The following is a 72,089-nucleotide window of genomic DNA, read 5'->3' as shown; positions in this document are numbered from 1 at the left end:
TCTATGGGAAAATGTGTTCGTACATATGGCCCTTGCTTCCTTAACTAAGGCTGTTTCTAAGCACTCTTCATGTTTATAGAAAAAAGACTAAAGGCGTAATAGGATTGTAATATCTAAGATTTGATTTCATTTAATTTCAATAATCAAGTTATGTCCTTTGTAATCTTGACTTGCCAAATGTAGCATAGCAAGCAAAAAGTTTACCGCACGGGGGCGCTAGAGTGACTCAGATTAGCATAACACAGTTTTTTCAGATCCATTATTCTAGACACCTGGAGCTTAATTCAAAGGGCTGTATGGAATAAAATCCTCAAAATGACTTCACGATTCACTATTTGCACAAAGTATATGCTTCACTTTCCTCAAGTCTACCTTACAACCTCTGACACCAATCCTGCTGGCACCAAGCGGCCCACTTTTTGTTCTCTGGGAAAAAAAATTTGTTTACCCACGGCATACAAAGATCTGAAAGTGAACGATTCATACCTGAACATATTTACCTTGCTTTTTGACTTGTGAGGGCATGCCAACCCAATTGATTAGCCCTTGTCCCGAGATGCAGACCAGTTGGTGGAGAAAGAGGCTTTGGGCAGTGGTTTACGCTTCAGGTTTAGGTGGAAAAATGTTAATTGGTTGTGAATGGTGTGAGTGTCACATGACACGACTTGCTTTTTGTCCTGAGCAGCAGGCCTACTGGCCCATGCACACATGTGCACACTTGACAAACATAGGTTTACAGCATTTTTAGTTGTAATGTTACAGGTTTGGTTTGCTCTGTTTGTGACTTGCGTTTGTGAACATTCGTTAACAACCTATCGATTGGTAATATTTGCACAATTCCTCTAACCCTTTTCTCCTTTTTGTGAATAGATCAAGGTTACAACAGTGGGATTTTGGCTGACATATTTTTATATTAAAACAATTGCTTGTAGCAGAGATCATAACAACCTGGAACATACAAACCTATCCAAACCATTTCCATTGCGAGGAGAGACACTGATTCAAAGAAACTGTAATACAAAACGTAATGTGTTTCTTATAAAAAGGTATACTGCATAGTGCAAAGTGTCATTAGTGAAAAGGGGTGCCTAATGCATTTTGCACAGCTCCCCGGCCTTTCTGAAAGGGAAATGCTGTTCTCCTCCTGGAAAACAGGGCTTTAAATAATGCTTATCACATGACAGCAAAGTAAAATAGGAAACACCATATACTGCATAATTGCCAATGCATTTTTTTACCCACGCTCTAACAGTGTGTTTCTAATAAATCCTACAATGGACCTAATTTACATATATCCCTATTCTTAAAGCAAGTGTCCAACAAATCCTCCCCAATGGTCAATCAAGAAGAAGCAAGAGTTGCAATCATCATAAAAATACATTCTAATTAGTTTCACCACCAATACAAAATTGCCGAAATAGCATTTCCAAAGTTCACAATGAACATTATTTAATGCAGAAAACTCCTATTCAAAAATACAGCTCCTTCTTCTATATCTATGTCCTCAGCGAACTTGGTTTCTAGCCTGAGAATCATCCTAGCCTCCATCCCTTGCTGACAGTGGCATTCTAAGAATGAGGCACTGTAGAAACCACTTAAGCTTTAGAAAAGGAGTTGTTAAAGATTTAGGACACCATAACAAAATTCCCACAACACCATCTAGACTCAGCTGTTCACTGTCTTCACAGTTGAAGGACCATTTTTTAACTAACAAAAATACTAAGGGCCAGATGTATAAAAAAAACAATTTGCGATTCTTAAATAGCGAATTTTACGAAATCGCTATTTAAGAAATGCAAAATGGTATGTATGACTTTTGTGATTCGGTAATAGAGATTTCTTAAAATTAGCAAATGCTATTACTGAATCGCAAATAGAGAATCCGACCCCATTCGCACATATGGGCCTGTTGCGAATGTTTTCGCATTTCCCAAATTGCGAATTCCAGTTAGGAATTCTCAAATTAGGAAATGCAAATCCCATGGTGCTGGGGGCATAAGGCCCCCTCTGCTGCACCCCAAAAATATTTTTACGGACATGTAAAGCACAAATATGCCTTAGGGGCATGTGTGCGCTGCATGTCAATTTAAAAAATGCGTTTATAATGCATTTTTAAAATGTGCACATGGTTACCACCAAACTTTATTTTGTGGTAATTGCATTTCCTAAATGCCCAATTCGCATTTAGGAAATGCTTGATACATGTGCTTTGGAAATCGCAAATAGGAATTCTCTATTTGCGATTTGCAACTTAGAGAATCGCAATTTGCAATTCTCTAAATGGGGTCGCAATTTTAAGGAATCGCTATTTTAGCGATTCCTTCACTGCAAATGCCTTTCATACATTGTGAAAGGCATTTTTGCAGTCGCAAATGGCCAAATTTTGCAATTCGCACCGTTTGCGAATGCAAAAAAGCTTGATAAATCTGGCCCTAGGTGTGAAATTTAATGTGTAGAAATGACATGTAGGCATGAAAAAGAGAGAGAAATAACTTTTGTTTTCTTTGTGAGCTATATAAAAGCAGCTGAAAATGTACAAGGCAACAATAACTGTAGGCTTTAAAGAATGCACCATTGAGCAAATTTTTTATGTGATTTATCATTAGTGCTCTAGGTTAACAATGTATCATCAATAACTGTTAACACTTGTTTAAAACATTTAACAATGGTCCATAGTATAAATTATATTCATTTAACCATCACACATTCGTAAGTTTATAGAACAAGTACAATTTGTCAATTTGAAATCACAAAATCTGTTTTTTTATGAATAAGCTCAATAGAAAAGAATGTATGGGAAAGGAAACGTGATTTGCAAAATATGCATTACTTGAACCATCAACTTTTGCTCTTCTATTTCTTATAATGGTGAGAAATGGCATCTAGTAGACAGGTTAGTTACAAAGTTAGAACGTGATAAAAAAATGCTTCACAGCTGCTTTGTTAAGATAGATTAGTCTACGGAACCTGACGTTGAAGTCTGATTGCACAAACCGGTGGTGGAAACTAAGAAAGAAGTTACAAGTTAGAAAACTGTATTAGTATAAAATGCATGTTCCTGAATTAGTGTAATAAGCTGAGGGTCATTCAGCATTGATCATACTCCCCATTCTGACACTCTGTGACCTCTCGCATATGCTCTCTGAGATACATCTCAGATCACTTTGAGCTGCTCTAAATTTGATATTTAGATTCATTGTGAGACTCTGTGCCTGAAACTTATTTTGATCTGAAACTCTACTGAGTTTCACAATGCTATTGCATCTTTGGATTTACAAACTCTTTATGGGTTCTTATAATTTATTGATTATCTTTACGTTCACAAAACTATCCTTTAGATTAGACTAGGGAGATTAAATTGTATGGAACACGCTTTATGCATTGTTCTATTTTCCATCTATTTATGGTTCTTTGATAAAAAATGTAAAATTTGTCAATAAGCATGAGTAATTAAGAAAATATAATAAAAATACCAAACCTCCTTCCAACTCTTGTCATTGATTCATATAAAATGTAATTTATAAATTGAGAATTGTTAATGTTTTGATTTTCAGTTTCTCTATGCCTCATAACACACCTCCAAGGTCTATTACCTAGAGTCCAGTAGTGAAACAGAAAACGTTAAAATTATTTAGTCTGAATTTCTGCTCTCACAAAGTTGGTAGCAGAGGGATGTTTAGGTAATGACACAAAGAAGCTGCAAAATTTAAAGTTCCCAAAGTATATAAATGTCCAATTGCCCAAAGCCCAAGTTCAAAAATTGAGAGAGTGCTGTTCCTGAATAATTTGCCAGTAGTGGTTGCAGAATGGTGAATTCTAGTTTCAGTTGTGAGTATCCATACGGTTATGTGTCGTAATTGTGATTAGTAAATGTTATATGTGAATGGTTTATTGCTTTAAGAAGTGGCTGTTTATTGATGTTTTGAATTGCATTGCTATCCACTTTTGTAGTAGAAGTTAAAGAAGGTAACAGACTAAGAAGTAGTCCAAGATCCTGGGATAGATATAGAGATAAATAAGAGTTGATTTATGGTACTCTTCTCTGCTAATGATTTGAAGTGCAGGTCATGAGACATTGTCGACTGCACAGTTGAGATAGGGACAGTACCAATTTGTTGTGGTTGTACTAATGTTGATCAGGGTTGGTGAAACCTGATGGGCAAGGGTGATTATGTGATTTCCTGTGATTTCCCGTTGGTTGAGATTTCATCTTTGTGGGTTAGAACTCTTTTCGATTGAAAAGTTGGGAGGTGTAAAAACCACAAAATTTGGGATGTTGATTGCTCTATTGTTTTTCTTTAGGAGAAACAAACAAAGATTGTTATTTTATGTTGTATAGAATTGTAGAATTGAAGCTTTATCTGTGTACAAATAAATTGATAGTTTCAAAGCCATTAGAAATAATGTTAGAGGAGATATGATGGTTGCAGCACGGGAAGTGGAAGAGGCACCACCTGAGGGTATGCCTGCATGTCATATGATGATTGAGGGAGGGTTAAATACATTTGTAGGGCTTCGTCAATGCTGCAAAATCACAGAAAAATGGCTCCATTGAGTTTTCCTGGAAGGGGATCATTTAATTTGAGGATGATAGATGGATTATGAGAAATTCCACACAATTTGAATCCTTAAGGGCTTAGGAGAAAATGGCATGCGATAAGGCTAGAGGTAAATACCAAGGACAAGCAAAAAGAACTATGCAAAATTATGCAGATGCAGTTTGGGACGAACATAAGCAGAGATGGAAAAAACACATAGTAGAGTAAATTAGACTATATACTGCCATTACAGAAAATGAAAAGTGAGCAAAACAAGAAACCTAAAAGGAAAATGTTTACAGGGGAATCAGAACTAACTTCTAAACCAAAAACAGATTCTAAAACAGATTCAGGAAACTAAATTCTAGAGGACCTATTATTTGGCCATCTACCATCATATGTGGTACTTGAAAGAAGTGCTGATACAAAAGTAAATGATAATATAATAGTAGGTACAGCTCCAGCTGATTCAAATGCATATAAGATTAATAGACAATTGCAAGCAATGCAGCCTGTTGTTACACAACCAATGTCGAGACAAATGACAATAGCACAGCTGGTTAAATCCCAGCCAATTTTGGCACAGCCTGTTGTTCAACAACTGATTCCCAATAATGTACAAACTCAAATATGAGCGTCTCAAACTTTAATGCCTATAGGGGTTACGGCTCCGGTCATAACACACCAGCACAAATTGCCAGACTTATTACAATATAGGCATTACCTTCTCAGATTGCTTGCTCCCCAAATACAGTAGATCAAGGAGCTGTTGGAGGTACCCCAGTAAACGGGTGCGAAGCGGCATTACAAAATTCCTAGATTGTAATGTGGACACCACTGCAATCTATTCAAACATTTGGAGAAAGAAGACAAATTTTCTTCATAACACAAACAGCACTAGACACTGCCAGAAAATTTATGAAAGTTGAGGATGCAAAAAAACCTGTTACTATTTTGGGTTCAAGTATTAGTCTGAGTTCAGAAACAGAAAAACCATTAAATGTCCAAAGACTAAAACATTAATTAAAATAAATAATAAGTGGATGCCTGGATATTCATCATGTAAATATTTAGTAAGAAAAATAATTGATCTATTTGTGTAAAGAGATTACAAGGAGAGCAGTAACAGTGCATGACAAATTAACAAAATTATCTAATAAATATGATGTCAATATTTCGAAGAACATCCCATTTCAGAAACGTTTCAGGGTAAATCTAGATGATGAGTCAATTAAAAATGTGCGTTCTTCAGGAACGCAAATGCACATTATTGAATTAGTGAAATGTGTCCGCAGATGGGGTGAATTTGATAAATTAGAAACTAAATGGGGAAGAAAACATAAAAAACAAAAGAATTAACAGCAATAAGAACAAAATGAAAAACACCTCCAGATCCCCCGGATGATGAGGGAGCAAGAGCTTACCTTTAGAAGAAATTCCAATTGGATGGTATGTGTATGTGCCTTGTAGTATAGGAGACCTTACATAATTCCTGAAAATGTTTCCAAAATTGAGAGAGAACCCTATGCACTGGTACACACAAGTTGAAAGGTTTGTTAACATTTCAAAGGTGTTGTGGGCAGATTTGAATATGTTCTTTAACATTGTTGTTCCCAATAATTAATGGGCTGAATATAAGATTGTGGTTCAGAGGCTAGATGCAGAACCAACAAGAGATACTCGTACAAATGCACCCTCATTACTTGTAATGATTAAATATAATGAGGTGATTGCTTTCTCAAAAGGCAGAATTTCTCCAAAGGATTTGGATTATGTGAGGTTGAATCAAATTCAGCAGGAAGTAAAGGAGTCAGACCATGAATATTAAGAGAGGTCCTTCAAAGCATTTCATCAGCATACAAGTAAAATGCATCTTGAACCAACAGATATGGATTTCTTTATTTCACAGTTTGTGCTTGGTTTGAGACCTCAGATTAGCCAGCACATACAGCAGTATGTGATTTTTTGGCAGAATAAGGGCCTCATTACGAGGCTGGCTGACAAGGACTACAAGCCTCCTGGGGGCGGTCATACTGCCGCAACTGTGGCTGTCCGACCTTCACATTATAACCTTGGTGGGCGGACCCACCAGGAGACTGCCTTCCTCTCTAGGAACATGGTTCCCAATGGAGTGGCAGCGCTCTGAGTTGTACTCAGCCAGGGCAGCGCTGAATTCAGTGCTGCCTGGCTGATTACAACTCACCTTTCCGCCAGCCTTTCCATGGTGGGGAACCTGCCATGGTAAGGCTGGCAGAAAGCCAGTGCTGGGGGCGACAGGGGGGCCCCTGCACTGCCCATTCTGATGGCATGAGCAGTGCAGGGCCCCCGCTGTGGAGCACCCTTGGAATGTGCACTAGCTGCTTTGCAGATGGTGCACATTCTAAGGGTGCTGTGTGCTACGATATTGGTCTCAGCTCCCTTAAAGAAGCCAGGGCCAGTATCATAGCACTGTTCCCACCTGCCAGTCTGGCGGGAAAGTCATAATACAATGTTCCCGCCACATTTTAATACGATGGGGGATGCCTCCCCACGAGTTTAGTGGTTGGCTCGTCTGTCTGCCAAACTCGTAATGAGGGCCTAAGTCTTCAGATGAAGTCCTGAAATATGTTTTGAAATATGTGAAGTATTGCAGTGATGAGCAGGAGATGAAACAGTGGACGCTTAAAGAGAAGTTCATGTTAGCCCAGTCAAAGCTGGCACAGAGAGCTTTTCAGAATTAGTTGTTTTCAGGAAATAGTGATGGTGCAGTACAAAATGGTGGTGTGCAAGGTGGTGTACAAGGAGGTGGATTTCAAGCAGGAATGTAAGGGGTTCAAGGAGGTACGGTTGTTTCACAAGGTAGCAATCGAAGAACTACGATCGATCTGAGTACAGGGGTGGGTGTGGCAACACTAAAGACAATAACTCCTTGTCATTTTTCTAACAAGCTGGGCCATTGGAAGCGCCGATGTATGCTGAATCTAGGGAGAATAAACAATAATCAAATACAGGGAGGAAGTCAAATGTAAATTCAAAATGTGCCTGCACAGCAAGTGAAAATGCCACTGCAAAATTAAGTACTATTAATGCTAATCCCACAAGCTCCTATGTTTCAGCAAAAAGTGGGACACACAAGACTAAATCAAAATCAATTGCCCAGAGTAAATCTAAATGCAATACAAATGCAAAATCAAAATGACATTCAGCAATTTCCTATGGTTAATGAGCTTGGATTTTGTCATGTCACAATAACAGGAAAGGCAGATTGCGTACTTGGAGTATTCTTAGAGGTAGACCTGATTGGACTATTAGTACAAGATAAAGTTTATGGCCACCAAGTGTCATTTCTCTTTAACACTGGAGCTACCCATTCCTCTGTGGGAACAGCTAAAGTCCCAGACTGACCCCCCTCCCAGGAAAGAAATTTCAAACTCAATTTGAAAGAAGTTTCTGTAAAAATAGGCTAATTCCTGGAGAATCATCAGTTTGTTGTTTGAGACTAAGGGCCAGATGTATGAAAAAAAAACCTTAGCGAATCGCAAATAGCGATTTTTAAGAAATCGCTACTTCTGAGTCACAAAATGTAATGTAACAAAATTTCGATTCGGAAATAGTGATTTCTTAAAAATTGCTAATGCAATTTGCGAGGCCCAAATACCGAATCACAAAAATATTTGCGATTCGGTATTTGAACATCACAAATTGCGAAAACGGACACCTGGCACAGCCTGATGACATCACAAGCAGGAAGTGAGTCAGCCCAGGCTGTTTCCACGAGCCACACCCAAAGGAGCATTGAGAGAGACACAGCCCAGCCCCAGGGAGCAAGTCTGTGAGCAAACCAGGACTTTACATCACCATGGCCAATGCTGCTAATGGGAAGGAGAAGGGAGAGAGGAAGAGAAAACTGAAGATCAGTGAGCAAGAACTGGAGGTGCTCACTGAGGAGGTGGTGAGGAGCCATGACCAGCTATTTGGGAAGAGTTCACTCCAGGTCCCAGAGAGTGCGAAGTGCAAACTCTGGGATGTCATACAGATCAAAATCTGCGCAGTGGGGGTTGCGCAGCGCTCAGTGGAGGAGATAAGAAAGAGGTGGTATGACCTGCGTTCCCATGCCAAGGAGAGGGTGGCCAGCGGTCTACAGGAGGCAAGGAGTACAGGAGGCGGACCATCCACCCAGACACCCTCCACCCCCATGGAAGACCTGGTGGAGTCAACACTGCTCCCAGAAGCTGTCAGTGGGGTCACTAACATAGACACATCCGGCACACCCAGCACCAGTAAAGGTAAGTCCAATAATGAAATGTAACCTCATATGTGTATGTACAAATGCCCCTAGGAAATAGCATGTAGTGCAAACCATTGTGATAAGCACTCCATTCCACATCTTAGATGCGGCAAAACAATGCCTTATGGGAGTGTTAGTCCACAACCCAGAGCTGAAAGTAGCACATAGAATGTAATTAAGTAGAGCGACACCCAGAAGAACACAACACCCACAACATAGTGATACGTTGTAAGTGTACATTTATTACCATTGTGCAACATTTGGTGATACATACATAAATGATATGCTGCACATTGTCGTTGCAGATGGCCCAGGCCCAGCAGCAGCAGAATGTGCCATTGTGGGGGATGCTGAAACACAGCCTCCATCAGACTCCAACACCAGCGAGTCATTGAGTATTGCGCCAATCAGACGCAGGGCAAGAGTTTTACCTCTCCCCGATTTGAGCCTGGACTCGGATGAGCCAGATCCTCCGTAAGGTCCCTGTAAATGCGTCACTCAACACCCCACAGGAGGCCTCACAATGCAGGCACACAGCATGCAGAAGTAGGTGAGGGCCCATCATTCTTCGGTGGCCTGGAATCATCAATGCCTAAAGTGTAGCACCTGCAAAACAAAAACTTGAGGGCAATGCACAGGCAGATGCAGGCACACAATGCCAACATGGGGGGGCTGCAGAAGCAGTTGGAGTGCTTTAATACAAACATTTGCAAGCTGCATGAGGGACAGTTTACAGCTGCGGAGAACACCAGGGAACTGACCAATGCAGTAAAGGAACTCTGTACAGAGATAAGGCATGAGCGAGTCAGCCACCTCAGGCATGAAATGCGATTCATGGGGATGTTCAGTGGCTTCTGTAGATCAGTCAATTGCCTAGACACATCTACTGCCCTCATAATACGGCGTGCTGTGGCCGCACAGGTGGAGGCAGCACATAGTAGTCGGGATGTTGCCCAGGGACTGGTCCAGATTACGAACGTTCTGGATACTATGCTGGCAAATCGCAGTGCTACACCCAGTCAACTTGGAGTTGGGGATACTGAGGAGTCATCTAGCCTCAGCAGCCTTGCAGTGCCCATTATGGATCCTAGGCGTCGCAGTGCCAGGCACAGCACTGCCAGTCACAGCACTGCCACTGAGGCTTATACAAGAGGTGCCGGCGAGGACACTGCGCACTCGAGTGGAATGCGTGGCTGCAAAAAGTGACTTTGATGGCCACAGGGGACTAACTGCACATGTTGAAGTACAGTAAACTATGAAGACAATACTGCAACACTGTAAATGGCTCATTTATGACACATGTGTGTTGCTTTGTCTTAGTGACACGTATGTTACCTGAAGTCAAGGTAAGAAAGGTGCTAACTACCAGAACACATGTCAGTGAGGTTATGTTGTCATGACTTACATCTGAAATGGTTGTGCGTGCTGTCAGCACGCTTTTGCCTGCGCTCTGCTGCACTGGTCCTGTCTGCTGGCTGTAGGGGTGGTTTTGTGCATGCACCGGAAGCGACTCTTCAGCAGGCCAAATGTGCGCTCCATCACATTCCGGATTGCCCTGTGTGCTGAATTGTATCTCCGCTCTGCTGGTGTTGCTGGATTTTGGTAGGGCGTCATCATGTAGGTGCGCACTGCGTAGGCACTGTCTCATTGAAGGAACAGAGGGTATAATGAGTAGCTGAGCCATCTGACGTCACACTGCCATCAATGTACCATTGTAAAGAGGGGAAATAGTAGATATCCTTCACCAAATTCCCCAGCTAGCAGTCTTGTGTGAATCCCGCTGTGGCGAAAGATGTGCGAATCATGTGTTCTCCCTGGGTACCTGGCCACGAGATCAGTTCTGATATAGGAGGCATTGCATATCACCTGTATATTCATGGAATGTTGGTATTTACTGTTGCAGTACACATACTCTGTGGCCGATGGTGGACAGATTGCAACATGTGTCTCATCTATGGCACCTAGGACGTGGGGGAACTGTGCTATCTGGTAGAAATCTATTTTTGTCTGCTGTATTTCCTGTGGGGTGTGGGGGAATCTGATGTACTGGTGTATCCTACTCAGCATGGTGTTTAGAAATGCATTGAAAAATCTAGAGAGGGCACTCTGTGATACCCCTCCAGCTGCTGCTATGACCCCTTGATCGCTCCCTGAGGCAATTAGGTGCAGCAAGCATAATACCTGCACATGGGTGGGTATGCTATTGGTCCTGAGTGTTGTGCACTGCAGTATGGGTTGTAGCTCAGCTATCAGGTCAAGCATCATGGCTGAGTTCAACCTGTACTTCTCATATATTTCCTCCTCAGTCTGGTCAAAAAGGGTAATGCCCACTCTGAAAATGCGCTCCTGTCTCCTCCTCCCTCTCCTCAAACCTGCCAAAACCTCATTTTCCTCGCCATGACGTAGAGTGCAGCCATTGTGGAAAAGAGTCTGAGGCATTCTGGGCCTCTTTATATAGGTTGCACCTGGTTTCAATCCGTGGTAAATTGCATGTGCAAAAGGCCATTCTGCGAAAATTCCCATTTGCAACTTTTTGATGCATCAAATTGCGACATGGTTTTGCGTGTTGCATTTAGCGTCTCGCAATTTCCAATGTGAAATACCGCTAATAGCAATTTGGTATTTCATGTTGCAAATTGCGAGATGCTAAATGTGACACGCAAAAACCATGTCGCTTTGCAAAAAATCGCAATTTTTGCGATTCCTTGTTTTTGGCCTGCGAATGTCTTTCATGCATCGCAGACCACGTTTTTGCATTCGCAAACGGCTGATTTCTGTGAGTTGCACCGTTTGAGAATGCAAAATCGTTTGATACATCTGGCCCTATATTTTTGTAATCTATTGGGACGGGGCCTACTGTGTAAACTAAATTGTACAATATATTGGACACCAATTGGGGTTGAATTTCAGACCCCTGATGAGGGTGTTGAGTTCAAACTGACTCATCAAGAAACAGTAGGGCTTTACCCAATGCTGACTGTAGAGGAGCTACCATCTGATCTAAAAGAGACAGTGAATCTGGAAGTTTTGGATTTCACAGAAAAAGATTTTGGACTAGTAAAAGGTGTAGAACTAGTCAGAATAAATGTTAAACCAAGTTACTTTTTTCCAAAAACACCACCATATCAAATTACTCTGGAAATAATAGCAGGGAAAAGATCAATAATTGAGGACATGATACAGAAAGGTATTTTGAAAGAAATACTCAAAGTCCATGCAACTCATCGATTATGGGATTACAGAACTGAATGGCAAGTTAAGGATCATTCAGGACCTGAGAAAGGTCAATGATATTGTAATCCTGTGTTGTCCTGTGGTACCAAATCCAGCCAGCATATGTTACCAGATTCAGTATACAGCAGAATGCTTCACATGTCAAGCTTTCTTCTTCATTCTGTTACATGAGGATATCAGTACCCAGTCTCCTTTGTGTTTCGAGAGAAAATATTAGCATGGTGTCGACTCCCACAAGGCCATGCTGAGAATCCCTCAATTTTTCTTCAAATATTAAAGAAGAATTTGGAGACATTGATCATGCCCTGTAACTCTGTTCTTGTTAACTACATTGATGACCTATTGGTGGCATTAGGGAAAAAAGGGTCTTGCAAACAAGACACCATTACCTTACTGAATCATTTGGCTTAGAATGGACAGAAAGTGTCCCCAAGCAAGTTGCAATATTGTCAAAAAGAAGTCCAATATTTGGTCTGTAACATTGAGAAAGAAACAAGCAAAGTGTCAAAAGAAAGAGTGGAAGACATTTTTATTAAAATGGGTCCTCCAAAGACGCAATGAGAAGTCAGGAGACAAGGGAGTGACAATGGTTATGTCACTGTCTGTCAGCACTAGCTATGCAGATGAAGTGGCACGCTATTGTGCAATTGTGGCCTGTACATTTAATGGGAAATTGATTGATTGATCTCAAGAGTAGACAGTCTATTCTATGATGATGACAATAGCTGATACATGGAAGGCTTGAAAGCCATGCAGGAAAATGTGTCTGAGGAAGAACAACAGAATTGGATCAGAGAAGAATGTGGAAAAGATGAGAATGACGTTTGGGTTTCAGTGAATGAAAGACCAGTGTTACCAGACAGCCTGTTGTCTCCAATGACATGACATTTCCGTGGACCTACACATCTAGGTAGGGACACAATGGTTGGGTCATTCAAACAGAACATTTTTAACCCCAGATTAGAGCATATGCAGCGAAATTATGTCACCGATGTGTAACATATTAACAAATGAATGCTAGGAAATGAACACCAGTTACAATGAGACACGTAGGAAGATCAGGAGGTCCTTTTGACAGGATGCAGATGGACTTTATCAAGATGGCTGTTTGTAACGGGCTGAAATATACCCTGGTTATAGTATGCATTTTCTCTTTAAACTGTAGATACCTACCCAACTAGGGGAAATTACTTTCTCACAGGAACTAAACTGCTATTGAGGGAGTTAGTTCCAATGTACGGTATACCTGTTCCTTTGGAGTCAGAACAACAAACTCACTTTAACAGTGAGATCATTAAAATGTTGTATGCAGCATTGCAAATCGAACAGAAGGTACATTGCAGTTATCAACCTGAAGCACCCGGAATTGTCAGGATCAAGGCTGTGCACGGTCCAGGTTCCACCCGAAGTCATCCGCGCACCACTGGTCATCCGCGCTTGTTCCAAGAATGGCCTGCAGTGTGGTTTGCCCTGTGTTAGAGCTCACAAAGCTGCAGGTTCAGGCCATTGGTGGTCAATATGCACTTATCAGTACTATTCTATGAAGGGACTACATTTCCCATGTTTTTAGAGGCAGCAGCCATCTTGGGGTGTGACTGGCCTATTTTGAAGACTTTGATGCAGTCAGACCTCAAGGGACCTTCCTCTGGAGCAAAGCAGAATTTCTTCAAAGGCAGCTTGGCAGAAACTCAAAGGTTCGTGTTATTCCATTTGGAAATTCAGACACTAGTAGGTCGTACTCGGGGGCGGTAAGGTCGTGAAGAGCCCAAGTCAGAAGGGAGTTGATTCTTCCTAACTTTCAGCATTCCCCTAGCCTAACGAGCATGGCATTTTAGGCCACTTCAGTAAAGCGCTTCAGTCCTCGGCAGCAAATGCCCGAGCTCTCAGAGTATCAATCTGGTATTATGGAGATGCATGTACACAAAGGCTCTGATAGTGAATTAGATTGTCATTAATGAGTATATGCATGCTTGTTCTAACCTTTTCCTTTTCAGATCTCTCTCCCAGCTGTTCCCTACCTTAATTCCCTTCCCCCCACCTGGCTTCATCATAACTCTGTGCTATTAAAGCTTTCTGAGTCGATAACGCCGGTAGGTGGGCCTTCTTGTTCAGCAGCGTGCAGATCCAGAGGAAAAGACACAGTGAGAGGAATCATTGAGCAGATCAACACATCCATTAAAACTAGATTGACAAATGCTTGTGCTCCAACTTCACTGAAATGGCCCAATGCATTACCACTAGTATTGATGAGTATGTGAGGTATACCAGATAGGAAGACTGGTTTACCCCTACATGAGGTACGTATGGGGGAGCAATGAGACTACCTGCTGTTCCTGTAAATGCAATTGTGAACATAACAAATGACATGGTACTCAATTATTTCAAAGGACTAACTCAGGTGGTGCATTCTATCTCTCAACAGGTTGAAGCTGTTACTATAAACGTACATCAAGAGCAGTACCTTGACCTCACTCCAGGAGACTAAGCTTGGTCAAGAAGCACTTGAGAAAGTCCTGTCTGAAGTCAAGGTGGAAAGGACCCTATCAAGTCATTCTGATCACGAATACAGCTGTCAAGGGTGCTGGTGTGCCAAACTTAGTGCAAGCTTCTCATACCCAAAGAACAAGAAACCCTTATGAAAGATAGTGTTCTATGTGCCTGAACAGAGAACACTAGTGAATGTACCACTGCAAGTTGTACAGACTAGAATAGAGAAAAGGAGATCAGAGACAAGAAGAAGAAAGGGTTGAAGAAACCCAATTGATGGATATCTCACAAAGTGGCATTGGAGCTCTTGACAGTGGAGAAACAGAAACTCAAGCTGAAGTGACAGTTGAACTACCTGAAGAACCGAAAAAAGAACCAAGAGAAGGAACATATTTGGGGTCACGAACAAAAAAAGATACCTACAATGCTAAAAGGACAAAGACTTACAATTGAAAGGAGTTGAAATCAAGGGTGTCAGTTGGATCCATACCACTGAAAATCGGTGAAGAAACAGAATAAAGTGGCACAAGTGACACAGAAGAATATCAACAACTAAACAGAACATCCAAAGAACACTGTTGAAGATATTCAGCACGTAAATAAACATATTATGTGAGCCAAGTACTAAAAAGCCCAATCTCAGACCTGCGTGATTGGAATAATCAGTTGCCTGAATCTCCTGGAAATTACTAGAAAGAAATACAGCTGTGAACAAATGTACCAATTAAACTGTTTAGATTGAGACTTTAATAAAATTATGAAAAGAAAAACAGATGATTACCTATGCCCGAGACAACAGCAGAAGAGTAGAAATACCATTTTAGAGGAACAGGGAGTAAGTTTAAGGAAGACTGAGTGAAGACTGCTCTAAATAAAGCTGCAAAAAACTAACTAAAGTGGCACAATTCCTTTGTCTGTCTAACTCCCTGTCTTTCTGTTTCAATAGAATGTGCAATAAGCTGCCACTTGCAGGGAACCTCTGGTCTGCTGCTGCAAATGTGACAGATATACCATATGTTCTAATACAACTGCCATATGATATAATGCACTTGTAATGAGGCAGACAGAATATATATCACATTTGTGAAACAGTAGCCTATCCACTAACCTCTAAATCAGGCCCCAAGTTCCATAACTAAAATGTTAATTAAAAACCTAGTTCTGGAAACAAGCTCCCCTCGCTATGTGGAGTTATATAGTAGTTCTAGTGCTTGCCGAAGACTAATATGACCAACACAGAATAAAACTAACTGTAAATTGTTACTGGGGTATTCTACTGCACATTTTGTATTTGAAAACACCTTAATTAGGAGAATGGGTGTACAGCTTTCGAACATTTAAAAGAAAACAAATCTTTAGTTAGAGAACTAAAAAAGAATACTGCAATTTATCTATAGCATGCAATACTTCAGGCCATTCACAGAGAACTGAAACGGGGTAAGATTACATCTCCCAGAAGGAATTGGGTTGTAGCTTTTTAAGAGTGCAGTGTAAAGTAAAATGTTTCTTGGAGCTAATAGTAATAAAAAGGATCATTTTACATCTGTTTGTTTTATTGATGTATTCGAATTTCTGAGGTACCATATAAAATAATTATTAGGGTTGGGTTCTGGCATATCTCTGTCTATATGAATTGTTGCAAAGAATAGCTGATTCTCTTAATACTTAATAAAGGAACACATTTTACATAGTGCTTGGTGTTATAGTCTTCTAGCACTGTAACCAAGGGTAAGAAAGACTTTAAACGTTAGTAGTAATAATAATAACAACAATAACAATAATCATAATGACAATAATGCTGAGTTATTTTGTGTAGTGCTTGCTACCCTGTTAAACACCCCCTCCCACAGGATGACCTGTTGATTAGCCTTCCTACGCCATCAAGTCTCAAAGGGCTGCCACTATTGAAATGCAAATCTGGCTCCCCTCACAGGCGAGAAAGCCACCACCCCTTTCCAGAGCCCTCATGGCACTTGGGGAGGTGGGAAAATTAGCTGGTCAGGTAGATGTACCACCTCCAGGTTAGTACCAGCCCTTAGGTGGGCTACTGCAAGGTGGATATGAAATTTCAGAGGGAGCCATCTTTGTGATGGTATACCTAGCTAGAAATTCTGGAACATGGTTATAGGGGTCATAGTGACCCCCAGGAGTCAGTAACCCATTGGCTACTATCCTACACACCTCTAACACCCACAAATTCAGTATTTAGGGAAGCCCCTGGCACCAGAGAAGCAGATCATGATGACCTAAGTAGAACAAGGACCCTGAAGAGCCACAAAAGCAGAAGAGGAGAAAAAAAGAAGCTGTTCTGGTACCAACCCTGACAGCCTGTCTGCATCTCTCATCGAAATCTGCACCAACGCGACTGCAGCTGTGACTCCAAAAACCCAGGAGGAATACCTGCCTTCAATGAAGACTCAAGACCTCCCCTGAACAGTGGACCTGTTCTCCCTGAAACTCCAGGAAAGAAGTCTATGGGACTGCCAAAAACTGACACCTGAAGTCACCAGTGCACCTTCCGTCTCCGACCCGAGTTGAAGTGGTCCACTGATGCCAACAAGGATCCACAACCCTCCAGAGTCTGAGTCCATTGTGGTTTCACCCCTCCTGGACTGCCCGACAACGCCTGCAGCCTCTGCACACAGACCCCTCTACCGCAACCACTTTGGTAAGGAAAACCCAACACCTAAATACACCTCTGCATCCGTTTCTCCTGAGCCCTGGAGAAGAGGACCAAAGGTGCCTACCTGTACCCGAAAATCGTGAGTCCTGGGCCCCACTCTTGGTTCAGCCCTACTGGCCTCCTGGCTAGAGCCTGCATCCTCTTTTCACAGTGACCAATCTCCATTGAAATGCAGTGGGTACCCAACACTGATTTGCACCATGCACCCGGCGCCTCGTGTCGCTTATGGTGTACTGCTGGGGGCACTGTGGACCTTGCACACTACTCACCTTAACTCCTGGAGATTGGTTTTGTGAGTCGCTGTACTCGTCCTTTTTGCAGAACTTGTTTTTCCTCCCATAGGATAACATTGCAGAACTCAGAATTGCACTGTGTAAACTTTTTAAAGAGAAAAGAATTCCTATTTAAAAACGTACTTAATGCAACAATTGTTTTCTGCTGTTTAAACATATATAAAGATACTTGCTATTTTATAAATTAGTGTGGATCTCCTTTTTGAGTCGTGTGTCTCATTTATTGACTGTTCTGTGTATTTGTAGATGTCTTGCACTCCTCTGTGTTAGCCTAAGGCTGCTCGACCACACTACCCCTAATTAGAGCACTTTGTGATTGATGTCCACTCATTGGGGATACACTGGACCCTTTACATGGTGTTTACATACCAAATAAATGGCCAGCTTCCTGCAGGCAGTAAGACACCCTCTTATACTAGGAGTAGACATACTCACAGAACAGGCAGACAAACTCACACATGGCAGATATTCACTAACAGTGCACAAAGACATGCACTCTCCAGGCAAGCATGCATTCTGAGGGAAGGCCGACAGGCAATAGTAGGGTATGGAAGCAGACTTCCAGCAGACACAAACACAGAGGAACACTCTGTAACAGTCTCTCTTCAACTCAACACACTGCTCATTGTGGTGATGCTGCAGGCAGTGATACTGGAGATTTAGGCCCATATTTGTACTTTTTGACGCAAAACTGTGCTGACGCAGTTTTTTTAAAAAATATTACCACCGGCTAACGCTATTTCTGTGCGCCGTGCGGGCGTCAAATTTATACTTTGACGCACGGCAGCGCAAACCACAGGTGTAAGTCATTTTTTTTACGCACACCGCAGCGACACGTTGTAAAGGAAAACTACGTTAACGCGGCGGAAATGACTGTGAGCCGATTTATGACACTGCAAACCAGATATGCGGTGTTTTTTCACGCAATAGTGTCAAAATTCCCCGCAAACACAGGCATTTCAGCATAGGAGAGCCAAAATGGATTCCAGATGCCTGTACAGACCCCAGGAAGATGACAACAGACCAGGAAACAGCCAGGAGGACCCACACAAGAACCAGGACAGGGAGAAGAAGAAAAGAAAGTGTCGCTTCAGTGTAGAGGAGCAGGAAATTGTGGTAAAAGAGGTGACGGAACACCTGCACCAACTGTTTGTCACCTCAAAGTTGCCAATCAGTAGGAGAGAGGCAATATGGCTACAAATTGTTGACAAAATTAACAGTGTGGCAGAAGTACGCAGAACAGTCATCGAGTGCAAGAAACGCTGGCATGACTGCAAGCGCAGGACCAAGGAAAAGATGGGCAGGAACAGGAAGGCAGCACTGCAGACTGGAGTCCAGCACACCAGGAGGCCCTGGACCACATGGAGGAGATGGTGGAAGCCGTCATCCCTGAGGAGATCGTCACAGGGATTCAAGGACAGGACAGCGCAGACTACCAGGAGACAACGCACATGCAGGGTAAGTCGCATGGGAAACTACAATGCACTAATGTTAACTGCAACCGGGGGGGGGGATACTGACTACACAATGCATGTAAGTCATCATATACATGGAGTGGCATGGGTAAAGGGGTACGGCACGGGGGCATGACCTGTACAGAGAAAACCTGGGGCACACCATAACACAACACTAAAACATTTTGATGAGGGTATGCTGCCATGCCAACGATGTTGCAAAGGTAAAGCCACGCCAGGAGGGAAGGGCACAACGTCAAATTGACATCCCGTCACACTTCAGCCACTATACCCTCTACATTAACTAGGGCCCAATTAACAATCTCTAGCCATACCGACAACTGGAATGTAACATTGACAACAGTTGCCACTACCACCTCCACTGTGTGCAGCTCAAGTAGCCAATGGCAGTAACGTCCCCATGGATCATACACACCTAAATTAGAGGGTTTAGGATGACAACGTCAACAATCCCCTGAAACAAGACAAATGTTTCAGTCCTGTCAAATGTGAATGACCATAGTTGCCGCAAACATCAGCCAATGTCATCAACATTAGGAGCTACACAGCACTAATGTCACACCCATGCTGCACATGTCTGGGTCCATCCTGCGCCTGGGTCACAATGCAACATCCCAAATGTCATACTGCTCAGACAACAGCATTGAGGGGGAGGACACATGTGACTGGTCACTGAAATACACCTGCACAGTCAGAGGAGGAAATAGGACACTGCTACGACTATCAGGGCAATCCAATGTCCCAGACATTCCCCTACATCAGCTGTACACATTACCAATGCTGACATCCATATTGTGCCATAACAATGCTATGCATAGTAAATGCTACATTTCAACTACATATAAGTGGATGTGAAAGATCAGAGACTGGGACAGGTCCAGATTGTTAAGTGTGCTGCTAGTCCCATCAGAGCACACACAGCCAGTGAAAGGTCTCACCATGAGAATGGAAGTAGACGGACGGTTGAGTAGGACAAGAAGGTGGCAATTCACTATTTGCCAAAACCAACACCTAGAGGATGTGATGCTGACAAGTCTACTAACTGACCACAATACATGTGACATGCAGGTGGGGCATAGGCCTGGGAGAATGCCCATCTGAAAGTCTGGATCAATGAACAGGAACCACGATCACAATGTGAAATCAACACAAGGCAGGCATGTCACATCACAAATGCCACAACACAGACAAACTAATTGTACCCTATTTCATTGCAGAGGACGATGGATCTCCTGTGGATATGCCTGTCCAGGAATACCCTGATGACATGGATGACGAGCTGACAAACATCAGCCACCAGACCCTCTAAGATGTCCTTGGAACCCTCCAGACCCACCTTCAGTCACAAGGAGGAGCACCGAACAAGCAGCCATCACAGAAGAACCACCCACCACCCCAATTATACAACCTGCCAGCTCCAATACAGCTGAGGACTCAAACGACACTGGCACCAGCTTTGAGAGAACTGCAGTAGGAGTACAGAGGGAGCTGACCAAGGAGGTGCGGGTGGGGATGCAAAATATGGCAGCCAGCCTTGAGGGGATGTGTTCGTGCATGATGTCATCTGCAGATCAGGCAGTAGCCATGCAAGGTCTAACATCCATCCTGCAAGGACTACAACAAACTGTAAAGGAATTCACCACTGCAGTAAGTGAGTTGCCACAACACCTCACACCCCAAGCCTTCCACTGCATGCACGAATGCAATCATGACCCCCTCAGGGCCGACCTGGCTGCCTACCATCGTGATGTGGCTGCTATTCTTAAGAACCAGCGGATCCTCTTTGCAGCAGTACTGCCCTTAAGACCCCACAGGTAGCAGCTAGCGGGATGTCTGACTCCACGTCTACACACATTGAGGTGTGTGTTGCCCCTTCACAACCACCACCACCAAGGACAGAGGAGGCAAAACACACATCAGAAGATGAACAGATCACCTTCAGACGTAAAAGTACCCAGAAGCACTAGTCCCTGCTACATGGCCACCTATTACCAAGGTCCTGCGCTTCGTAACATGCCAATCTTGCAACAACTGTACTCAAGCACTGTTCTGCAAACCACTGTCTATCTTGTCAGCCTGCCTTGTGATTGTCTCTCACTAACTCATTGGCAAATCCTGTCCCTCTGCACTGTCTGACACTTCACCCAAGTATGTCTAATAAATTGTCCTTTAGCACTTGTGCAGGATCACAATGGAAGATGTCACATTAATGGACTAACAATCATGGACAATCATGTAAATGTACATATAGCACTACAGCACTTTTCAATAAATAGTACTTACACAACCACTTTGTCTCTGTGTAATGTGACACATCAACCGTGCAGTAGACCACTGAATTTTGCCTCCTGTCAAATTACATAGCTTGTCAATACAACTGTCCTGAAATGATGTAGGCTGATAACTATGCACAGTGGCCTGGATTCTACCATACTCTGTCCTTCCTGAGGGTAATATCTGAGGAAAAGAGAAACTATACACCATAATGCTGTGTTGGACAGAATAATGCTTCCTCAAGGGATATTTAAACCATAAAATAGTGCCTTCAAAATGTTGCCTCAATGCAAAACTAACACATGTAACATTGCCCACAAATCTAAGCGAACAGTCACCAAATTGCATGAATGGAGGTGTATGAGTTTACATCCAAATAAGTAATGATGCTGAACAGTGTAACAAATGATCTATGTGAGTCATGTACAATATACTACAAGAGAGCTTACTACCACTCACCTTCTAAGGGTTTCCTTGGCCGTCAGACTGCAGTCAGACATAACACAGTGTCCCCAATCATAAATCTGGAAGCACTGTATGTGACATTGAAAACATACTTAATGAAAAAAACACGTTGGGATTCATAGTAACTGTGATTGGTGGTTGCAATGAATGGTCTAATCTTTGCAAGGTAGCTTTGAGGTGGCTGCCAATGTTACAGCTCAGTTGGGATTTTTTTGCAGCATAGGAAACAAAATGTAATACACAAGAAATACTGTACACTCATGCCAGGGCCCTGATCTACAAGCATGTCACACATACTGTAAAGGATTTACTACATATTTATTGAACAGTAAAAACAGAAGTGAAAACTCAGGGAAAAGCCTTCCCTACCCCAATCTACTCATTACCCACAACTGTCCCTAACTAACCTAAGCTAAACTTGCTTATCACATTTAACTAAACGTTCTAAACATCAACCCCCCAACCCCCTTATGAGATGGGACACATGGAGGACAACAGATACTAACGTAAACACACACTATCCTATACTAAACAAATATATATTTTTTGTTTTTTTGTTTATAATTATTTTTTTTTAAACACACAAGAACCCCAACATTGCCCCCCACCCACCTACACACTCAAAAAGCAACAATAGAAATAATCAGGACCCCCATCCACTAACACTAACTAAACTAACATCCTATACTAATCTAACACTAAGTCTCCTAAACCCACAAAGTATAAGAATCAGGAAAGAGGAGGGAGGGGAGGGAATCATTTCTGTCATCACTGCTACAGGTTGGCCCTCCGGAGGGTCCTCTTGATTGACCGCACCCGCCGGTTTACATGTCGCACCTTCTGCCGCAGTCGACTCATCTTACGTAGGACACGGTCCAATTTACGCTGCATCTGTACAAAAGCAGCAGGGTCAATAGCTGCAGCTGGGGTGGTCTGGGTGCCAGCCGAGGAAGTGTGGGGCCGTGTAGTGTCCATGGCTGTGGGCTGCCCTGCAGGTGATGCTGTGCTAGGGCCTGGAGCACTTGCTGAGGTGGTTGCCGCAACAGTCCCAGCTGCTGGTGGTGCCACCTGGGTGGCAGTGGTGGTGGTGTTGGTGGTGGCTGTGGTGAGCAAAGAAGGGCTGCCTTGTGGGAATGCCCTCCAGGCTCCGGAGACCCGTTCGTGCCGGTACCTGTGGGCCATTTGTCAGTACCCAAACTCTACTTGAAGTATATGCTGATACCTCATTGCCCGCTGTTGAAACTCCCTGACCTGGATGGGTGTCATATTTGCAGCTGTGAAGACAAATAGAAAAACTAACATTAGGAACTGCATTGTGTGAAATGGCACAAGAAGTAAATCAGACAATACATCAATTGTACTTGTAACAGCTCATACCATCATACAGATCATTGATTGTCCCTGAGGAAGTACATGCCAAGCCAGCCCACAAAGGTTCTATTACACATAGCAGATCCAAACCCTACAAGATGGGTAACAACTGGCATGATTTTGGCATCTATTTTCTGCCAGTTGTCAGCTAACAATCATGCAGCATATCCTCCGCCAATGCCAGGGCTACAAATGTCATTGTATGGGATGGAAATCTAGGGCCACATGATCTGCAAGTTGTAAATGGACTTGCTAGTATAGTACTCATGTGGGAAACATGAGTGTGTATACTAGGTTCAGACAAAAGATTCACTGATTTACATGCCTGTGTACCAAACTTGTATCATCAGTCCTAGGTACACTATTCACAAACCCATGCCTGTGTTTGAGGGTGGGGGGTGGACTAACAACTAACAATTTCAAACAACAAGGACACCCAGGAATCTTAGGAAAGCTGGTCATGTGTTTGGCTCAACACACACATCACAGGTAAGGAGTATCTCCAAATAGGAGACAGCAAACCCTTGACCAATCCCAGCGCCACACATGTCTGGAAATGCAGACCTTTGTCCACATCATATACTACCAGTAAGCCATGACTTACAACAAACACAGAGATGCAAGAACACCCCTGGCCATGAGTTGCATGCACACCTAGGCCATTGCACTCAAGTGCCACATACTCGTAGCACTACATGTGGAGCTACATGCTGCTAGGAAGTTCAACCTACAATTAAATCAGTACATTAGTGAATTGGGAAGCAGAAGTCTTTGGGCAAGCATTTTGCAGCCCCATTTTGGGAGAATGTGGGTCTGACTGGCTGACTAAATCACAAATTAGGTCCAGTGCGACTCTTTCTGATACAAATGTTATCCACATGACTCATCCCCATTCACATTGCGGGGCCTACAGGACTGACCTAGAATCCCTAAATAAGACAATAGGATAAGGATTAGCCAACTCAAAGATGGTGATAAAATGAAATTCCACTCATGGAACAAAACAAAAGATTGGCCAGCGCATCACACCTTGCTATGTGTTCAACACACAGGAGTCCATCACCAGCAAACACATAACAGACATATCAACACTTACTGGAGTTGTCTGGGTCCTCAAATCTAGCCACCTCGCCAACAGTGTAGGGTGCCGGTCCACCTGTAAGGCATGGAAGGGAGAAATGTGCTCAATTTCTGTGTACTGTACAACAATTCCAAAGACAAATACTATGTGTAAGATTACATAAGTAAGTAAAGTCACTCAGACATGATGATACTGCATCCGATATAGCACGGCTAACATGTACATTCCATGGGTCTCCAGTGAGTGTTACACACATATCTGCACACATGCAGTGGCCCTAACTATCATGTGGTGGCAATCATGCTCCTTCATTAGTGAGCAGACATAATAATGGAGTGTATTCGTCTCATCATGTGTATCCAAGAGAGACATCCAAAGACACTTTCCTTGAGGAGTGCATTACCAGTCAACCAGCCATTGTGCCCATGACAAATTTATGACACACAGGTACAATGTACAGAGGGGCAGGGACAGTTGTTAGCCCTCATGTTGTTACAGTTTCTTCATTTGATGTGGCCCAGCTATGATGAGTTGCACCAACCATAGAGATATGAAACCATGTGCATACCTTTTGACAGCCATCCCTAAACGAAAGGTGGAACAACAAACACCAAATACCAGTCTAAGATGTTAGCTGAGGGCAGCTAGAACTTGTTCCCTAGGTTTCCAAATCCAGATCTGACATGTATCCGAAATGAAGAAGGGCCACAATAATCCCTAAGATTTTTGGAATTTCCATGATCGCTTTCCTTACACACTCACCAGACACACATGAGACATATGTTTGGGCCACATTGCTATCATCAATTGACGTGAAGCCTGCACTCATTTTCAGCCTCGTGTAGTGTTTCAAAAGTCAGTCTAGCTGTTGCGTCAACAAATGTTGATAATGATTTAGAAATTTCTATAGCTCACACGCAAATGTGACCTATATCTATACATAATTGGCCCCTGATTTGTGTTGCTGTTTGACACAAAGGCGGCACCAACTTACATAAAGCAGAAGCATTCAGTAAGTTTGCAGAGCTCTTGCTTCCTAACAGCTAGCAATTGTGGTCCTTAACATAGTACATAAATGACCCTGTATGTTTCCGAAGCATTCCACACACTCAACAACATTGCCAGCAGATATTGTACAAATCATCTGATGTTACTACATAGCATTTAATCATGCTCATTTACATGATTTGTACTCACCAACAGGGCCACCAATCACAATCCCCAGGTGGTCCAGCAGATCTTGCTCCCTGGAGATAAGGTCAGCCCAGCGGTGCTTCAGCTGGTGGTCATTCCTTGGTTACGATAAATGCGTTGTAGGTGATGCAAGACCTTTGCCCACCGGAGCCTCCGTGCCTTAGCGTGACACCCCTGTATCACCCACCCACCTGCCTCAATCATAAGGGGTAGAAAATAGCACACCAGCCATATAAAACCACCCAGCTCCTCCTCACCCATCTTGCCAAGACGAGGCCTACCCAACATCTTAGCAGCAAAAGATAATTAGGGGATAAAGGGGAACAAAGGAGAATAGGGGGAAATTAGAATAGGAAAAACTTAAACTAAACAACTAAAACAGCCCAACTAGACCCAAACTAACACTACCCACAACAGACTCCCAACAAAACAAAGACAATACTATACAACACAATTGTACACAAAAAACACTCAGACAGGATACAACAACAATTTTTTATTCGCAAAAAGACAAGAAATGGACCACACAGGAGACAAAAGCACAATATGACCATAAAAAACTCAACACAGCCACACAGTCAGGAAGTATCACAGACTGCAAAGTGAAAGTGAAAGTACACCCACTGTACACAATCTGTAAACAGGATATCCTAATACATCACTTCCTGCCTAAAATGGTGGCCGTTTTTATCGTTATGCGTCAAAAACATTTGACGCATAAAAGTCTGGGTGTCATTTTTTTCGTCGCACAGTAGTAGAAATGAGCTTGCATCCATATGTTTGGAAATAGTTTAAAACTTAACCAATTTTCTGAGGTACAGTGTGGAAGAGTCAATGGTGTTTTCAGGGCATTATGCGTAATTTTTTGGACATAAGCCTAATTTTTTGATGCTTGTGTGTCATTTTTTGATGCATATGCGTCAATATTTCAGGTCATTAACTGGGTTTGGGTCATTTTACCATTTTAATGTTATGTTACATTTGTGACACAACTGAGATAGGCTGATTACACCCACTTTGGTCATGATGGTGTATGGGCACATGTGAGACATCATACTACTGCAGACCATGATCCGCTACTTCATTTACAGGATTTTCATTCTTGACTGACGCACCAGATGGCCAAACGTGTGACCTACATATCTGTATTTCACAAATTGGGCATGTTTGGCGTCAGGAGAGGATAGCAAGGTGATGCACATAAGTACAATACCTCAATGTCTATGGCTCAATGTGTGTGCATTGGCTACTAATGTAGTTGTTGACCCAGTGTGTGTGCATCACAAGATGCATCATTGCAAATATGCTTGTATGAATGTGAAGTCAATGTGTCCAACTCTCAGAGGCAAGTCAGTGTGAAAATGAGAGAGGACATGTGTTAGTCATACATGTATCAACATCTGTTGGGTGCACTTCCTAGTTTTTGGGTAACGTAAACACCACAAATGACAAAGCATGCACCGGATAGATGGCAGACGCTTGTTCATGTCAATGGTCCCAAACTTCACATGTCTTGGAATTTTGGATACTGCTTCCTAGGCACCTGTTGGTGAACCCACTGTGAGTCTGGCACATGTACAGACTAAGGGGGTACCAGGTTATTGACACGGAAAGCCAAAGGTGAACCACAAATGTAACATCACGCCACAGTGATGGTCATATGACTGAGCCACAGCTCTCCTGTGGCAGTGGTGGACCATCAGACCAAGCAGCACGTGGCCACATATTTCCAGTGATCAATTGCACAGAGGTGTCTGGTTCATGTGTGTGGTCCAATGTTGATCCTGTATATTTTTAGGGGTCTAAGTTGTCACAGTTGCATCCAGGTCTCATCATGAGTCAGTGGCGGCTATTCCTGTATCTACTGAGTATCCTTCGGAGATCAATGGAAGTAAAGCCAATGAGGGCATAAAAACCTACATGGGGATGATCCCACCCTGTCACTGCAGACGTGTTATGAGACTGTCAACAGGGCAACCTTGGTGTGCTGAGTGAGATCATATCTCAGGAGTCATATTCCAGCAGGTGTCATTACAACATTTGTACACAGGTTGGCCTGTAAGGTTCCCACTGCATCTGGGAACATCGTAGCCTCTGTGTTGATTAATCTTGCAGCTATTCAGCACACACAGCCCATCAATATGTTGTGAGCAATGTGATTCAGCATGTGAACTGTCAGGGTCCTAACATGTGTGGACTTTTCATGCACATTATTAGAGGTTGCTGATTCTGCTGGAGGCACCATACCCAATCCCTGCATAGGGACCTCGTACACTGTCACACTTTGTCGCTCATGCATACATGAGACCCAGACAAGGGATAGGCCATGATTTTGGTATTTGGAGACAAGTTCCCAATTATGGTACGATAAAAAAGCTGAGTATGCATTGATGAACCACCTGACAAAATACCCCCGGAGGAATGTGAGGGTTGGGAAAGCAAGTATGCTACATGTGTAGCCACAAGGAACCTTTAGGGTAATGCACAGACAGGTGCCAGTCAGGCTGACAGGATGCAGGGTCAATCAGGTTCCAGCAATTTCACAAGGTACATACTCAGTGGTCTGACTAAGACTGGTCGGAGGAAGAACAAGACAGCTGACAAGGAAAACTGTGTTTGTCCTGTGTTTTGGAAGGTGACACATAAACCCAAGGGCTGTCTTACACAGCTTATTTTTCTAGCAATGCATAACAGTGTAATCGACAAAATGGCAGCTTCTATGCTGTTCCAAGCATCTGCAAGGGCAGTGCGTGTTCAAATGGGTGGTCTGCATGGAGGTGCTCACAGGTGTGTGCTGCATCAGTTTCTCACAAGTCCTGTAGGTGAGATTTGAGTTCAAATGGCCAACAGAACCTTTCACATGGGAAGCAATCTACAGGTGATAACAGGGCTTAGAGACTACAAGCCAGACTACAAGCGAGTGCATTATTTAACCTGACGTCCATGCAGACAGATGTACTATGACTATGGAATACCACACGAAAGGGTGAAGCACACTGGATTACTATTGTTAGTCTGTGTGTGCATAGAGGAGGGAATATCTGGGTACACACATTACCATTCCAGGGACCTTTTAAGACAGGTGGGGTGAGACCAGGAGCATGGGTGTGTCAGGAGTTAGGACATGGGCTGACATGTACATGGAATGTCATGTGCGCAATGCTTGTCATAGGTGTGGCACTTGTGCTGTCTATGTTCAGCTTATATGGAACTCTAGTCACAGATAGTCCTTGCAAAGATAGGTGCTGTACGACTTACTGCCATCAAGGGTCTGGTCATACATTCCTGTTACCAATGCAATAGCACATCCACTGCCTCACGTATGAGGCTTTTTTTTCCCCTTATTGACTGATGGTGTCTTAGTTGTGTGCCTTATGCTGCGATGAACCATGTTGCCAATATGTATGTGTGAAATAGGTGTGGTCCTCTGCTATTGCCCTTCAAAGGTGAAATGTACAGGCTATATGTCATTTACAGTGTGTGGAATGTGACTGTGATATAATACGCATCACAATTTCTTTGGAAATTTCTGTGTCCTGATCGGTATGTCAGCAGTGCTCCATGAGGCTACATTCTTATTCTGATAGTTAGAGATAAAGGTGAGCAAAAATGATTACCCAGACCATGATATGGTGATTATTATCAGTGTTTATTTACATATGTTGATAAAGTGGTGATGGTGAGTTGTTTCAAAAGAAAATGTTCACAATATGTTGCCACCAACGCAATCCAGCAGCTGTGTTTTGTTGTTCCTCCTCATGTTGCAGGCCAGCATCCTCCTCTTCCTCCTCTTCAGGCATTTGTGGCTCTGGTTCTAATAGGGGCATGTTCCTTCATGCACAAATGTTGTGCAGGATGGCACATGTTAAAATGATCTTGCAGACCATTTCTGGTGAATATAGGAGGCTGCCACCAGTGATGTCAAGGCACCTGAATCTCGACTTGAGGATGCCAAAGGTCCTCTCGACTATGGTGCGTGTCCTCCTATGTGCCTCATTGTAGGCACGCTCTGCTGCAGTGCTTGGGTTGCCAAATGGTCATAATCCATGGCTGGATCCCATACCCCTGATCAGCTGAAAGAGAAAACGATTGGGATCATGGTGATGTTGCTTACCCCATTAATTTCACCTTGCATGGCAGTAGTTGTCTTGTGTTGTCTGTGACTCTTTTGTGTTATTGTGTTGATTCCTAGGCTTCTAGGATGTACTATCTGCATTGGGTTGTTTCCTTGACTGAACAAGTGTTTGCCTGCTGACCGGTTGTCAGCAGTATGTTTTGGGATTTGCAGTACAGTGTGCACTCCATAACATTGTGACTTGTGGTACAGGTGTTCCTGTGTCTTCACTGGGGGTGAGATGATAGTTCCATACACAAATTCAATTCGACAGTGGTGGTAACATGTTACCATCTATGTACCGTGGACATCTCATACTTTTAGACATATGCAATGGATTAATTTAATTATCAGTGAGACGCTTACATTTTGCAAGGTGACGATTAGCCAAACCTCTCCATACGTTGTGATTATTGACGTCTTGACATTAGACTGTACACTAATTTCAGATGTGTGACACGTTCACTGCAGACCTATCAAACATGCCTAGTAGTGTCACAACCTCAGTGTGTTCCTGTTCACATGTCGCTGTTGTGGAGTATATGTTGTTTATCCTAAAGGGTTGCTGTGCAGTGTGTATATAAGTAGGTTTCTGTACTTACCAACAAGTAGTCCATTGTCATATCGTCCATCCTGGAAGTATTGATTGATGGTACAGTGATGGAAGATGAATGAGTCATGGACACTCCCAGGATACCTTTCCACGATGTTGGTGATCAATCCTAGGTGATCCACAATGGCCTGCACATTGATGGAGTGTGTGTTCTTCCTGTTGTGGTATAGGTGTTCAGTTGCAGCAGGTGGCACAAGGCGTACATGTGTGCAGTCAATGGCACCAAGGACGTGTGGGAATCCCTTAATGAAGTAAAACCCCTGTTTTGTCTCCTGCTGCTTCTGCTGTGTGTTTGGGAAGCAGATGTGGTGGGGTGTGAGTCCGATGATGGCATCCAGTACTTTGGGCAAGAAGGCAGAGAATGATGGCTGTGATATCCCAGCAACCAGGGCGACGGTGGTTTGAAAGGAGACACTTACCAACATGTGAAGTACAGCTAGCAGCTTGGTTTCTGTTGGGATGGTGCGGGGTGTCAGCAAGCTGGGTGCCAACTGTGGCTCAATGTTGCGGAGCAGCTGCTGAATGGCTTGCCAGTTTAACCTGTACCTCTGGATGATGTCATGTTCCCTGAGGCCATGAAGGGTTGTCCTGGTGCGGAATATCCTCTCATGCCTTCTGCATTGCCTTTGGGGTCCCTGCTGGTGTTGTGGTAGCTGCTGTAGTTGTTGCTGTGCTCTGCGTCTGCGTGCACGCTGGATGAGAAACACCTCCATGTATCCCTTTTGCTGCTCTGCTGTTGCTTCTGTGTGTTCTGATTAAATACAGGTGAGTTTGCCCCATTTTAACGCCTTCCCTGACCCAGGCGTTAATTTTTTATTCAAATCGGGCTGAGCGTCATTTTCCGACTCCGACCCCAGCCGTGCGTGATTTTTGCCCGGTAGCATAAATACGGGGCACGGGCGTTTAAGTCATTTTTTGGACGGGAACGCCTACCTTCATATGATTAACGCAAGGCGGTTTCCCGCATCCAGAAAATGACGCACACGGCGGGATTTTGACGTCCGCTGGCTTGGTATCAAAGTTTAAATATGGGGCAAGGTTTGCGCCGAATGCACGTCAGAATTTTTGACACACATTTGGCGCAGACAGAGTATAAATATGCCCCTTAGTACTTCAGGGTATTGGTGCAGAAATCTCAGGTGCTAGGGCACCAAAAGTAAGGACCCAATGAGTCACTGACTAAGCCACATGCTGCTAGGATCATATGGAAGCTGTCCAGGAAATGCCATGATAGGGATTTGGAGGAAGTAGTTTATTGCCCAGTGAGAGGTGGAAAATGTGGCAGGAGTTACCAGTCGCACAGCAGTGGTGGTTTGTGGGGGTAGACATGATACTTACAGAAATTTGCAGAAGGAAGGCATTTGTGTTCTGTCTGGGGCATAGACAATGCGCATTATTTTCTTCAACATTAGAAGTTAGGTGATATTAATTAAATAGCAGTAAGAAAGTAGCAAAATGATGAATGTGTACTCCCTGAAGCCAGTGTTTCATTGAATGTGTCAGTACTTCTTACAACATTCATTGTCATTCATTTTTCTTGTATCTTGCTACCACAGTAAAAGCCTAAGGTTTCCAGGAAGTTTCAATGTATTCAGCAATATGTAAAAGATATTGGTGGTCATTATGACAATGGCAGTGACTGTTAAAGTGGCGGTAATACCGGCAACAGGCTTGCGGTAATTACCGCCAAATTATGACCATGGCAGTGATAACCCCCATAGACAGCCCATATACCATCAACAGCCAGGTGGAAGACAATGTACCGCCCACCATATTATGACATTGCAAACTGCCACGATTTACAGGGCAGTACCAACGCCATCAAAAGCCTGACAGAAACAGAACACAGAAGACGAAAGACTCGCCATCAGAGACACAGAGAAGATCAATGCCGCCATAGAACAGGAACTTAAGTCTTCCCGCTGCTCATCTACGCCATGCTCCACCTGGAACACCAACGCCGAGAGAAGATGGCGCCGATGAGTTCAGCTGCCTAGCACACAAGGAAGGGAGGTAGGAAAAGGAGAGTGACACACACACGCACAACACACACCATACACACAATCAGCTGCAGAGGAAAACCAGTCTCACAGGATACATGTCATAATAATGCAAGGACAACATTTAACCAGAACAGATATTGTAATTTGATGCCGACAGCCACCATATTGTCCATATGACAAGAGATATTTGAGGCCCAACTTATTCCCTGATGACATCCGCACTACACTGTGCAGGGGCATCATATTGGGAATGGCCAGGCACCTCAGAGGGGAGGGGGGTTGGGAACACCTCAGCTGAAGCAGGGGAACTTACCCACTGGTTCTGGAGGGGGCTCCAAGCCATTTCTCTGTGCTGGGGATTGCAAGGTCACAGTCTCTGAGGTGGGGAATTTGCCCACTGGTTCTGGAGGGGGCTCCTTGTACAACAGTGCCTGGAGAGTGGTCTACATGCCACCTGCTGGAGGTGAGGGCTGCTGTGTCCCAACTGGAGGTGAGGGCTGCTGTGTCCCAGCTGGATGTGAGGGCTGCTGTGTCCCAGCTGGAGGTGAGGGCTGCTGTGTCCCAGATGGAGGTGAGGGCTGCTGTGTACCAGATGGAGGTGAGGGTTCCTTGCCCACTGCTGTTGGAGGGGAAACCCTGCCAGCCTCTGCAGGAGGTGAGGGTTCCCCTGCCCACTGCTGTTGGAGGGGAAACCCTGCCAGCCTCTGCTGGAGGTGAGGGCTCCTTGCCCACTGCTGTTGGAAGGGAAGCCCTGTGAGCCTCTGCTGGAGGTGAGGATTCCTTGCCCACTGCTGTTGGAGGGGGCCTCTTACCTCTCTTAGTTGGTGGAGTGGGAACCTTCCCTCTCTTCAGTGGTGGAGTGGGATCCTTCCCTTTCTTGCCTCCACAACTAGGAGGTGCCTTCACTGTCCCCATGGATTGTTTGGCGGAGTTGATGGGCTGGGTTGCTGTAACCCTGCTCTTATGGGCAGGCCGGGGGTGGCAGAGGGGGAGGAAAGAGGTCAAGTTGGGCAAGGAAAAGCTTCTTAGGGACAGTGGGGTGGAATGAGGGAGGAAGGATGGGAGTGGAGGTTGAGGGAGTGGTTGTTGGAGGTGAATGTCTGCTGGACTTGGGTGCATGGGCAGTGTGCTGATGTGAGATGGATGGCTGTTGGGTGTCTGAGTGCGTGCATTTGTGTCTCTTAGGAGGGGGGCAGACAGGGTGGGAGAGGACACAGGGGACGCACGGATGGATGTTGTGCAAGTGTCTGAATGTGTGGTGTGTGTGCTGCTAGGTGTGGTGATGGTGGTGGCGGCTGTTGGTGCAGTGCATGCACATGTGAGTGTGGATGTGACAGTGAGAGAGGAGGGGGAGACAGTGGAGGCAGTAGATGTTGTTGTGTGTGAAACTGTCTGTTGTTTGTGTGAGTGCTTGTGGCCTGAAGTGCGCTGCCTGTGTTTGTCTGTGCCACTCTTGTGTGATGTTTTGTGTGCATGCTTGTCTGTATGTGTGCATGGGATGGGTTGGGGTTGAGGAGATTAGGACTGGGAAGTGGTAGTTGGAGGGGGACAGTAGGAACAGGGACAATGGTTGCCATCAGAGAGGAGGTCAGAGCCTGGAACAATCTCTGTAGGGCCTCCAATCCACCGTGAATGCGCTCCAGGAATGTATTGCATTGCTGCATCTGGGATGCCAGCCCATGGATGGCATTCACAATGGTTGACTTCCCTACAGAGATGGATCTCAGGAGGGCAATCGCCTCCTCACTGAGGGCAGCTGGGCTGCCTGGGGCAGGGCCTGAGCTGCCTGGGGCGAAGAAGATTCCCACCCTCCTGGGCAGGGGCAACCCAGTGAGGGTCTACTGAGAGGGTGGTCTGGTATGGGGTGGCAGCTGTAGCTGAGAGGTCAGGTTCTGACAGGCACCCTGCCCTCGTTGGGAGGCCATCCCTAGCTGGGCCTCTGCAGTCTTCCTGGCCCAGCGTTCCAAGTCCTCCCACCTTTTCCTACAGTGGGTGCTCTGTCTGCTGTAGACCCCCAGGATCCACACGTCCTTGCCGATGGCACACCACAATCCCTGCTTCTGATGGGTGCTGACCTGCAGAGGAAACACAGACAGGAAGACACTATTACACATACATTCCAGCCTGTCACACATATGGCCCACAAATACCATTTCCAGCTCTATTGGCACACACATCACCCAGCACCCACTATGTACACTACCACCACATATACCACCTCCCCAAATGACACGATGATTGCCCACTCATCTCCATGCAACCTTGTCACATGCATCGTGCCCAAGGTGTACTCACCTGTTGGTCTGGAGCTGTCCTATACATCTGTCCTCACTGGGGTAGGATTCCATCCACCAAGCACTCCAACTCCTCCGAAGTGAAGGCAGAGGCCCTTTCCCCAGTTACACAGGCCATGACAGGATCCAGACATAAGTCACAGCAGCACACGTAGTGTAGGTGTTGTCCTGTGGAAAGTCAGGAATCAAGTGAGGATTTAGATAGAAAATTAGGTCAGGTCTGCAACAGTGTACACCGTCACTTCTGCCGCTGATCCCCATTGACCACTGTACTCCATAGAGCCCTATATTAGTCAATGAGGATTTACATGGTGGTGCAAGACTGCCTTCCGCAATGATGCCCAACATCGGCTGAGTTACCTCACTTCCACCTGTCCCTAAATACAGGACAAGCAGTCGCCATTTCATGGTGGTGGATTACATTCAGATAATCCATAACTGCTTCATTGCTACAATTTGCACATACATTGACATTCCCATTGTCCCATTACAACAATGCTCAATGTGCACTGAGGAGGTGGTTCCATTGTTCAAATTGTGACATCCTACTCACTCTTGTGTCCCTTAGATACCTACCACTGTGGATGAATAGGAGAAGGAGGAGAAAAGACCACGTGTACAGATTCCTTATGGACTTGGCTACACTGGAGGACAGGCAAATAATACTGACCTATAGAATGGACAGGGCCACAATCACAGAGCTGTGTGCTCAACTGGAGCCTGATCTGATATCAGCTATCTGTCATCCCATTGTATCCCCCCTCTTGTGCAGGTTCTATCAGTGTTCCATTTCCTGGCAAATGGTTCTTTTCAAGTGACAGTGGGTTTGGCAGCAGGAATGTCCCAGCCAATGTTCTCAATTGTGCTGGCAAGGGTTTTGTCTGCCTTGGTCAAACACATGTGCAGCTACATTGCTTTCACCCAGGTGGAAGATTTGGCCACAGTGAAGTCAGGATTCTATATAATTGGGGAGATTGACGGAACATTTGTCCCCCCCCGCCATAATGAACAGGTGTTCAGGAATCGGAAGAGTATCACTCACTTAGGGCCAGATGTCCAAAACATTTTGCACGTCGAAAACAGTGAACTTTGCTGTTTGTGACGTGCAAAAAGCACATTGCGATGCCCAATCCCTGTTTTGCGATTCGGTAACCTGGTTACGATTTGCAAAACGGGACTGCGAGTCGCAATTAGGAAGGGGTGTTCCCCTTCCTAATTGCGAGTCGCAGCGCGATGTTTTATTGTTTTGTGACAGCGAACGTGGTCGCAAAACAATCGCAATTAGCACCCATTTCAATTGGGTGCTAACCCATTTGCAAAAGGGAAGGGGTCCCCATGGGACCCCTTTCCCTTTGTGAATGGCATTGAAAACATTTTTCAGGAGCAGGCAGTGGTCCATAGGCCACATAGTGGTCCACTGCGGGCTCTGAAAAAATGAAACCAAAACGTTTCATTTTTTAGTTTTGTAATGCACCTTGTTTTCCTTTAAACAAAATGGGCTGCATTACAAAAAAAACTGCTTTATTTAAAAGCAGTCATAAACATGGTGGTCTGCTGTCTCCAGCAGGCCACCATTCCTGTGAGTGCTGCGAGTCACAATGCAGTGGCAAATTGCGACCCACCTCATTAATATTAAGGAGGTGGGCCTTTGCAACCTCCTTGCGACCTCAGGGACACCAAAATACATTCTGAATTGCGACTCGCAAATTGCGAGTCTCTCTGACTCGCTATTTGCGAGTCCCAATTCAGAATATACTTACATCTGGCCCTTAATGTCTTGATGTGCAAATGGTGTGCCTGGCGGACCAGTACATCTCCCACGTCACTGCCAAGTATCCTGGATCAGTGCTTGACGTTTTCGTCCTGAGGAATAGCAGCATCCCAAATGTGATGGCACAAATACAGAGGCACAGGGTGTTGCTAATTGGTAAACCTGACTCCCCACCCAATGTATGTCAGTGTATGCCTTCTGCTGTTAACCCCATACCATTGTGTGAGGCTAATGTTTGCCCCTCAATACTTGCAGGTGACTCTGGCTACCCAAAACTATTGTGGCTCCTGACCCCTGTAAGGAATGCCAGGACAGGGGCTGAGAATCATTATAATGATGCACATGGGCAAACCAGGAGAATTATTGAAAGGACCTTTGGCTTCCTGAAGGGCAGGTTCAGATGCCTCCATCTAGCAGGTGGATCCCTGTGGTACTCACCTGAGAAGGTCTGCCAGACAGTAGTGGCATGCTGCATGTTGCACAACCTGGCCCTCAGACATGTGCCTTATCTGCAGGAGGAGGAGACTGGAAATACCCCTGTGGCAGCAGTAGAACCTGAGGACAGTGAGGATGAGGAGGCAGAGGATGAGGATGTGGACAACAGAACATCAGTTATACGACAATACGTCCAATGACACATAGGTGAGGCAGTGGAACTGACCATTCCTCTGATTATTGATGTTTTCTGTGTGGCTGTAGCAGGATGGCATTCTCTTCCTTTGCTTCTCTACTTACTGTCACCTATGGCTTCTCATTTTGCAGATGTTAGTGATATAACAACTGCGTACTAATATGACGACTACAGACAGCTACAGGTCATTAAATATATGCTATCACAGTGTTCAGATCATTTGCACATGATGGGACTGTTTCCATAAATGCACATTTTCATCACATAAAACACTACTACTCAAGTTGTGTTCAAGGGTGTTTATTGTAGTGCAAATAATTGACAGAAAAGTGCAATGGAATGGGGTGATGGTTGAGGAAAGTCTAGGGAATTGTTCCAGTCTGTTTGTAACACAGGTCCAGTGTCCAAGGGGTCATAGGAAGGGGAGCAAAGGCAGTTCAAAGTGGACAATATGACAGCGTGGGACACACAGGGGACATTCAGGAGGGTCTCATTTCCTGGTGGTGGTGTTGGTCCTGGCAGGTGTCTCTGGCTTCTGTCTGGGTCGCAGGGAACGTTTGCGGGGTGGTTCACCTTCTGCAAGGGGAGGGGTGCTGGTGGCTTATGGGTCCTGTGGCAGGGCCTCCTGCCCACTGGCTGCAGCAGAACTGATGGGATGGTCAGTAAACTGGCTAGTGGTGGCCCGCTGGTGTGCTGTCCATTCCCTCATGATGTTGGCCATATATGCCAGCACCCCTGCTATGGAGACCATGGTGGTGTTGAGGGCCTGCAAATCCTCTCTGATCTCCTGATGGTGTTCCTCCTACAGCTGCTTGTTCTCCTGCATGTTAGTGAGGATATGGCCCATCTTGTCCTGGGTTTGTTGGTAAACCCCCAGGACATTAGTGAGTGCCTCCGGGAGGGTGGGTTCCCTGGGCCTGTCCTCCCCCTGGCACACAGCGGACCTCCCAGTGTCCCTGTTCCCCCGTGCCTCTGTCTCCTGAACGGTGTGCCCATTGCCACTGACCCCAGGTCCTTGCTTGTCTTGGGGGTGAGGGGTGGACTGGGGTACCTGTAGAGGAGGGCACACTGCTTATTGATGTGTCCTGGGGACAGAGGTGTGGGGATGTTGGGTGGGTGCTGTGGTGTTGGATACTGATGGGGGAGGCTCTGTGGTGGACTGTGAGTGGGATACGGGTGGCCGACTAACCAGTGGTCCCTGATGGGCCAGGTAGTTCATCCAGATCCTTAAGTCTGGAATTACTGTCATCACTGGGGACATCTTCTGTTGGGGGTCTGAATAGTCATGGCACCTCCTCGCCGCTGAGATTGGCTGGGGCACCTGTGGAGATGTAAGTGATGTATTATGCTTCATGTCTGTGACATATTGTACATCCCTAGCTTCCCATCTATTGTTGCTGTTGACCGGCCACCTTTGTTTTGTGTATGGTCATGTACTGTGGGATTGTTAGTTCTCCATGCTGTGCATGCTTTGGTGATGGGTGTACATGCAGAGCTGGGGGGGCTGTCCATGCATTTGTATAGCATGCAGGGCTTGGCATTAGGGTTAGTCAGATGTGTAGGTGCAGTGTGTGGGATAGAGTGGTGTGATGGGAGTGAAGATGAGGGGGTGTGATGGCATGCAGGTATGGTGGGGTGATGAGTAGTAAATATTGACTCACCCATGTTCAGTCCTCCGGCTACTCCAGTGAGTCCTTCAGGATGCAGTATTGCCATGACTTGCTCCTCCCATGCTGTGAGCTGGGGGGGAGGAGTTGGGGGTCTACCGCAAGTTCTCTGGATGGCGAGCTGGTGCCTTGCTGCCATGGAATGTAGGTCATTCCACCTCTTTCTGATGTCGTCCCATGTTCTTGGATGCTGTCCCCCAGCGTTCACCCTGTCCATGATTCTCCACCATAGCTCCATCTTCCTGGCAATGGATATTTGCTGTAACTGTGCTCCAAACAGCTGTGGCTCTACCCTGACTATTTCCTCCACCATGACCTGAAGCTCCTCATCAGTGAAACGGGGGTGCCTTGGTGGGGACATGGGGGTTGTGTGGTGTGTATTATGCAGAGGGTGTTGAGTGATGTTGTGGTGTTTGTGATGTGGGGTGCGTGACGGATGGATGGGTGTTTGTGGTGTGTGTAGTTGTCTCAGTGGTCTTCTTGTTAGTCTTGTGGCAATTGTTGGTATTCGTAAAGGTTTGTGTATAAAGTGGGTGTGTGTTTTATAGTGCTATGGGTGGGTGGGTGTGGTGTGTGTACCAGTGTCAGGTGTATAATTTTCGTTTAGGCCAATGATGTGTTGTTTTGTATTGGGGTGGCCATTCTGAGAGCGCTGGTGTGTGCTGCCAATGGTTTACCTCCATTGAATGTCTTCGGTGGTGACTCGTGGGTCATAATGTGGTGGGCGTTGTTTTGCTGGCGTAACGTTATGGGTGTTTGTTCCAACACTTTACCACCGACCTTTGGGCTAGGCAGATTTGTGTATGTGGCAGTATTCTGTTGGTTTTGTGTGTGTGTGTCGTATTATGGCGAACGGATATTCACCACTGTATGTTTGCAGCCATCCCTGCGCGGTAAGCACCATTTACTGCCAATGTCATAATGAGGGCCATTGTCCATTTTGTCATTCACTTCTCCGAGAGTCTACACTCTAACAGTGATTTCCTTGGGATGTTGATGATTTTTGGGACATAATTGCCTATTGTGTACATGATCTATTTGTGTTATACTGGATGACTCTTTTTTCTGTTAGCAGAGTTTCACAGGCAGAATTACCGCCATCAGGCATTTGGGACTTTGATGGATTTATAGTGGAAACACTTTCGGAAGCCCTTGTTTTTATTAAGAGGTGATTTATGATCTTTAGCATTCGACATTCGGAGTCCCTGAATCAACTTCCTTTTTTGTAAGAATGAATGGTGAGATCAGCTGGGACTAACAGATTTCTGGGCCCTTCAGATCACAAAAATGGCCTGAAAAGTCTTACTAAGTTGAAGGAGAAAAAACAAATAGAAATGTAGGTTCTGGCAGCTGGCAAAGACACATATTATTTTTGAATTAATACTCCTAAAGGACATGAACCAGAACTTTGAACTCTCTTCTTCTAAAACTGTACTTCTAACACTTTGAGACCAGATTTACAAGGCCCTAGGGCCCCTCAGCACCACACTAGTGTAATTTGTTATTCTAATGTGGCATTAAGGAGGCCATTCTTCACCATTTTGACAAAGTGCTGCAATGGTTGCATTGAGGCACTTTGCGCCCCCATGCACCACATTATGCCTGTGCCAGGTATAATATATGCAAGGGGTTGTTCCCCTGTAGGGAGGTCCATAAAAGGCGCAGTGAAATTTACAACATTTCACTGCACCATTTTTAGTGTCATTTTCAATGCCTGCTCAGAGCAGGCGTTAAAATGATGTGCTCATTACTTTCAATGGGCCTCCCTTTACTTTACAGGATTAGCACCACAATTGATTGTGTTAATCCTGCAAGGTACCACCATAACTTTTGACGCTATTGTCCTAATGTGTGCCATGGTGTGCCTTATTGTAAATATGGCGCACACATGGGCCCTCATTCTGACCCTGGCGGTCGGTGATAAAGCGGCGGCCAACCCGCCAACAGGCCGGCGGTCCAAAATATGCAATTCTGACCCTGGCGGGAACCGCCAACACAGCCCGCCGCATTAACACTCCGCCCGCCACGGCGGAACAAACAAACAGCGCGGCGGTCCCCGCCAACAGCCAGGCGGCAGACAATGTACCGCCCACCCTATCACGACCCACCAATCCGCCACCTTTTCCGGGGCGGGAGCACCGCCGATAAAAACACGGCGGAAACAGACTACGAACGGGAAAACGCTCACCTCCACATACTCCACGCGAGATTCCGGCAGTATGGAACCCGAGTTGCAGGTCATCCCCGCACTCCTATATCTGCTCCTGTACCAGGAGCACGCACGGCGGCGCGGAAGACATCGGTGAGTACTGCACCTACGACACAGGGGAGGGAAAAGATTACCGGCACACACCCACCCACCCACACCCACTACAACACACACATCAATGCATTCCCACAGATCACTGTCACAACCCACAAACCCCCCCCTTCCGAAATAATGCAAAGACCAAAAGAAGAGATCTCAAACGGGCAGATATATTGAAAAATGGACAGCAGTAATCCAAATAAATAAATAAACTATGTACAAAATATATACAGCTACTAAATGTAGTCCAACCACTGTCCGTGGACCACAGGGGTCCTGAGCAAAGGGGCAAGGCCCAGTCCCACGACAAGAACTCCACGGAGAGAACACTGCAGGGGCATCAGAAAGAAAAAAGGACAGGCACCTCAGGGGGAAGGGAAGGGGGGGCACCTCAGCCACTTGAGTACATGACGCCAGATCCACGAGGGGACTCCATGACCACTGGCCCATCCTGGGGAGAGCAAAGCCACAGTCCATACAGTCCATACAGTGGGTGGCCTGCCCACTGGGCCATCCTGGGGAGAGCAAAGCCACAATCCATACAGTCCATACAGTGGGTGGCCTGCCCACTGGGCCATCCTGGGGAGAGCAAAGCCACAGTCCAAACAGTCCATACAGTGGGTGGCCTGCCCACTGGGCCATCCTGGGGAGAGCAAAGCCACAGTCCAAACAGTCCATACAGTGGGTGGCCTGCCCACTGGGCCATCCTGGGGAGTGCAAAGCCACAGTCCATACAGTCCATACAGTGGGTGGCCTGCCCACTGGGCCATCCTGGGGAGAGCAAAGCCACAGTCCAAACAGTCCATACAGTGGGTGGCCTGCCCACTGGGCCATCCTGGGGAGAGCAAAGCCACAGTCCAAACAGTCCATACAGTGGGTGGCCTGCCCACTGGGCCATCCTGGGGAGAGCAAAGCCACAGTCCAAACAGTCCATAACAGACTCCACTGCCACTGGAGGAGGCATGTTGGCCAGAGGACATCCTGCAGCCCTGCCCGAGACAGATCCTGCCCTGCCACGTCGGCCAAAGGGCCAGCGGTTCCTGCCTGGAAGGGCCCAGTTCAGCGGTTCTTGCCTTGAAGGGCCCAATTCAGCGGTTCTTGAGACGGCGGTCCCCAGCGGAGCGGTGCTGGAGACGGCGGGGCCCAGTTCAGCGGTTCTTGCCTTGAAGGGCCCAGTTCAGCGGTTCTTGCCTTGAAGGGCCCAGTTCAGCGGTTCTCGAGACGGCGGTCCCCAGCGGAGCGGTGCTGGAGACGGCGGGGCCCAGTTCAGCGGTTCTTGCCTTGAAGGGCCCAGTTCAGCGGTTCTTGAGACAGCGGTCCCCAGCGGAGCGGTGCTGGAGACGGCGGGGCCCAGTTCAGCAGTTCTTGCCTTGAGGGGCCCAGTTCAGCGGTTCTTGCCTTGAAGGGCCCAGTTCAGCGGTTCTCGAGACGGCGGTCCCCAGCGGAGCGGTGCTGGAGACGGCGGGGCCCAGTCAGCGGTTCTTGCCTTGAAGGGCCCAGTTCAGCGGTTCTTGCCTTGAAGGGCCCAGTTCAGCGGTTCTTGAGACGGCGGTCCCCAGCGGAGCGGTGCTGGAGACGGCGGGGCCCAGTTCAGCGGTTCTTGCCTTGAAGGGCCCAGTTCAGCGGTTCTCGAGACGGCGGTCCCCAGCGGAGCGGTGCTGGAGACGGCGGGGCCCAGTTCAGCGGTTCTTGCCTTGAAGGGCCCAGTTCAGCGGTTCTTGCCTTGAAGGGCCCAGTTCAGCGGTTCTTGCCTTGAAGGGCCCAGTTCAGCAGTTCTTGCCTTGAAGGGCCCAGTTCAGCGGTTCTTGAGACGGAGGTCCCCAGCAGAGCCAACTGCTCATTGCCTGGTGGTGCCCTCCTGGGCAGCGGGGATGGTGCTCCTTCAATGCCCACCTGGGCTGTGGGTGGTGGGGCCCTCCTGGCCAGCTGGGCTGGGTCCTCCCTGGGCAGCGGCTATGGGGGTGGTGGGCTCTCCCGGGGCAGCTGTGCCGGTTCCTCCCGGGGCAGCGGCTATGGGGGTTGCGGGCTCCTCCTGGGCAGCTGTGACGGGTCCTCCATGGGCAGCAGGCCTGCTGCCTGACTTCTCCGCCTTGCTGCCCTTGCCCTCCTTAGTCGGGAGTCTGTGGCCCTTTCCTCCCTTTGGAGCTGTGGCTGTTGACGGTGGCTGGCTAGTGTCCTGGGGGGATATCGAATCCGGGCTCCGGCGGCGGCCCTTCCGCCTTCTGCTCCTCTTCCCAGGGGGTGGGCTGGCTGTCCCCTTGCTGCTGGGCGAAGATCCAGACCTGCGGGCTGGTGGGCTCCAATACCCCTGCACCCTTGTCAAGGGGGCTGCAGGGCTGGTGGTGGCTGAGGTGCTCTTTTTACCCCGACGAGAAGGAGGGGGGTGCTCAGGGTCAGGAAAGAAGGTAGCAGTAGAGAGATAGATTTTCTTGGGACAATGGATAGTGGTAGGTACAGTGGGTATGGGAGTGGAGGGAGAGGATGTGGTTGTAGGCGAGACAAGTTTGCTGTCTTTGGGTGCAGGTGCAGGAGCGGGAGGCTGTCGTGAGGTGGATGGCTGTTGGGTGGGTGGGTGGCTGCGTTTGTGTGGTGTGGAAGAGGGTGTGACAGACACAGTGGGAGAGGACACAGGGGACGTGTAAATGGCAGTGGGGATGGTGACTGCACGTGTGCGGACTGTAGTGGAGGGTATGCTGGTGATGGAAACACTGGCTGATGGTGAGGTGAATGAAGGTGTGAGTGTAGACGTCACAGGGAGGGAGGAGGGAGACGAGGAGGTGGGGGTCACAGAGGTGGTAGTGACTGTTGGCATGTCTGCATCGGAATGTTGCTTGTGTGAATGTCTGCGTGATCTGTGGTGCTTATGTTTGGATGAGCTGCTCTTGGGTGTTGAGGTGTGTGCAGGCTGGTCTGATGGTGTGGGTGGGACAGGCAGAGGAACAGGAGACGGGGAGGAGGGAGTTAGTAGAGGGAGGCAGGAGACAGGGACAATGGCTGCCGTCAGTGCTGAGGCCAGAGCCTGGAACGATCGCTGATGGGCAGCCTGACCCGAATGAATGCCCTCCAGGTACGCATTGCTGCGATGAACCTCCCTCTCCACCCCCTGGATGGCATTCAAAAGGGTAGTCTGCCCAACAATGAGCGTTCGGAGGAGGTCAATGACCTCCTCACTGAGGGCAGCGGGGGTTACAGGGGCAGGGCCTGAGGTGCCTGGGGCGAAGGAGATGCCCGGCTTCCTGGCAGAGCGGGCACGGGGCGAACGCTGAGGGGCTGCTGTGAGGGCGGAGATGGTGCGCTGGGTGGCGGCTGTACCTGTAATGGCGGGGGGCACGGATGGTGCCACCCCCGCAAGGGAGCTCCCTTCCGAGGACGTGTCCGTGTCGCTGCAGGGTCCAGTCGTCCCCGTTGTGGAGCTCCCCTCGCCCTCCGTCTCACTGGTCCAGTCAGACTCTGTGGCATGGCCCTCCTGGGCCATGTGAGATGCAGCTCCCTCCTGCCCCGATGCCACTTCTCCTCCGCCTGATGATGCTGATGCACACAAGCACAGAAAGACAAACAAAAAGGGGGGGGGAGAGAGAAATAAAGAGATTTTGAGTACATGGATCACCGGTACAGTTAACGGACATGACAGACACAGATGCCCCCTGCACTAAGTTGCGCACTTGGGGTCCGCTACGCATTCCGTGGAACATGCCCTACACGCCTAGAGTTGACAACTACACCCATGGATGACACGGCCCAGGGATGGCTGTACTGACACACTACTGAGGGTGGTGGCTGGGGACACAGGGGCTTACGGGGGTGCCCAGCCTACAGATATCGCCCTGGCCTAGGTGGACCCACAGCCCTCCTCCCCCACCCAGACACCTCCACTGCGCGACAACAGAGTAGATAATGCTTGTACTCACCCCCTTGTGTCTGCTGTGCTGCCCTCACGCACCCATCCAAATCAGGGTAGGCCACCGCCAGGATCCGGAACATCAGGGGGGTCAGTTGACGGCAGGCACCCCGCCTACGTTGGGAGGCCATCCCCAGCAGAGACTCGGCGGTCTTCTTGGTCCCGCGGCGGATGTCCTCCCACCTCTTGCGGCAGTGGGTGCCCCGTCGATGGTGGACCCCCAGGGTCCGGACTTCCTTGGCGATGGCACGCCAAATCCCGATCTTCTCATGGGCGTGGACCTATGTGACACGTACAGGGAGGGAGAAATACCACGTTCAACTTTGTCTGCATTTTCGTTGCCAGTGGCCCAACGCCCCCCATCCCCGCCAGGCCCCCCGCCAGGCCCAACATGCCCCCCATCCCCGCCAGGCCCCCCGCCAGGCCCAACATGCCCCCCATCCCCGCCAGGCCCCCCGCCAGGCCCCCGCCAGGCCCAACATGCCCCCCATCCCCGCCAGGCCCCCCGCCAGGCCCAACATGCCCCCCATCCCCGCCAGGCCCCCCGCCAGGCCCCCCGCCAGGCCCAACATGCCCCCCATCCCCGCCAGGCCCCCCGCCAGGCCCCCCGCCAGGCCCAACATGCCCCCCATCCCTGCCAGGCCCCCCGCCAGGCCCCCTGCCAGGCCCCCCGCCAGCCCCAACATGCCCCCCATCCCCGCCAGGCCCCCCGCCAGGCCCCAAAGCCAGCCAGTGGCCCCAAATCCATATTGAATTAAACTCACTTGTTGGTCTGGAGGACCGTAGAGTAGCGCATACTGGGGGAGGACCCCATCCACAAGTTTCTCCAACTCCTCTCCAGTGAAGGCAGGGGCCCTTTCCCCAGTCGCAGCAGCCATTGTCCCTTCCAGACCGAGGTCACAGCAACACTTGCAGTATAGGTCCTCTCCTGTGAAAGTTCAAGTCGCAAGTGGATAAGTAGATAGAAAATGGCGGTCACGTCCGCGGCGGTGCGTACCGCCACCGCCGGCGCCCTTCGCCATTGGCTCCTGAAACCCATAGGCTTCAATGTTAACCAATGCGGCTTCGCGCCGCGGTCTTCGACCGCCGACCGCCGCGGTGTGCCACGCCAGCGCATTGACCTCACATCCCATTGTCACACTTCACAGATCAGGCAGCCGCCATTTCGAGGGTCCACATGGCTCAATTTCAACTGCGTCACACAGGCCTAGGCCTTGCATAGCCACTCAGACACGCCATTCACTGCATAGAGAATCGTTTACTGTGCAAGCTGTGAGTACGTACCTGTGGGTTGCTTGACTCTGTGCTCCATGTTGTCCTTCCTAGGCACCGTCCGCTGGGTTTGGCGAGGAGACGGATGAATCCTCGCGTGTACCGACCGCTGGTGGACCTGTCGACAATGGAAGAACGCCACATTATCCTGACCTACCGGCTTGACCGTGCCACTATACATGAACTGTGTGCCCAGCTGGAGCCCGACCTGATGTCCCCCATCCGCCAACCCACAGGGATTCCCCCTCTGGTGCAGGTCCTGTCAGTACTCCATTTCTTGGCAAGTGGGTCATTTCAGACAACAGTGGGAATTGCTTCTGGGATGTCTCAGCCCATGTTTTCGAAGGTGTTATCCAGAGTGTTGTCTGCCCTGATGAAATACGTGAGGAGCTACATCATTTTCCCTGAGGTGGGCAAATTGGCTACAGTGAAGGGTGATTTCTACGCCCTTGGACATATTCCCAACGTCATTGGTGCCATTGATGGGACCCATGTGGCTTTGGTTCCCCCAAGAGACAGGGAGCAGGTGTACAGGAACAGAAAAAGTTACCATTCCATGAACATCCAGGTGGTGTGTTTGGCTGACCAGTACATCTCGCATGTAAATGCCAAATTCCCAGGGTCAGTGCATGACGCCTACATCCTGAGGAATAGCAGCATCCCTTACGTGATGGAACAGCTAGAGAGACACCGTGTATGGCTATTGGGGGACTCTGGGTACCCCAACCTGTCGTGGCTACTGACCCCAGTAAGGAATCCCCAGACCAGGGCAGAGGAACGGTACAATGAGGCCCATGGGCGTACTAGGAGGGTGATCGAACGCACCTTTGGCCTCCTAAAGGCCAGGTTTAGGTGCCTGCATATGACAGGTGGATCCCTAATGTACTCACCTAAGAAGGTGTGTCACATCATCGTGGCCTGCTGCATGCTTCACAACCTGGCTTTGCGCCGCCAGGTGCCTTTCCTGCAGGAGGATGGTCGAGACGGTGGTGTTGTGGCAGCTGTGGAACCTGTGGAGAGTGACGAGGAGGAAGACGACGGGGCTGAAACAGACAACAGGGACAGAATCATTGAACAGTACTTCCAATAGGACACAGGTAACAATTCAAACATAATTTAGTAAATGTGGACTACTCTCCTGCATCTCTGCTGCCTGTCTATTTGCCCCAGTGTATGATGCACTGAGTTGTGGCTTTTCCCTCCCTATTTCAGATCTGGGGTCCCCACTACGAGTCCTGTGCTTCGTTTCCCCATGGACTACAGCTTTGTGGCAGCTGTTTGTTGACTTCACTATGTACAAGGACATATTTGCACTGTCATGTCAATTACAATATTTTGAAATCACAGCCAGACTCCAGATAGTTTTGCGCAAAATAGGTGTTTATTTCAGTGCTCAAAATGGGATGGGTGGTTTCAAGTGGGTGGGGGCTATGGTGAAGGAATGTCCATGGCAGAGTCCAGAGTAACAGTCACACAGGTGCATTGTCCAGAGGCCTGTGGAGAGATGGAGCATGGGCAGTTCAAGGATGGAAGGGTGACAATGTGGGACAGTGGGATGACATCAGGTGTTATCCTTTGCTGGCGGGGGTCTTGACATCCTACTCTGTCTTCTTGCGAGATCTCAGGGCCCTCTTGCGGGGTGGTTCTTCTCCTGCAGGAGGTGGGGGTCTGGTGGGCTGCTGTTGTGCGGGGGCCTCCTGTCCACTAGCGCCGGCGGAGGTGGTTGGCTGTTCTTGGTCCAGGCTAGTGGCAGGGGCCCTTTGTTGTTGTTGAGTGTCCGTCCTGGTGTTGATGAGGTCCTGCAGCAGCCCTACCATGGTAACCAGGGTGGAGGTGAGGGCTCTGATGTCCTCCCTGTACCCCCGATAGTGTTCCTCCTGCAGTACCTGGATCTCCTGGAACCGGGCCAGTACCGTCGCCATCGTCTCCTGGGAGCGGTTCCCTGGGCCCGTCCCCCCCCTGTCGCACAGCTGCCCTCCGAGTTGCCCTGTTTCCCTGGGCCTCTGCCCCCTGGCCGGTGTGCCCACTACCACTGCCCCCAGGTCCCTGTTGTTGTTGGGGTGGTGGGTTATCCTGGGTGCCCTGTAGTGGTAGACACACCGCAGATTGACGCGCCCTGGAGACAGAGGCATGGGCCTGCTGGGTGGGAGCTGTGCTGGTGTTCCCAGAGGGTTTTGGGTCTGTAGTGGCCTGTGCCTGTGTGAGGGGAACCGACTGTCCAGAGGTCCCCGATGGTCCGGGCTGGTCATCAGTGTCCAGGTCGACAGAGCTGCTGTCATCGCTGACGGCCTCTTGGGTGGGGGGTGTGGAGAATTCTGGGCCCTCCGTGGCGGTGTGTTGACGGTCGGGTCCTGCAGGGGTATAGAGGTATGGTTATAGTTTCAATGTGTGGCATATGGGTGTATCTGTGGGTTCCCGTGTCCCCAAGTGCTGGCATTCGTGTGTGGGGGCTTTGGTGAGGGTGGCTTGTGGGGGGGATGTGTATATGCATTGGGCATGCTTTGGTGATGGGTGTCCATGCTTAGTGGACGCATGCAGGCCTAGGTTTTGGGATGTGTGGGTTGTGATGGTGAGACATTGGCAGGAAATAGGTGTGCTGGGAGTGGGGGTGAGGATGGTGGTGGGGGTGAGGATGGTGGTGGGGGTGAGGATGGGGGTGGGGGTGAGGGTGGGGTTTGAGGATGGGGGTGAGGGTTGGGGTATGATTTGGCATGCAGGTGGGGGGGAAGCAGTAGTGAAGCTTCAACTTACCAGTATCCATTCCTCCGCCGACTCCTGCGAGGCCGTCAGGATGCAGGATGTTCAAGACTTCCTCCTCCCATGTTGTAAATTGTGGGGGTTGAGGTGGGGGTCCTCCGCCAGTCTTCTGCACGGCGATGTTGTGCCTGGATACCATGGAACGCACCTTCCCCCGTAGGTCGTTCCATCGCTTCCTGATGTCTTCCCGATTTCTGGGGTGCTGTCCCACAGCGTTGACCCTGTCGACAATCCTCTGCCATAGCTCCGTCCTCCGGGCAATGCTGGTGTATTGGACCTGTGTGCCGAAGAGCTGGGGCTCTACCCGAACGATTTCCTCCACCATGACCCTGAGTTCTTCGTCTGAGAAGCGGGGGTGTCTTTGGGGTGCCATGAGTGGTGTGTATGATGTGTGGGGTGGAGTATGTGTAGTTAAGTGTGTTGAGTGTGGTGGTGTGTGTTGTTTTGTGTGTGGATATTGTGTGGGTGATGGTGTAGTGTGCCTCTGTGTGATGGTATTCTGTGATCGCTGATGTGTCTCTCAGTGCTTCTTTCAGAATTTTTGGTCGTAGGGGTTTGTGGGTGATGTGGGTGTGTGTTTTATATTGTATTGTGTGTGTGGGAGTGGTGTGTGTATGTGTATCAGGTGTGTGGAATTCAAATCGGCCAATGTGGCTGAGTTTTGTTCGTTTGTGTGTATTCTGACCGCGGCGGTGTGTACCGCCAATGGAAAACCGCGTCTGAAAGACCGCCGCGTGGATTCGTGGGTCGTAATGGCATGGGCGTATTTCTGTTGGCGTGACGGTGGAGGTTTGGTCACCTCCACTTTTCCGCCGACCGCTGGTCTGGCGGTCTGTTGTGGCTGTCGGATTTTCGGAGGTTTGGCTGCTGCGGGTCAGAATGACCGTGGCGGGTTACCGCGACCGCAGCGGAATTATGGAGGATTTCTGACCGGCGGTAGGCGCCTTTTACCGCCGAGGTCAGAATGACCACCATGGTGTCGTGTGGGGGGGCGCAAGAAGAGTGGCATATCACAGTTGCTCCACTTTATTGTAAATCTGGTCCTTAGAACTTCCAATATTGCCACCACAATATGTCATTAAGACGTAGAAAGGGTTTCAGTCAAGTCAAGGAAGCTTAAAATATATTTATCCTCCAATAGGAGAGAAGGACTTTTAAGATAATAGTAAAGGAACAAAATCTTTAAATCTGCTTTAAACTTCCAGTGTCACTGGTTTTTCAAACATTTTTATTGACTTTTATTACAACAGGGTACATATACATGCATCCATTTTCTACACATCATGACTATCCGATCCCAATATAGGTGTTTTTTGATATCAGATAACATAGGATTAGCAGGAGCCAATAGCTTATTAAGAAAACAATCACTGGAAATTAACATTTAAATAGCAAGCCATCTAACCACATCAGCACTTAATAGGACCACTTCCAACGGACGTAGCCCCTCACATTGTACCTACCACCAACCCCCTGTTCCTTCCCCATAGTCAAAGATCTGTACGTAAATGGAGCTCAATTGTGTCCTAGGACTATGATAGATGTTAATTCACAAGTAATGGAAGGCACATGGCTCCCAATGGAATGGGTGCGTATCTATATAAATCGCTGCAGCGGACATTCCGGATTTGCTGAAAATAGACAGATCTTGGACCAATTCACTTGAGTCTCAAAGCATCCAGGAATTCAAGAGTATAACCATTATCCCCCTTTTGCCCTCCCGAATAACCTGAATGTAGGTTAGGAGTACTTCATTAGCATAAAGAGAGACAGAGTGCATCTCCCCATCCAATGGTATACCCCATTCCTGGCCACTCTGTCTAAACTTTTGGGCCAATGGCTCTATCGCCAAAGCTAAAACGACTGAGGAAAGAGGCCACCCCTGCATACTGAGAAAGTGACAGGGACACATTGCCCTATCCCCATGCCCCAGATATTCCATATTATGAAGCACAACCCACCCATGATGTACTCACTATCGGTTGGGGGGGCAGAGAGTTACACTAACTCACTCTACCAGTGCCAATAGAGGGGGGTAGGTGGTCGGCAAGGCCAGTTACAGGCAATAAGCATGGCTATAGAACAGTAGCAAAACAGAACTCCCACCCGAGGATGACTGAACAACTGTCAGCTTCCTTTTCAAGTCTTTTTGGTGAAGGTCACCAATCTGCACTTTGGTACACAGTGTTTCCCCAAAGGGAAGTGTATGAGAGGTTGCCAGCCTGCTTTCGCCAGTGCGCTTGACATCAAAGGATTATCAGACCTTAAATTAAGGAGGGATGTAAGAAGGTCCTCCCGACCCATTTCTTCGTAATCCATCAGATAGGACCAAATGACATCAAGTAGAGCATCACTGGACTTTATGTAGCGCCACATCTGCACAGGCAGCCACCTAGTACAGGGGGAATGAGCAGTCAGGTGCATCAATACAATATCAGGAAGGTTGGTGGACACCGGTGTTCCTGCCCCACTGACGATCCAGGCAGCTATCCTGGGGCATGGGTCTGCCTCTCCTTACCTCCTGCAGCCTCAAACATTAATGTCAGAAGTCTGCAACATCACATCTGGCAAGGTCACTGAGACCACACTCCTTGGCAAACCACTGTAGCCCACCTTGGATAGTGTATAATCAGGGTTCTGGGCCAATGAGGATTGTCTTTCTGCCCATAAGCTGGTGGCCGTTGATAGTGCCAACAGCTGTATTTTGTGGACCTGGTCTTGAGTAGAGGTGCCATTAACTCCAGCTGCACCATGTCCGCAGCGTCTATTACATTCATTTGGGTGGTGTACCCAGAGTCAAGGGCTCATAAAACCACTGTGCAACCCAGCCCCAGGTGTCTGCCGGCTCGGTGAAGAAATAGCTAGGGGCCAGATGTAGCAATCCTTTTGCGAGTCGCAAACGGCGAAAATCGCCGTTTGCGACTCGCAAACGTGGGTTTGCAATTCAAAATGCATATTGCGAGTCGTTACCGACTCGCAATATGCATTTGCGACTCGCAAATAGGAAGGGGTGTTCCCTTCCTATTTGCGAGTCGGAGTGGTATGCAACTCCAAATGGAGTCGCAGTTACCATCCACTTGAAGTGGATGGTAACCCACTCGCAAACGGGAAGGGGTCCCCAGGGGACCCCTTCCCCTTTGTGACTGGACCCCATATTATTTTTTCAGGGAGTGGTCCAAGGGACCACTCCCTGCCCTGAAAAATCCGAAACTAAAGGTTTCGGTTTTTTTTGTAGTGCAGCTCGTTTTCCCTTGGGGAAAACGGGCTACACTTCAAAAAAAAAAAACCTGCTTTATTGAACAGCAGGTCGCTAACATGGAGGCCTGCTGACGTCAGCAGGCCTCCATGTTAGCGAGTGCCTATACTCGCAATGGGGCCGCAATTTGCGACCCACCTCATGAATATTCATGAGGTGGGTCATTGCGACCCCATTGCGAGTTGCAGTCGGTGTCTGAGACACCGTACTGCATAGCAATTTGCGACTTGCAAATTGCGAGTCGCAGGGACTCGCAATTTGCAAGTCGCAAATTGCATTTTTGCTACATCTAGCCCTAGATCTGTTGCCCATGACCTTCAATTTGGCCGGGAACAACAATTAGTAGGTTAGGCCTTCCCGATTGTAGGCATTTTTTCACTGCGAGAAACAAGGCCCGGCAGCGTTGAATCGCTAAGATGTTGTCTGGAAATAAAAATACGTATGCATTATGATTCACAATAGGTACTGTGGTGCAGACTACGAGTAGGCTGGTCTCCGTCACTGTGTGGTTTAGGTTTAGAAGTCTGGCCACTATTGGCCTGGCAGGCACCCCCAGCTGTGGTCATTTTGCTGGTACTCTTTGTGCTTGCTTCACCAGGAAGTGTGGTGGCAGTTCAAAAGGTGCCACTATGCATGTCAGCCACGTCTCTAAGAACACCACTAAATCCAGCCCCTCTTTGCCCTCTGGCTACTTCCCTTTTTTGGCAACCTAGTAACCCACATACACGCACACCACTCTTCCATAATGCAAAGGTGTGTGTGTGTAGCATTGCTTTAGTTCAAAAGGTTACCCTTTTAGTACTACAAATTATGCTAAGGCTTTCTTTAAAACTTTTCACTGTACATGCACTGTTCAGTGCAGCACAAATGTAAAGTTAGGAAAATATGGAGAAATAAAATAATTTCTCCAAGTTAACACCTACCTTAAGGAGTTGTTGTTTTTTAGGCAGAGCCCTGTCTACAAATTTTAATAGATAGGTCTTGGCATCAAAAACCACAGTTTAGAGCAATGTACTACTTTGCCTTATGTTTAGTCAACTTTCCAAAGCAAAAAATGTTTTACACTGGAGAATGAATAACTAATCATCCCTTTGTGCTAGTTCGTTTGCATCACTTTTAATGACTTTGCACCAGTGCAAGGTGTTGATGAATCTGATCCTATACTTGTAACATTTCTGATGAAATAATAGGAAGTAATGAACAGCTACTCACATAATCAAATTTAAAAGGATTAATTACTAGAACCAGTAAAATTTGAAGGCAAGCCTTAAAGTCCCAAGACGATTTAAGGAATTAGATATCCCTGGTCACCTAAAAATGACTGACACCAAAGAAAACATCATTCTCCATGATAAAGAAGTCAATGAAGAGATGTATTGTTTCATTCACAGCAAATAACATACTAACCCTGACACAAAACATTTCCTTGTAAATGAATGACACATTTAACCAATGGGTTTGCAAATTCTCGTGGATAGATTTAATTCATTCTGCTGGAATTTTGGTCTAGAGCTCAACTCGAAGAAAACAAAACTGATGGTGCTTCGCTCTGGCACTCGCAAGAAATGTACTATTAGGTTAGATGGAGCTATTTTGGACCAGGTTAGCTCCATTGACTACTTGGGTGTGAGACTTACAGATTCACTCCTCTGGGAGGAACAAGTTGGCAAGAGTGCTGGGCTTTTGCAACATCGGGCAGCATCCATATTGCGCCTTTACAGGAATACGGTCGCTAAAGTTGTGTCTCCAGCAGTAAAGATCTATGTGGCTTGGGCACAGGGTGCTGCAGCTTACGGTGCAGAGATCTGGGGCATGTCAGATAGCAGCAGGATAACCAAAATTGAGAACAGTTTTGAACGGGCCTTATGTGCTTGCCCTATTAGCACCCCATTAACCCCCCTATTTTTAGACCTTGGGCTTAAACGAATGGCTGACCTAATTATCTTACGGCCTCTACTATATTGGGTGAGGCTTTGGATAGTCCCCGAACTGGCCATATATAAGTCTTCTCTATCAGAATTGTTAAAAAGCCCTAACTCTATGTCCATCCCATGGATTAAACACGTATCCAGTTGGTTTTGCACGCTGGGATTGAGGAATTTTTGGGAGAACCCTCAGCAACTTGTGAAGTCCCATGTAAAAGTACTGAAAGGAGCTTACTGGTCCCACATACGTAATAATTACATTTCCCAAAAGTCGAATGGTCATTTAACTAATTTATTTATTGATTTTAAATGGTACCCAGAATTCGAACTATACCTAGATATAATTCCTGATTTACTAGGTAAAAGTCTGTATGCCAGATTTCGATTCGGAACATTACCTTTGAAGGCCGTGACGAGTAGATGGGGACCTAAGTTAAGCTCCGATATTTGTCCTGCATGTGGCACTTCTTCCGAAACAGCAGAACATTTCATGTTTTTTTGTCCCGCTTACTCAACCCCAAGGTTTAAATGGATTCGCAAAATCTGCCGGGAAATGAACTTAAGGAAATATGTTTTAGCTTTGAGGATCTTAAAAAGTCATAATTCAAATGTGACAATTTATGCAGTAAGCAAGTTTTTAGTATCGGTATGGCGCATACGTATTTTTTATTCACAATGATTGAAATTGTTTTAAGTCGGGCAAACATGGACCTTATTCTTTTAATCTTGATATGATATTATGACGTTTAATTTTATATTTATACTGTACTGTATTGTATTGCTTTGATGGTCTGTGGCCGAATAAAGCTTATGTGTGAAACAATGACACATTTAAATCCTGTTCAGTTTTATTTAACCAACCATACACAATTAACAGGCAGCACCAAAAGCTAATACACCACTAATGTATACACAATTACCAAATAAGCCAAGCACCACATATCAGGAATTACAAATAGTTACAAAAGGGAAACCTAGTAACTTCTATCCTCAAAAGATGGTTATGGATTTTTAACAGGAAGAGACTGAAACAGTCTTTGGGATACATCTCTGGAAAGCAATCTAAGAAGTCAAAGCAATCAAAAAATGAACATTAGTTATAGGCTAATTGCTCTAGCATATGTACCACCAACAAAGGTACAAAACATTATTGCATGTCAGTGTTCTATCAGGCAAATAAGTCAAAACTAGTACCCTTCTTGGAATATTGTGAAGATAATTGGGTTGCATGAACAAGCCACTTAGGACCAACCCAAGTTCCACATACATGGTGGAATATTTACAACAGTAAACAAGTCCATGAAATCAAAACTAATAATGTGGTGAAAGGGTGGCATACTACCTTCTTCTGAAGCACTCTTGTAAGGTGCCACCCTAGCCTATACCAATTCATAGAAATTTTAAAAGAACAATGCAGCTATCAAGAACTACATCAAAGGTAAGCTCTGGCATACCAGTTAAGGTCAAAAGTAAATAGACTCACCAAATGCATTATGTGTTAGCTACCAAAGTCCTACACTTCCCAAACAAGCAACAACTACAGTAGCTTATACTCCACCAGATGTACATAAAACACCATATTAACTAAACAATGCAACAAGCCCAATATAATACATTATTTTCGAAGCTTATAATTTATTTGTGATCATTCTGAAAAAGTTAACTATCTAATTGAAATTCCAAAACATTTTTACTAATTAAAAAGTATATTTCAATAGGAACCAAATGCTTCAGAACAGTAAAAAGTAACTAATTCTTAATAACTCTTTGTAATAAACTTTAATAAAAGAAATACTAACATTACTGTAAAAGGCAACATACAAATTATACTTCAATAGTGGAAACAATTACACTTTAACAATGTAGAGAAAAATCACACATTCACATAAATACCTTATTTATACGTTTAAAACTATCCTCACAACATTTCATTTTTAATTAGATAATTTTAAAATATTTAAAGTTTAGTAGTTAAAGAACCTCAAATCAGCAATCAAATTCCACAAATAGAACAACCAAAGAGTGCAAAAATAAACTCCATCATAATAAAATAATGCTTCAAAAATAAATACATAAAATATATTTAGATCCACCAAAACCCCCAAAATATATTAATAAAAAATCCTTCGGCAAAAGCAAACCAACAAAGAAAATGAATGTTTGCAAAATAAAAAAAAGCCTTCAATAAATATACTAAAACATACCTTTACAATCCTGTTCTTACTTCAAGACAACTATACTTGGAGAAAATGATTAATTTTGAAGAGCGCTGATTTGGGGAATATATTTGATAGAATAATCATTCTCACTCCAACCCACCCACCATTGGGATAATTATTACATTCTGAATAATGAATGTCTACTAATTTAAAACTAAAACAACTACCATTGGGAAAATTATGGCCCTGGGGAATGCCACCCCCTCTGCTCTGGCTCCTGCTATCACCTGAAGTGCCAGCCCTGGGGAGATAGCTGTTTGCTTTTGCTTGGCAGAAGCTGTCACAGCTTCCACCAAGCAAAAGCAAACAATAAGCAAGCAGGTGCTGTCAAAATAATCCAAGCCTCCTGGAAGCGGAGTTTCCATCTATTTCCCTGCCTGAAGACATGCTGCCATGTCCACCAAACTCTAACTTAGGCCCCAAATTCCATAACTAATTTGGTAATTAAAACCTAGGACTGGAAACCATCTGCCCTCAGTACATAGAGTTATACAGTAGTTCTAGTGACTGCCCAAGACTAATGTGACCAATACAGAATAAAGCTAACTACAAATTGTTACTGGGGTAACCCACTGCACATTTTTTATTTGAAAACACCTTAATTCAGAGTATGCCTGTAACAAATCTTTAGTTAGAGAACTAAAAGAAGATACCACAATCTGTTTATAGCATGCAATACTTCAGGTCATTCATATTGAACTGAAGCAGGTGAAGATTACAGCTCCCAGAAGGTATTGGTTTGTAGTTTTTGAAGCATGCAGTGTAAAGTAATGAGCTCCTCGGAGCTACTACCAATAAAAAGGATGATTTTACATGTGTTTGCTTTATTGCTGTGCTCAGAATTTTGATATTTTAGGGTTGGGTCCTGGAAGTTATCTGTTCATATGAATTATTTCAAAGAATAGCTGATTTTCATAATACATAATAAAGGCACGCATTTTACATCGTACTTGATGTCATAGACTTGCAGCACTGTAACCAGTAGTAAGACAGGCTTCAATAGTTAGTAGAAATAATAACAACAACAACAATAATTGTAATAATGACGAGTTATTTGGTGTAGTGCTTGCTATCCTGTTTTTTGATGTATGAGCTGTACAGTGTATGTTTCTTGACAGTGCCAAAATAGAGTGTTTCTTGAAGCTCCTCAGCTTTTTCAGGGGAGAAAGGGAGATATAACTGAACTTTTGCCCCACAAACTAGACGCCCCTGAATGCAGACACTCACAGGGGAGTCAGACTGTCAGTTAATCATAAGGGCAGTGTAGGGAATTGGGTTTTGTTGCAGTACTCCCCCCCACACATGTTTTTCTTGGTATTTGATGCAACCATCACTGAAGTGCACTTTGCTCTGCCAACCAGGTCCCCAGAGCCAGTGTCATTTCCCCAAAAACTGTCCAATTGGCAAATCCTTTAGCACCCTCAGTAAGTACCCAGTAAATTGTACCCCTAGTACCTAGAGCCTTAGGTTCTAAAAAGGGTCCCTAAGGGCTGCAGCACGAACTGTGCCACCCTAAGGGACCTCTCACCAAGCACGACAGGCTGCCATTGCAGGCTGCATGTCCTGGTGCAGACAAAAGTGAAAATACGACATGGCACACAGCCTGGGTGCCGTGTCTCCTAACACTGCAGGCAATATATGTAAGTCACTCATACAGCAGGCCTTACAGCCCTAAGGCACGGTGCATTATATTACATGTGAGGGCATATCTGCAACAGCAGGTATGCTCCTATGTCTTTGTCAATTCTCAGAAATACTAAATGGCTAGGGAAGCCATTTTAAATGCATGTGCTGGACACTGGTCATTTTGAGTTCCCCACTTACATTATGGCTTCCCTGAAGATAGGGATGTTAGGTATAAAACATCTCATATTGGTGAAACCACACTGATTCCAGTGTTGGATTTACCAATACATGCACCCAGAGGGCACCTTAGATGTGCTCCCTGAAAACCTACCAGCCTCTGGTATGCCTGCAGACTGGTTTCTGCCAGCCTGCCACCTAAAGCACGTTTCTGGCTCCCTAGGGTGAGAGCCTTTTGCTCTCAGGAGGCCCAGAACAAAATCATGTCCGGGAAGAGGGTGGAAGCCCTCTCCCATAGGATGACCTGCTCATTAGCCTTCCTAAGCCAACAAGCCTCAAAGGAGAAGAAACTACCCCACCTGTACCGAGCCCACTTGGCTCAAGGGTAGGTGAGGAAATTAGCTAGTCAAGTAGGCGTGTCTCCTCCAGGTTAGTATCAACCCTAAGGAGGGCCTCAGTGAGGTGGACACAACATTTCAGAGGTAGTCATCTTTGTGATGGCATACCTAGGAATCCTGAGATTTGCCCACTTCCCATAGGAAGTGATCATAAAGGGGATGTAGTGACCCCCAGGGTCAGTAACTCATTGGCTATTATCCTGGGCCCTGGCGACAACCACCTCTCCAGAGCTTTTTCAAAGTAAGGAGGGGGCCACATGGTCCCTTCTACTTTGAGCTTTCAGAAGTTCCTGGGGACCACCCCCTTCCCAGGGCTAAAATGAATGTATAGGAGGGGGTATACATGGATCTTCAGCCTCAGGGACCCCCCCCACCTCTCAGAGCCAATGATTAATTTTAAACCAGGGAGGGGGCCATGCATCCCCATGGGTCATATACAGCCCAGTAGACCACCACCTTCTCAGGGCTACCTCGTGCTAAAGAAAGTAGGAGGCTGCGTGGCCCCCCTCCTAAAGCCATTTATGGCCCTGGGAAATGCCATCCTCCCAGGGCCAGCTCCTGCTATTACCTGAGATGCCAACCCTCAGGAGATAGTTGTTTGATTTTTCTTGGTGGGAGCTGTGACATCTCCCACCAAGCAAAAGCAGCAGTAACTCCACTTCCAGCAAGCAGGAGCTGTCAAAATGCTCCAAGCTTGCTTTAAGCAAAGCTTTTATCTCTTTCCTTGCCTGCAGACATTTGAACAGGAAAAGAGATGAAAGGATTGCTCCTGCACAGAGGGAGCTGCATGTCCAGTAATTCCCTCCGTGTGGGAGCAATGCCGGCTCCCGCAGGAGGAGAAGGGATGACTGGGGCCGTGGGGGCCTTGAGGTTCTCTCTGTGGTCCCAAGAAGTTTAAAAAACAAAATGGGAAGCACTTACTGGTATAAACATGGCAGGTGCCCAAGTTGGAGATCCACTTCTGTGAAATATTAATCATCCTAACTTCTTGTGCATGGCCAAGGCAAAACAAGTGTTTTTCTCTGCATTTCCTTCTTCAATAGTTATCTGATGAAGACACTCAAGGAACATTCACATTGGCAAAGTTACAGACACACAAAGTTGCTGGAGACATTACCTTGGGGTCCTTCACGCAGCTGTATTTTAGGAGATGCACTATACACATACCCAACATGGTAGCACTCACTAATTAGCAGTAGAAAGTATGCTAATTGGGTGGACATTCTGCACAAAAGGGTGGCCTCTTCTTGGACAAATACGCAGTGCAGGATTAATTCTGGCATGATGCGCTTTTCACAGAAATCAAACCTAAACAGGAAGCACTTACAGATATAAACAAAGCAGGTGCCCAAGTTGAAACTCCTCTTCTGTAAAGTACTATTCATCCTAATTTCTTACACAAGATCAAGGCAAAGCAAGTGTTTTTCTTTGCATTTCCATCTTGAAAAGTTATCTCAAATCCTTGATACAGGTGTTTACATCGTTAATTTTTTTGAGAGCAATATCTCACATAGTGATTTGCCATGCGTTGCTAACTACCCCATATATGACATCAGTCATGACATCTTTTATGGCATCATTGAAATTATCACTGCAACATTTGCAAGAAAGTTATTGAGAAAACTGTGTATGGAGGGGTGTAATTTTTAGTTACCTTAGGGCATAAATTATAGTTACTTGAAATAACTCTAACAATAACTTCTGCCTTTATATATATATTCACTGAAAAAACAAAGGTTACAGGGACATTATATTTAAGAAATAGAATTTAAAAAACCTTAGAAATTCAGCAGTTATAGTTATACTAATCCCAATAAACTACAACTCATGCCCTTAGGTAATTATAACTCGTGCCCATGCCATGCACATTTTTCTAATCAATAATTTTAATGCAAATGAAGCAGTGATATTATCAATGACAGCATAGAAGATGTCATGACTGATCTAATGTGTGGGACAATTAGCCGTGCATGGATGGCGTCAACTATAGCTTCTTGGAATAAGTATAACTATAACTGCTGGATTTCTACGGTTTTGTGGGAGTAAAATCTGGATGTTTTTTGAATTTCTTAATTATAATGACCCTGCAGACTTTGTTTTTTTTCAGTGAATTTGTAGGGTTTTTAATGTAAAGTAATATTTAATTACCATACGCTAATCCAACCACTGACGTTTGGCTCTGTAGCCACCTGCCTACATGCAGATGACCCCATGCTTTGGATCTGTCAGTGGGTGTGTGAGTGTTGTATGGGTGTGTGACTGGGTGTAAAAGTGGGTGTGTGAATGTATGAGTGGGTGTGTATGTGTGTGTGTGAGTGGCTGAGTGGGTTCGTGAGTGGATGTGAGAGTGACTGTATGGATGTGTGACTGGGTTTGTAAGTGGTGGTTTGGGTGTGTAAGTGGACATGTGAGTGTGTAAGTGGGTGTGTGAGTGGCTTCAAGAGTGTGCGAGTGAGTGTGTAAGTGGGTGTGGATATGTAGATGGGTGTGTGAGTGTGTGATTGGGTGTGAGAGTGGCTGTGTTATCTGTGACTGGGTGGAGTAGTGGTTTTGTGGGTCAGTGAGTGGGTGAGTGAGTAGGTGTATGAGTGGCTGTCTGGGTTTGTGAGTGGGTACGTGAGTGTTTTTGTGGGTGTAAGAGTGGGTGTATGAGTGGCTGTATGGGTGTGTGAGTGGGTGTGTGAGTGGTTGTGTGGTTATGTGAGTGTGTGAGTGGGTGTCTTAGTGGCAGAGTGGGTCTGTGACTGGGCGTGGTAGCGGTTCTGTGGATCTGTGAGTGTGTGAATGGGTGTGTGAGTGGGTGTGTGCGTGGGTCTGTGAGTGGGTGTATTTTTTTAATTGGGTCTGGATCCACAAATCCTTTACAGATTTACACAGGAGGCGTGCTGAGTGCAGCGCAGAATTCGTGGATCTTCCTACACCCCAAAAACATTTTTTGGCCCACTTTCTTGCCCATGAGGGGTCACTTAGAAACCCCTCCATCAATCCTTTAGGGTCAGGATATCTGTATCCTGACCCCTCTCCCTCGTAGCTATGTCCTGATTGACAAAATGATAGCTACAACTCTTCTCTCAGGTGATGGCTAGCTAATCACGGCATTACTATTGGCGGGTGGATCTGCGCCTCTAGATGTACATAAATCTGTTTTCTTTAATAACCCCAAAACTACTAAAAAGGTTTACAGCTAATTACAAAAGAGATGTTTCTGGACCAGGATCTAGCTTTATGCCAAATTTGGTGTAATTCTGTTCAGCGATTTGGGCTGTAGTCATGTTTAAAATCCTTATGGGAATTTGGTTTGGGATCCCCCTTTTTTCTGCCTTACCTGATGAATCACTCTCAAACTTTCCAGACAGCAGCTGAAGTGAATAGCACACAAGTTTTGAAAATTTCGTGAAGATTCGTCAACTAACTCCAGTTATCATCAAAACACAAAACTTTCCTATGGAAACTAGGCTACCTGCTGGCGACCTCCATAAAGATATATAAATCATATATATATATATATATATATATACACATATATATATATATATATATATATATAGATAGATAGATAGATAGATAGATAGATAGATAGATAGATAGATAGATAGATAGAGATATATACATGTACATGTATTTTAGATCATACTGAATGACCTCAGACAACTTATGCTGTTCAATTTCTTCCATGGCTTGATCTCAATTGCACACAGCTTTTAACCAAGATCTTCACAGTTTGCACATGTTCTGTAATAGTTTGTAATGGATGGAAACGAGAGAGTGACTCGTTGTGATGCGAAGCATGAGTGCATACATATTTCTCATTCACATATTCTATCAATGAAATATTGCAATCTTCAATTTGTGCTCATTGATCTTCAATCATATAGATATTAAAATTGGCAAATGCAATATAAAAGTTAAAGGTTCAAAGGCACATATTCATACTTCTAAGGACATACTCATATAAAGTGCTAAAAGTGCTCAACAGAGTAAAGTGATTAAAGTGGCTTGTGCACTTTCCCAAAAGACCATATACAAATGGAGAAGGCATCACAAGTTCATTCACTAAGGGCTTAAAAGAGTAGATGTTAAAGATATTTAGGTCATCTGGGGATGTTCAAGTGAGACATGCATTTCTCCAAGATTCCACAGATAAATGGATTCAATAGGTCAATGATCATTTTCTTTCAAAGGTATATATGACTTAAAATGCTAGAAAAACTAGAACACTCCAAAGATGTTGAAGTGGCTAGTGCCTTTCTATAAAATTTCACAGAGAAGAGTTTTTATGGGAAAACAATCAACTTCTTTGGGGGTATATAATCCTTAAAGTCCTTGGAGAACTTAGGACCTCTAAAGATAAAAAGTAGCTAGTGCATTTTTTCTAAATTTATAACATAAGAAAAATATTTCAATAATACATGGATCTTTCCATATGTCGATATGCGCAGATTTAAAGTGCCGGCCAGAAAGAAAAATGGCCAAAAGTGGCAGGTGCTTACATAACTTTCCTCACAATACTGCAATCGTGATCAGTCATGACCCAACCCCTGAAAAATGGGAGAGAAGCCCTAAAACATCCATGATCCATAATTATTATTCATTTCAGAGGCTACCTATTACTTTAAAATTCAATATTCCTTGTTCATTTCAACCTACAAATGGGCATGCAGCTCAGCATCAGTATTGTGCCCCATGGAGCCTATGTGCCCAATATCATGATCAACTTTAATTCTTCAGTTCTCTCTACCGCCTCCTTCTGGGTGGGCTTTTATATGCTTATTCCCAAAGTATTTAAAACTTTCCAATGACCTTTCATGACTTTGTTCAAAGTGACAGGCCACAGGGAAGCTCCAATCACCATTCTTAATGGCCCAAATGTGCTACATGATCCTTAATCTCAATTTATTGATGATATTACCTATATGTAGCATGTTGCACCCACAGTTTAAAACATATATTGCTTAATCCATGGTCCTCTGGGGACAATACCCCTTAAGTGTCCTTCTATACTTAAGACATGGCAGTTTTTTGTATGATTTTCTTTACACTTGATTGAGGCGCATTATATTCCAAGAAGATCATCTTAACCCCCTCATCTTGGGCCACCTTATTATTCTGCTGGTATAATAATTAATCTCTTCGGATTTTACTCGCTTTTCTTTCCAGTATCTCCTTATCATACTCTTGTAAATTCTTCTCCATTTTGACCAGCAATTCCTTTACCCCCTTTCATCTTTATATTTTTTCAATTCCTTCATAATCAATTGTATTCTCTTGGACTGCGGCTCCATCTTGCCTTTTGCATGTTTATTCAGTGTCCTCATCAACCTTACAAGACAATCTTCTGTATTCTCACATCACTCTTTCACTAAATCATCAACCATATCCTCATATGTGAGCAGTAGCGTGATCCTTAGGCCCCTTGGTATTCTCTTTCATTCCAAATATTTAGTGAGGGGCGTCATCTCCCACCACTGTTTCAACTCCATCCGTCATGCTCCCTCCAAATCCCTAACCAGTTGCTTTGGAATTTTATTCCTAGTCTCCTGGTCCTCACTACCTTTAGTGGGTTCCGCTGTATTGCTAAAGGAGTATTCTGCAGCCAACCTCCATTTTGCTTGTCTGTCTTCCATATTTAACTTGTGCAGTTCACTAAAGTGCTCTATGTAGATCCAATCCAAACACAAATTCAGGTTTTCAATGTGTGTCCACCATGAAACAATTCTCAATAATTCTGTAAGTGGTCACACTCATTAACTTCTCCCAATGGGCCAATACCAATCTTCGTATGGTACTGTGGATTATTCACTTGCCTCCTTCAAATATTGTAAATTATTCTATGCTGGCATAGACAGCCTTGTCCTCTTTATCCACAACAATGCTCAGTGGTTCCTGACCCTTCGTCTCACCACACAAGGTGGATCGGAATGCACCATTTATTTGTTTACTCCTTTTACAGGTCATATGGGACAGGGAACACAAGCTCCTAAGCAGGTACAGAGAACCACCCTGTGCACTCTCCGGTGCATTTGCTAGTTATACCCCTTACCTCTAAGAGTCCCTGTGCATGTCCAGCGTTCTGCACTTGTCCTCATATATGATGAGGTCAATGGCGTTCTATTCCATCACTCACCTCCTCATTATGCCGTACTCCTCAAGTCCCTGTGCCAGTCATTGTGTGCTTGAGAAATTGCTCATTACATCTGCTCCTTCATGTAGTCACCTTCCAAACTCATGACATGGCAGCACAGATGAAGTCTGCTCATGCCAGCATTAAAAGGAAAAAAAATATTTTTTTAGATATAGAGAGCACCCATATATTGAACAAAAGAGTGCAAACAAAGTTAAAAAAAAAATTAACAGAAGACGCGTTTCGGCTGAACGCCTTCCACTGGACCTCTTCTCTCATCATGGCGGACCCCATTATAACACATATCATAGTCCTTCTACCATACCAGTGACTCCCACACACTAGAGCAGTGACCAACATATGTTTATGGCACATTTCATTCCCCATTTTCTTGCACTGTCAATAGATTCCAATGTTATTACTTGAAGCACGAGCATGTGTATACACATTTATATACACTATTCAAATCCTCAGTAGAAAGACCATGTTGCTAAACATTGTGACAATACCCAATATATTGACCCCTGCCCGCACTTCATCTTTAACAAAGCCAACGACATCATCGCCCCGCACCTCCAGACCGTCATCAACTCTTCTTTTTCTTCTGCTACCTTCCCCGAATGCTGGAAACACGCCGAAGTCAACGCCCTACTAAAGAAACCTACGGCTGACCCGAGCGACCTGAAAAACTTCCGCCCCATCCCTCTTCTGCCTTTCCCAGCCAAAGTAATAGAGAAGACCGTCAACAAACAGCTGACCACCTTCCTGGAAGACAACAACCTGCTCGACCCATCACAAACCGGATTCCGAACCAACCACAGCACTGAAACCGCCCTCATCTCAGTCACTGACGACATCAGAACCCTGATGGACAACGGTGAAACAGTCGCCCTCATTCTGCTCGACCTCTCGGCTGCCTTTGACACCGTCTGTCACCGCACCCTAATCACCCGCCTCCGCTCCACCGGAATCCAAGGCCAGGCCCTGGACTGGATCGCCTCCTTCCTCTCAAACCGTTCCCAAAGAGTTCACCTCCCTCCGTTTCGCTCAGAACCCACCAAGATCATCTGCGGCGTACCCCCAGGCTCATCACTCAGCCCGACACTCTTCAATGTCTACATGAGCCCCCTCGCCAACATCGTACGCAAGCACGACATCATCATCACCTCCTACGCCGACGACACCCAACTTATACTCTCCCTCACCAAGGACCCCGCCAGCGCCAAGACCAACCTACAAGAGGGTATGAAGGACGTCGCAGATTGGATGAGGCTCAGCCGCCTAAAGCTGAACTCTGAAAAAACGGAAGTCCTCATCCTCGGCAACACCCCGTCCGCCTGGGACGACTCCTGGTGGCCCACGGCCCTCGGCACCGCACTGACCCCCACAGACCACACCCGCAACCTCGGCTTCATCTTGGACCCTCTTCTCACCATGACCAAGCAAGTCAACGCTGTGTCCTCTGCCTGCTTCCTCACCCTCCGCATGCTCCGCAAGATCTTCCGCTGGATCCCCGCCGACACCAGAAAAACCGTGACCCACGCCCTTGTCACGAGCCACCTGGACTACGGCAACACCCTCTACGCCGGGACCACAGCCAAACTCCAAAATCACCTGCAACGCATTCAAAACGCCTCGGCCCGCCTCATCCTCGACATACCCCGCAGCAGCCACATCTCCGCACACCTGAGACACCTGCATTGGCTCCCAGTCAGCAAAAGGATCACCTTCTGACTTCTCACCCACGCACACAAAGCCCTCCACGACAAGGGACCGGAATACCTCAACAGACGCCTCAGCTTCTACGTCCCCACCCGCCTCCTCCGCTCCTCTGGCCTCGTACTCGCTGCTGTCCCTCGCATCCGCCGCTACACGGCAGGTGGGAGATCTTTCTCCTTCCTGGCGGCCAAGACCTGGAACTCCCTCCCCACCAGCCTCAGGACCACCCAGGACCACTCCGCTTTCCGGAGACTCCTAAAGACCTGGCTGTTCGAGCAGCGATAACCCCCCCTTTTTCCCCTAGCGCCTTGAGACCCGCACAGGTGAGTAGCGCGCTTTATAAATGTTAATGATTTGATTTGATTTGATTTGATTTAAAAGAGGATGGACTAAGTTTGGTCTACTACATTAGTAGTAGATTACATTCTGTCCATTTATTTTAGAGTTCATTACCATGCTACCTGTTGAATGCAATTTATTTGCCCACTTGAGCAGTATAAACAGTGTAAGTTTGATGATGTAGTAGATTAAGTATAATCCATCCTCTTTAAAGAACAAAATATTGTTCCCAGACTCCAGTTCCCACTGGGAGTAACCAACGAGCTGAAAAAACTGGCAAGAAACTCTGTTGGAAAGACACCTGACCCCTTCATTCAACATGGAGGATGCAATCAAAAAACAGAACGGATCAGCTGCAAAGATATTTGATGATGACGAATATGTGACAGAACAACTAGATCCTAAACAACTATAGCCTAAACCACTACTGCTAAACAACTAAAAAGTCTCTACAACTAAGTACTGAACAACTACTGTCTAAACAACAATTGTGCCTGAATAACAATTGCATGAACAACTAATATATATATATTCTAAACAACTAATAAACCATAAAAAAACAAAAAGAAAACCTTACCTTAAAATTAGTTGTTCAGGCAATTGTTTTTCAGGCACAATTGTTGTTTAGACAGTAGTTGTTCAGTATTAGTTGTAGAGACTTTTTAGTTGTTCAGCAGTAGTGGTTCAGGCAAGTAGTGGTTTAGACCTAGTTGTTCAGGATGTTTCCTGATGATGACATAACTATGAATATGGTTGGTACAGCAAACATATCTAATAGTGGAAATGAAAGAACATATTCCTTGAGGCAAATCTACAACTGCTAGAAAAACTCATTAAGAAATCAATATATGGTGGGAAATTACTTCCTTAGAGAATTATGTAGCAGTTGGAAGAGTACCATGTGCCCTACGAATAGTTATAATACTAACATATGAAAATCTGAATCCCAAGTTAGTGGAGTAATGGAGTAATGGATAACTCTAATCGGAACAACTAGGAAAGGCATGACGGAGCTGCTGATCAAATATGTTAAGATTGAACTGGACAATATTTGTGAATAGTTGACAAAACTGAGTGATCAGCTTAAAATGGAACAAGATAGTGAAACTTTCAAATCTTCTTTTAAGCACTTCTGGAGAAAAGGTTGCAGAAGTATGAGGAATGAATCACACACAAGTTTTTGGGAGATAAAAGAGATTATATAGGAGGTAGAATGCTGACATTCGATCATAAATTTGACAATATCAGGAAGGAGTACAACAAAGAGTCAATCCAGAGACAACAAGAGCTTCTTTCCTCAGAATCAAGCTCAGATGTTGCTTTAGATTCTGATGAAGGGATAAGTGGATTCAATTCTACCCCCCACCCCACATAAGGGGCCTTTCTTAGATAAAAACCGTCTGATGAAACAAAACAAAGCAATGTAAAGTCGCGGGGTGCCCAAGAGGAAAAGGAAACTTGAAGGAAATAGAACAGACGAATGTGAAGGACCAACAAAAATGTTTGTAACACCTTAGGGGAACAGAACAGACTAAACAAAATGAAACCATGATGATTAGACATATTTAAATCTTGTTAATTTATCTAATCAGGAATTGTCATTAAGCGAAAGAACTATGTTGCAACTGGGCCTCTCATCCTGTCCAGTGGTGAAAGTCAATTACAGTGAGTCCCCCATCAATCTTATTTAGTTTTGTAGGACACTTAAACATGTGAAATATTTCCTACAAAAAGGAAAATATAAGAGGCAACTGGTTGTGCAATAAATGAGATGTCATCTGAATTAACAATTAGTGATATTGACACACTTGTGACTTCCTGTGAAATGGAGAATGACTCCACATCTACATTAGAAACTAGGGACACTCTTTCAGAACTGGGATTACAAGTGGATAAATCATTCAGGAGCCCTTTTAAACTCCGCTCCACATCTATTCCTAACATGGGGCATGGTGACATTGTTACATTTCAAGATCTAGTGAGAAAGGGTTTAATGAAACTGAGAAATCAAACAAAATATAAACATGGATAGGACAGTCACACAGGAAATCCGAGGAAAGCAGTTCAGTCTACAAAAGATGACATCCATATAGTAATCAAAGCTTCATACAAAGATGGAAATATGATACTATGTGGTATCAGTAAGTCCAAACAGGAGGCAAACAATCAAGGTTATTATGAGAATATCCCTTGTGCCAGGTTAAGAGATGTTACATGTACACATCATGTTAAAGGCAACAGGAGTAACCTGTAAATCCAAATAAGACCTGGGTGAAGTATTATTTTATCAAGCAATAATGTCTCCTAGGGTAGCAAGATGACTATAGGAAACCTAGGGCCTGATTACAATCTTGGTGGATGGAATACTCTGTCAAAAATGTGCCGGATATTCTGTCCACCGTATTACTATTTCTATAGGATATAGTGGAATAATAATACAGTGTACAGAATATTTGTCACTTTTGTGATGGAGTAACCCCCTCCACCAAGACCGTAATCAGGCCCTTCATTTCTTACAAAAACACAAAATGGAACTGAAAGATCAAGAAGTAAATACATTTAGCAAAGTATAAACAAGATTATCAAAATGCAACACTGGACATAAATTAGAACTGCGTTCTTATTTTCAAAGTGAACACGTGCTCATGAAAAGACAAAAAATGGTGCAAAGTGAAACATACAAAAATACATTATACAGCAAACGACAGTATTTAGTAGTTCAAGTACAAGAATTAAAACCGTTCTGTAATTTCTTCAAATATTGTTGCACAGCATGTCTCTAAATATCGTGATATTGGTCAATTATGTCTCGACCTTCTTTGACTCGAGGAGATCATCAGGACAAAGTTAACACAATAAATAGGGTTCCTGCGAGGAAGTAAAGAAAACGAGGTTTCAACCAAGAATACAGGTAAAATAGAAAGTTGAAGTATTGAATTAAAGTGCCATATTGGTAACAACAGAGTAATTTCTAGGAAACCTGCAGGGTAGAAACAGAGAAGGCAGGAGGGTTAATCAGGATGGGAAACACATATTAGCTGCCCAAAACTACTGTGGAACTGTGAAAAAGGAAAACCACTCTGGTTAGAAGCCGGATTGGGTCCTGCCAATAAAAGACCAAAGGGTAATAAGCAGGGGGAGCAAACATTAATCAAATGAGGCCAGAAATAAAAAGGACAATCGTAGGTCAAGTTTGTGATTCTGGTGGGAAAAATAGTGCTGTAGAATGTGCAGAAGATGGCAGGAATGATGATCTGGGAGGCGCATAAGTGAGCCAACCAGTATGGGAATGGTCACAAGTGAGGAATTCCGGGAAAAAATTGAAACAATCTGCATTTAAGAACCCGCCAAGTAAGGGGCCTAGTACGTGTCAGTCGATCACACAAGCCCCAACGAAACTGTATCAGCACATATCATTGCATGCTTTCAAACTAGAAAGACAAGGGTATACCGAGGTTTGATTAATATTGTTTCTTAGGAATGATTACCGTTTTGGCCCAAGTTTTTATTCTTTACCCAAAATACACAAAGATATGAGAAATCCACCAGGGTGTGCCATTGTGTCCTCCAAACAGAGTCCTCTAGAAAATTCTGCCATCTATCTAGACTATTAACATTCACCCATAGCAAAGAGTCTTCTATCATGTTATAAATAGACACTACTGGCTTTTTACAATGGACAAAGAAAATACATTGAGGATCATAATATGTATTGATTACAATAGATGTAAGAATCCTTGAATCCTTGTACATATGTATAGCACATTACTAAGGGCTACAGGCATGTGCACATTGTTTTAAAAAGAAGATCTACAAGGTTATTAAATCATATACACACGCTATTGAATATGATTGATTTCTATTTGAATAATAAAGTATTCTTATTTGAGGGACAGATGTTTAAACAGCTGTCTAACACAGTGATGGGCACCTGATTTATTCCCAATTATAAAAACATCTTTATGGGCTAGTGGAATGAGTAAGTGGTCAGGATAGAATATGAGGAAGAGATTCAACATATCCCGCTTTGGATTTGTTATATTGAAGATTTATTCATTATTTGGGATGGTGAAGTTGAAAAAGCCAACGATTTTGTAAGCAACACATGAATGAATAATCTTAATAAGTTTCACCTCAAAAAACAGCAAAGTAGAGGTAGAATTTCTAGACATCAGAGTCACATTCATTTTATGGAAGGAACCACAGCTGGCAATAGCATACTGCATGCTAGGCGTCATCACCCCACTTAGCTGAAAAGAAGCATTCGTTATGGTGAGCTCATTTGGACCAAAAGAAATTGCAGTACTATAATTTTGAAAAGAAAAGAGTCATTATGAGAAAAGGTTTTGAAACAAGAGGACATCCTCGAAAGGTGCTGTATGAAGCAAAAATAAAGATAGACTCCCTCACTAGGGAATAAAGCTTTTTTATGTAAAAAGAGAAAATAAGTAATAAACAGCATAGGTTCATCATTACTTGTAATAAAGCCAACACTGAGTTTAGAAGCATACTTGGCAGACAGTGAAAAGTACTCAGAGTTGACCTTACAAATGAAAAATATATTGTGTGAATATCCCCTCATCATGCATTGTAAGTCTAGATCTCTGAAAGGTACACGTGTATCTAGTTATATGAAGGAAGACTCTTACAGCACCTGTTTAGCCCCAAAGATGGAGTTCTTCAAATGCATGCAAAACAGCACCAACTCTAACTCATTTAAGCTCCTCACGTGACAAAGGAAACACAGTAACAAACACCTCATATGTGCTAATTTTTGTGTGTATGTTTTACAATGCACATGCAAACTATTGTATGTGGGAATTACCATCAGTCCAGTTAGAATTTTTTTTTGAGGATATGATGGCCATTAAAAAAGCAGAAGCAACGTATCCAATATTAAGACAATTTAAGAATGAACATGGCCAGGATCCTGCTCTTTTACAATTTTTTGTGATTGACAGAATAGAACAACAGGACAGAGGAGGTAATTGTGTAACAGGCATAGGAAGAATAGAAAGCAGATATCTCCTGGACCCTAGTTCTATATTCTCACATGGACACAACATTGATGAAGAGTTGGCCGTTTTTCTTTCAAAGGTTATTGATATATGATATCACCAAGTATTCTTTATGATGTTGTAAATATGTGAATTAGTTTCATCTCTATACAACACCAGTCCGGAATCTTAGACTTCTTACATAATATGACTGTTCTGTGCTGTATATGGAAGCTCTGTTTTTATGTGGGGCCTTGACAATATCCTGGGTAAAGTACACCCACTGGATTGGATGGGATATGATTCTGACATTATTAGATGCACTGCATTATGCTTTACATCACTTAAGGCACATTGAAAATATAAAATAAAAAAAATTATTGCAGTTAATAGTACTGTATAAGAACTAGTGATTTGTTGACCATGTTATTCTGAAATGAGAGCACTGAATTTATACGCGCTTGGATCATGTTTGTTTGCACACATAGCATTTTATAGATGTAAGGACTCAAATGTGTCTGAGAAATTGGGTCACAGAATTAATTAAGATGAAATCACATTTATTTGTATGAAAGTTAATATTTCATATTTATTTTGTGGATATATAGGCATTTTTCCAGAA

This window comes from Pleurodeles waltl, chromosome 2_2 (genome assembly GCF_031143425.1).
Source record: "Pleurodeles waltl isolate 20211129_DDA chromosome 2_2, aPleWal1.hap1.20221129, whole genome shotgun sequence".
Classification (NCBI taxonomy): Eukaryota; Metazoa; Chordata; class Amphibia; order Caudata; family Salamandridae; genus Pleurodeles; species Pleurodeles waltl.
The sequence above is the reverse complement of the archived record's forward strand: the minus strand, read 5'-3'. Positions refer to the sequence as shown.